A 51,205-nucleotide genomic window follows, 5' to 3' on the forward strand; every position below is an offset into this window, starting at 1 on the left:
TACTTTAAAACAAACACAAAAGGTGTAATTGTTCAAGGCAAGGAAGGTACAAGTCTAAATAAAACAGAATCCTAAAATTTACTCTAGGAGTCATTCCTTTTCCTTTGCAGTCTCAATCATATTTACTCCATAATAAGTAAACTGCTTTACCCCTTCAGCTGGGAAGGACAATTTTTACTCTACCAAGGTGATGACAGGACCACTGCAGTGCTCACCCAACGAGAAATGCATGAATATGAAGTAGCGTCAACTCGATCAAATGAAGTGTATGCAAGATTTGATTTGCAATGCGTTAATTTAGGAACTCAGCGGAGAGGCTCCTACTATATCTAGCTGATCTAAACTTGAGCTCATGATAACACTGCACGAAGCTATGGTAGATAAAAGTGATAGGTAATGCCAATAAAACGATTCCACTGACAACACAAACTCCTCCAAGAATTCTTCCAGGCATTGTGATAGGATACATATCTCCATAGCCAACTGTAGTCATAGAGATAATCACCCACCAGCAGGCAGCAGGAATGCTGGCGAAGTCCTTGTTGGATGTTTCCAGGTCCAACCCATGTTCAAGAAGCTGAGAAAGTGCACTAAAGATTGCCATGGCAACACAAATGAAGACAAGCAACATAACCATCTCTCGGTAACATCGTTTGAGAGTCAAACCGAGTGTCTGAAGACCAATGAAGTGACGGGCAAGCTTAATCACCCAAAAAATCCTCATCATTCTAAGCACCCTCAAGGTGACTCCAGCCCTCTGGAGTTGAGAATTCTCGCCCGTAAATACTGTCATTAACACGGAGATGTAATACGGCGTGATTGCCAGTAAATCAATGATGTTCAGGGGTCTCTTGACAAACTCACACTTGTTTTTGGAGACGATGAACCTCACAATGCATTCTGCAGTGAACCAACCTATGCAGATAGCTTCAATTATCCTGTCAAGAGAACAAAAGAAGAATTGATCATTTTATTTTTAAGCATTTTAATAGCTCTTAGATTTCTTCAGATAGTACTACACTGACATACACATTTAGTTACCTTTCCAGAAAACATAAAAGAACAGACAGCATTACCAACATCATCAGACCCACTGGGATGCAAGAGAACAACAAATACATCAACAAATGAAAACTGAACTTGATAAAGTTCTTATTTATATATGGCATGTAATAGCATTGAAAAAAACATGTTTGCTTTTTGTCACTGATACTTAAAAAAAAATCTACCTCTTACTTGGTGGCTTGAAATTAACTTATACTCAGCTCGCCACACTATGAAATGTTATTCCATGAGGACAGTGGTTCTCTACTGTGATGTAAGTTATTAGGTAGGTCAGGAGGACTTGGTTCCTACAGACAGTGGACACACCCAAGTTTTCAATGATTTACTTCTTGGTAAATAAGAGTGAACTCAAGATCATCTACGAAAATGTCACTGTATTTTTTTTTTCCTACCGGCTTGTGTGGGAGACACTGAATCTGAGCCTGCCTTTTGGGCTTTGCAGGAATGCCAGTGCCCTCACCAGGAGAGCACCAGGTCATGACCATCCTCATTACAAGCGTTACAGTGGGAAAAAGGCTGAGGAATACTGCAATGGAGCAAAACAATCACTAAGACCCAACAAGTTTGTTTGTTTGTTTTCCATAGCTATTTTTATTCAACATGTATCTTTAAAATATAGGGCCATGGACTTCTCTGGTGGTGCAGTGGTTAAGAATCCGCCTGCCAATGCAGGAGACACAGGTTTGAGCCCTGGTCCGGGAAGATCCCACGTGCCGTGGAGCAACTAAGCCTGTGAGCCACAACTACTGAGCCCGCGTGCCGCAACTACTGAAGCCCGAGAGCCTAGAGCCCGTGCCCCCACGCGCCGCAACTAGAGAAAGCCCGTGCGCAGCAATGAAGACCCAACGCAGCCATAAATAAATAAATAAATAAATAAATAAATAAAATATAGGGCCACATTTAATCTAGAGTGGTATTTACCAACCCTTCCACGTCACTGCACACATTGAAAAGAATATTACCTACATAGCCTACTGGCGTCAAGGGGTAGCATTCCTGAAGTGGAAGCCACCAGCCTCGCCCCACACTCCCCAAGGCTGAGGAATTAAATCTCAGCACAGTGGTTAGGAAGCCCTGACCCAGAGTGAGAGGTAATGCTAAGGTAATTTTTAATTAAATTACATTTTTTATTTGTAAATATTTTTATTTCAGTTATTTCATGCAGTAGCTTTAGAAAAGAAAATGCACTACAGTACATGTCTGTACAGTACAGTACAAATATGACTGTAATAAAATGTTTTAAACATGGCATTTAAAAAATTATAATTAAATTACATTTTAAAATTCAAATTTAAAGTTACAGTCCTTATACCATCATTCGTTTTTCTCCACATAATTCTGTCTTACTCTTGACCTAGACCCAAACATGAGAAATATGATGGAGAGAGAAGAAAATGTAGCAGGTGGGATGGTAAGGTCTGTGGGGCAACATTTTGAAAAGAAGTACCCAAAGTGCATGGCACAGAACACAGATTGCACTGGATGTTTCTCAGGGAAATGAATAAATAAAATTAACCATGTTCCCCTACTATGGAGGTTCCTAGGGCCATAGAGATTAATTTTATTTATGTCTTGAATAGGTAGTACATTCACATGGTTTAAATTTCAAAGGTAAAAAAAAGAGTAGAGAAAGAAAATTCTCACCCTCACCCTATTCCCCAGTCACTTGGTTCCCCAGTATTCACTCCAGTCCCAATTCCTCACTGGTCAGAAGGGCAAGAACCACTGACCAACAAGAAAGTGGTAACTTGAGTATATTAATTTCCTGTGGCTGCTGTAAAAAATTACCACAAACTTGGCGGCTTAAGACAACAGAAATTTATTTTTTTCACATACCCAGAGGTCAGAAGTGCAAAATCATTATCACTGGGCCAAAATCAAGTGTTAGTAGGGCCCACTCCCTTCAGAGGCTCTAGGGGAGAATCCATTCCTTGCCTCTTCCAGCTCCTGGTTGGCATTCCTTGGCTTGGGGCCACATCACTCCTATCTCTGCCTCTGTGCTCACCGTGTCAAATCTCCCTCTGCTTCCACCTTGTAAGGATACACATGATAGCATTCAGAGCCCCTGGGATAATCCAGGACAATCCCCCATCTCAAGATTCTTAATTTAATCATATCTGCAACATCCCATTTGATATGTAAGGTAATATCCACTGGTTCCCAAGGATTAGGACCTGATATCTTTTGTTGAGAGGGAGGGATTATTCTTCAGCCTACACACAAACTAAGCAGGAAGATAAAGCCCACAGTGAAAGTAATCCAACCTACCGCCCAGTGAGGAAGGTCAGCAGATGAAGTCACAGCTGCCCCTATTTCTTTCTCTACTGTATTACCTGCTGCTCTGCACAGAGACCCCATTACTCTGTGGTTGGCAGCGGCTTCTCTATCCCCACCAGGCTATCAGTAAAAGCTGCTACCATAATGACCTCTATGAACCTAGAGGCTTAGAAAACTGGGAGGGTAATGAAACTTGGCAGATCTAGAAGATAGGAGGCTGCATTTTTTTCAATATTCAGTTTTAATAAACACATTACCATAATAAAACATTAACAGGGAGAAGGCATCCCTTCTCCCTGGTAATGCTCACCAAATACTCCATATGTTCCCCCATATTTCTAGCCCCTTTCAGTTAGGCAAGATCACATGACCAGTTCTGATCTATGAGCTGTGAGCAAAATGACTACAGTTCTGGGTAGAGGCATGGAAGAGTAGGTGTGAATTCTCTTCCCTGCCATGGCAACCTGAAAGGCATGTGTCCTAAGTGGCTCCAAGATGGTGGGGTTCCTACCAGCTCAAGTCACTGAGTATATGTTCAAAGAAAGACAGACATTCCCCATCCTGACTCTGATTGGACATGGTATGTGGGCAACCAATAAATCCTTGTTGTGTTAAGCCACCAGAATTTCCAAGTTGGTTGCTATCCTAAGTAATAAACTGGTAAATTCAGTAAGTAATATGATACACACTCAAAAAGGATTGCAAGAGCACAAAGCAGTCACAGTAACAGTGTTCTTTGATCGGCTGTGGTTTTTACCAGTTCTCTAGCTAAAGTACTGTCTCTTCTCTAGCCAGACATGAGCAAGAGCACTAGACCTGATGCTGGGAGCCCTGCTGCTCTTCTCACTCTGATCTTCTAAGAGCTCTCCCATCAATAAAATCCTAAGATCCTATTAAATTAAGAAGAGTAGAGGCTTCCCTGGTGGCACAGTGATTGAGAATCCGCCTGCCAATGCAGGGGACGCGGGTCCGAGTCCTGGTCCAGGAAGATCTCACATGCCGTGGAGCAACAAAGCCCATGCACCATAACTACTGAGCCCACGCCACGACTACTGAAGCCCGTGCGCCTACAGCCCGTGCACCGCAACGAAGAGTAGCCCCCGCTCTCTGCAACTAGAGAAAGCCTGCGTGCAGCAACAAAGACCCAACACAGCCAAAATTTTTTTTAAATAAATTTATTTATTTATTTTTGGCTGCGCTTCAGTAGTCGTGAGGCGGGCTCAGTAGTTGTGGCTCGCGGACTCTAGAGTGAAGGCTCAGTAGCTGTGGTGCACGGGCTTGGCTGCTCCGCGGCATGTGGGATCTTCCTGGACCAGAGACCGAACCCGCGTCCCCTGCATTGGCAGGTGGATTCTCAGCCACTGAGCCACCAGGGAAGCCCAAGAAGAGTAAAAATTTTAATTGTGCCAAAAACACCAGAACATTTTCAGCTAATTACTTCCACCAGCAGCCAAATTGTTCAGATTAAAAAGGAGGAAATCCAAATGACACTAAATAATCTCTCAGTAAGGGAATGTCAAAGAGGTAAACGCGTCTGTAATGAGGCCCGCGGGGCTCCTCCTGCCCACCCCCCAAGTCAGACACAATTTATCCAGAATTCCACGCTAAAGAGATGAATAAGTGAGAAACCCCAGGCATCCCTCTTTCACCCAGGATTATGCCAAGGCATTCTCCAACAACAAACACCACTGAGCTGCCAAAGCTCCCATGCTTCCAAATGGCACTCTCGCCAGTGCCACCTCCAGCAACTGCTGGAAAACTTGAGTGCTGTGTTTTACTGAGCACTACAGCAAATGACTGGGCACTCCGAGGGCTACTTCTATAAAAAGCAAACTGAAAAAAAGAACGGAAGAAGATACTGAAGGATACCAGAATCCTTTGAAGCCCATTCTGATTTCTTTTGAGGCCCAAACATATAGAAGCTCATGAATTCACAGCTAAACATATATATATATATATATATATATATATATACATATATGCACACACACACACACACACACAAAGGCCTTTCAGTTGGGCACTGTGTTAAGCACTTTGTAGACATCATCTCATTTAACCTTTTTCAAGAACTTTATGGAGTGTGTACTTCCCCTAATATCTCCATTTTACAGATGACAAAACTGAGGCTGAAAAGTTAAACATCTCTTCTAAGATCACATGACTAAGAAACTGCAGTGGCACAGCTAATGAAACCCAGATCTATTGGGCTTTGAAGCACTAAGGAACATCTGAAAATGCTAATGATCTTTATGACAATGTTCATTGTTAATATTAAATTATATATATCAATCTCTTGGTCTCCATGGTTGATGTATTAGAGCAGCATTTTTCACACTGCTGATTCTTAGCCCATTAATGGATCAAAATTGATGGAGGTATTTTTTGGGGAAATTAAAAAGAAATATTAGTGTGCATCAAAGTATAGTTTCATAAAACTTTTGTTTCAGCTACATATAATTGTGTACTAAGTTACGATGTAAAATGTATTCCCTTCTGTAGGCACTGGAGGACCTCAAAAATTGCTGGCAATCATCAGTCATTCTAATTCCCCTAACTGATCTGTCATGACAGAAGGCACTTCTGGCAATGACTCAGAGGTTTACAAACAGGCTCCACAGGAGAACAAATGCTTTTAGTGCTAACCATCCCCTCCTGCCTGCAAAAAAGACTAGGACAGGACATAAAAAGCCATTAACTATGTTGTATGAGGTGAAGATCAGTCTCCCTCTGGGTGCTAACTTCTCATCTTTTTCCCTCAACATTTTATTGTGAAAAATTTCAAACATGGAACAAATTAATTAATATTTTAAATATACTTGCTTATCACCTATTCACCCCTATATCCATCTGTTAACCTTTTTTTCTTGGATGCATTTTAAAATAAATCCAGACATCGGTGCACTTCCATCTAAAAAATTCAGAGTGCATATTATTAACCAGAGTTCAATATTTGTTTCATTTGTTTCTTTTTTTTTTTTTTTTTTTTTTTGGTACGCAGGCCTCTCACTGTTGTGGCCTCTCCCGTTGCGGAGCACAGGCTCCGGATGCACAGGCTCCGGATGCGCAGGCTCAGCGGCCATGGCTCACGGGCCCAGCCGCTCCGCGGCATATGGGATCCTCCCAGACCGGGGCACGAACCCGTATCCCCTGCATCGGCAGGCGGACTCTCAACCACTGCGCCACCAGGGAGGCCCTCATTTGTTTCTTTTGATTTGAACTTTACATGCAATGGAATGCACAAACCTTATGTGCACACTCACTGAGGTTGGACAAATGCGTAACCTCTATAACCGAAACTCCTATCAAGATATAGAGCATTCACATCACCTGAGAGTTCCCTGCCTTATTCATCTTTGTATCTCCTGCCCTTACTTCCCATCAGACATACAACAAGTGCTCAACAGCTTTTTGTCCAGTACAATGTAGTGACTTTGATAGAACCTGAAGTACTGGAATGGCTCTTCTGGGAGCTTTAAGGGATAACTGAAGCCTGTCATCAAAAAATGGTGCTGAGGGGACCTCCTTGGTGGCACAGTGGTTAAGAATCTGCCTGCCAATGCAGGGGACACGGGTTCGATCCCTGGTCTGGGAAGATCCCACATGTCGTAGAGCAACTAAGCTTGTGCGCCACAACTACTGAGCCTGCGCTCTAGAGCCTGCGAACCACAACTACTGAAGCCCGTGCGCCTAGAGCTCATGCTCTGCAACAAGGGAAGCCACCCAATGAGAAGCCCGTGCACCACAACGAAGAGTAGCCCCCACTCGCTGCAACTACAGAAAACCCCGCGCGCAGAAACAAAGACCCAACACAGCCCCCCAAAAAAGAATCCACCTGCCAATGCAGGGGACATGGGTTCAAGCCCTGGTCCAGGAAGATCCCACGTGCCATGAAGCAACTAAGCCCATGTGCCACAACTACTGAGCCTGCTCTCTACAGACCGCGAGCCACAACTGCTGAGCCCACGTGCCATGGCCCGTGCTCCGCAACAAGAGAAGGCACCACAATGGGAAGCCCGCGCACCGCGGCAAGGGGTGGACCCCGCTCGCCACAACTAGAGAAAGCCCTCGCGCAGCAACCAAGACCCAGTGCAGCCAAAAATAAATAAATAAATAAAAATTTATTTTTCAAACAATTGTGCTGAGTTCAGTTGGACCCTTACCTTACACCAAGTACAAAGGTTAATTCAACATGGATTAACTGCCTACATGTAAGACCTAAAACAAGTTTTTTAAAAATTCCTAGAAGAAAATATAGGAGAAAAGCTTCATGACATTGGACTTGGCCACGATTTCTTGGCTATGACACCAAAAGAACAAACAACAAAAACAAAAATAGACAAATAGGACTACATCGAACTTAAAAGTTTTTGTGCCTCAAAAGACACAATCAACAGAGTGAAAAGGCAAGTTACAGAATAGGGGAAAATATTTGCAAATCATATATCTGATAAGGGATTAATATCCAGAATACATATCGAACCCCTACAACTCAACAACAAAAAAATCAAATAACCCAGGACTTGCATAGACACTTCTCAAAGATGGCATACAAATGGCCGGCTAGCATTTGAAAAGATGCTCAACATCACTAATCGTCTGAGAAATGCAAGTCAAAACCAATCAGAAGGTATCACCTCACACACATCAGGATACCTACTATTAGAAACAAAAACCAGAAAACAAGTATTGATGAGGATGTGGTGAAATTAAAATCTCTGTGTACTGTTGGTAGGATTGTAAAATAGTGCAGCAGCTGTGGAAAACAGTATGCAGGTTCCTCAAAAAATTAAAAACAGAACTTCCATATCATCCAGCAATCCCACTTCTGGTTATATATCCAAAAGAACTAAAAGCAGGGTGTTAAAGAGATATTTACACACCTGTGTTCATAGCAGCACTATTCACAATAGCCAACAGGTGGAAGCAACCCAAATGATCATTAATGAATGACTCCATAAATAGAATGTGTCACAGTCTTACAATGGAATATTATTCAGCTTTACAAAGGAAGAAAATCCTGTCACATGCTAATAAATGGATGAACCTTCAGGACCTTATACTAAGTGAAAGATACCCAGTCACACACACACACAAAGACAAACGCTGTATGATTCTACCTTTAGGAGGTATCTAAAGTAGTCAAAATTCAGAGAAACAGAAAATAGAATGGTGGTTACCAGGGGCTGAGGGAAGAGGAAAAAGAGAAGTTGTTGTTTAACGGGTATTTCCCCTAATATCTCCATATTACAGATTACAAAACTGAAGTTAAAAAGTCAAACATCTTTTCCAAGATCACACAACTAAGAAATTGCAGTTGCACAGGTAATAAAATACGGATCTACTGGGCTTTGAAGCACTAAGGAACATCTGCAAATGCTAATGATTTTTATGACAATGTTAATTTTTTTAAAATTAGTTTCTGCTTTATAACAAAGTGAATCAGTCATACATACACATCTGTTCCCCCATCCATTCCCTCTTGCGTCTCCCTCCCTATCCCACCCCTCCAGGTGGTCACAAAGCACCGAGCTGATCTCCCTGTGCTATGCAACTGCTTCCCACTAGCTATCTACCTTACGTTTGGTACTGTATATATGTCCATGCCTCTCTTTCGCTTTGTCACAGCTTACCCTTCCCCCTCCCCATATCCTCAAGTCCATTCTCAAGTAGGTCTGTGTCTTTATTCCTGTTTTACCCCTAGGTTCTTCATGACATTTTTTTTTCTTAAATTCCATATATATGTGTTAGCATATGGTATTTGTCTTTCTCTTTCTGAGTTACTTCACTCTGTATGACAGACTCTAGGTCTATCCACCTCATTACAAATAGCTCAGTTTCGTTTCTTTTTATGGCTGAGTAATATTCCATTGTATATATGTGCCACATCTTCTTTATCCATTCATCCGATGATGGACACTTAGGTTGTTTCCAGCTCCGGGCTATTGTGAATAGAGCTGCAATGAACATTTTGGTACATGTCTCTTTTTGAATTATGGTTTTCTCAAGGTATATGCCTGGTAGTGGGATTGCTGGGTCATATGGTAGTTCTATTTGTAGTTTTTTAAGGAACCTCCATACTGTTCTCCATAGCGGCTGTACCAATTCACATTCCCACCAGCAGTGCAAGAGGGTTCCCTTTTCTCCACACCCTCTCCAGCATTTATTGTTTCTAGATTTCTTGATGATGGCCATTCTGACTAGTGTGAGATGATATCTCATTGTAGTTTTGATTTGCATTTCTCTAATGATTAATGATGTTGACCATTCTTTCATGTGTTTGTTGGCAGTCTGTATATCTTCTTTGGAGAAATGCCTATTTAAGTCTTCTGCCCATTTTTGGATTGGGTTGTTTGTTTTTTTGCTATTGAGCTGCATGAGCTGCTTATAAATCTTGGAGATTAATCCTTTGTCAGTTGCTTCATTTGCAAATATTTTCTCCCATTCTGAGGGTTGTCTTTTGGTCTTGTTTATGGTTTCCTTTGCTGTGCAAAAGCTTTGAAGTTTCATTAGGTCCCATTTGTTTATCTTTGTTTTTATTACCATTTCTCTAGGAGGTGGGTCCAAAAGGATCTTGCTGTGATTTATGCCATAGAGTGTTCTGCCTATGTTTTCCTCTAAGAGTTTGATAGTTTCTGGCCTTACATTTAGATCTTTAATCCATTTTGAGCTTATTTTTGTGTATGGTGCTAGGGAATGATCTAATCTCATGCTTTTACATGTCCCTGTCCAGTTTTCCCAGCATCACTTATTGAAGAGGCTGTCCTTTCTCCACTGTACATTCCTGCCTCCTTTATCAAAGATAAGTTGACCATATGTGCGTGGGTTTATCTCTGGGCTTTCTATCCTGTTCCATTGATCTATCTTTCTGTTTTTGTGCCAGTACCACACTGTCTTGATTACTGTAGCTTTGTAGTATAGTCTGAAGTCAGGGAGCCTGATTCCTCCAGCTCTGTTTTTCGTTCTCAAGATTGCTTTGGCTATTCGGGGTCTTTTGTTTTTCCAAACAAATTTTGAAATTTTTTGTTCTAGTTCTGTGAAAAATGCCAGTGGTAGTTTGATAGGGATTGCATTGAATCTGTAGATTGCTTTCAGTAGTAGTCATTTTCACAATATTGATTCTTCCAATCCAGGAGCATGGTATATCTCTCCATCTATTTGTATCATCTTTAATTTCTTTCATCAGTGTCTTATAATTTTCTGCATACAGGTCTTTTGTCTCCTTAGGTAGGTTTATTCCTAGATATTTTATTCTTTTTGTTGCAATGGTAAATGGGAGTGTTTTCTTGATTTCACTTTCAGATTTTTCATCATTAGTGTACAGGAATGCCAGAGATTTCTGTGCATTAATTTTGTATCCTGCTACTTTACCAAATTCATTGATTAGCTCTAGTAGTTTTCTGGTAGCATCTTTAGGATTCTCTATGTATAGTATCATGTCATCTGCAAACAGTGACAGCTTTACTTCTTCTTTTCCGATTTGGATTCCTTTTATTTCCTTTTCTTCTCTGATTGCTGTGGCTAAAACTTCCAAAACTAGGTTGAATAAGAGTGGTGAGAGTGGGCAGCCTTGTCTTGTTCCTGATCTTAGTTTCAGTTTTTCACCATTGAGGACGATGTTGGCTGTGGGTTTGTCATATATGGCCTTTATTATGTTGAGGAAAGTTCCCTCTATGCCTACTTTCTGCAGGGTTTTTATCATAAATGGGTGTTGAATATTGTCGAAAGCTTTCTCTGCATCTATTGAGATGATCATATGGTTTTTCTCCTTCAATTGGTTAATATGGTGTATCACATTGATTGATTTGCGTATATTGAAGAATCCTTGCATTCCTGGAATAAACCCCACTTGATCATGGTGTATGATCCTTTTAATGTGCTGTTGGATTCTGTTTGCTAGTATTTTGTTGAGGATTTTTGCATCTATGTTCATCAGTGATATTGGCCTGTAGTTTTCTTTCTTTGTGACATCCTTGCCTGGTTTTGGTATCAAGGTGATGGTGGCCTCGTAGAATGAGTTTGGGAGTGCTCCTCCCTCTGCTATATTTTGGAAGAGTTTGAGAAGGATAGGTGTTAGCTCTTCTCTAAATGTTTGAAAGAATTCACCTGTGAAGCCATCTGGTCCTGGGCTTTTGTTTGTTGGAAGATTTTTAGTCACAGGTTCAATTTCAGTGCTTGTGATTGGTCTATTCATATTTTCTATTTCTTCCTGATTCAGTCTCAGCAGGTTGTGCATTTCTAAGAATTTGTCCATTTCTTCCAGGTTGTCCATTTTATTGGCATAGAGTTTCTTGTAGCAATCTCTCATGATCTTTTGTATTTCTGCAGTGTCAGTTGTTACTTCTCCTTTTTCATTTCTAATTCTATTGATTTGAGTCTTCTCCCTTTTTTTCTTGATGAGTCTGGCTAATGGTTTATCAATTTTGTTTATCTTCTCAAAGAACCAGCTTTTACTTTTATTGATCTTTGCTATCATTTCCTTCATTTCTTTTTCATTTATTTCTGATCTGCTCTTTATGATTTCTTTCCTTCTGCTAACTTTGGGGGTTTTTTGTTCTTCTTTCTCTAATTGCTTTAGGTGCAGGGTCAGGTTGTTTACTCGAGACGTTTCCTGTTTCTTAAGGTGGGATTGTATTGCTATAAACTTCGCCCTTAGAACTGCTTTTGCTGCGTCCCATAGGTTTTGGGTCGTCGTGTCTCCATTGTCATTTGTTTCTAGGTATTTTTTAATTTCCTCTTTGATTTCTTCAGTGATCACTTCGTTATTGAGTAGTGTATTGTTTAGCCTCCATGTGTTTGTATTTTTTACAGATCTTTTCCTGTAATTGATGTCTAGTCTCATAGCATTGTGGTCGGAAAAGATACTTGAGACAATTTCAATTTTCTTAAATTTACCAAGGCTTGATTTGTGACCCAAGATGTGATCTATCCTGGAGAATGTTCCATGAGCACTTGAGAAAAATGTGTATTCTGTTGTCTTTGGATGGAATGTCCTATAAATATCAATTAAGTCCATCTTGTTTAATGTATCATTTAAAGCTTGTGTTTCCTTATTTATTTTCATTTTGGATGATCTGTCCATTGGTGAAAGTGGGGTGTTAAGGTCCCCTACTATGAGTGTGTTACTGTCGATTTCCCCTTTTATGGCTGTTAGTATTTGCCTTATGTATTGAGGTGCTCCTATGTTGGGTGCATAAATATTTACAATTGTTATATCTTCTTGGATCGATCCCTTTATCATTATGTAGTGTCCTTCTTTGTCTCTTCTAGTAGTCTTTATTTTAAAGTCTATTTTGTCTGATATAAGAATTGCTACTCCAGCTTTCTTTTGATTTCCATTTGCATGGAATATCTTTTTCCATCCCCTTACTTTCAATCTGTATGTGTCTCTAGGTCTGAAGTGGGTCTCTTGTAGGCAGCATATATATGGGTCTTGTTTTTGTATCCATTCAGCCAATCTGTGTCTTTAGGTGGGAGCATTTAGTCCATTTACATTTAAGGTAATTATTGATATGTATGTTCCTATTCCCATTTCCTTAATTGTTTTGGGTTCGTTATTGTAGGTATTTTCCTTCTGTTGTGTTTCTTGCCTAGAGAGGTTCCTTTAGCATTTGTTGTAAAGCTGGTTTGGTGGTGCTGAACTCTCTCAGCTTTTGCTTGTCTGTAAAGGTTTTAATTTCTCCATCAAATCTGAATGAGATCCTTGCTGGGTAGAGTAATCTTGGTTGCAGGTTTTTCTCCTTCATCACTTTAATTATGTCCTGCCACTCCCTTCTGGCTTGTAGAGTTTCTGCTGAGAGATCAGCTATTAACCTGATGGGGATTCCCTTGTGTGTTATTTGTTGTTTTTGCCTTGCTGCTTTTAATATGATTTCTTTGTGTTTAATTTTTGACAGTTTGATTAATATGTGTCTTGGCGTATTTCTCCTTGGAATTATTCTGTATGGGACTCTCTGTGCCTCCTGGACTTGATTAACTATTTCCTTTCCTATATTAGGGAAGTTTTCAACTATAATCTCTTCAAATATTTTCTCAGTCCCTTTCTTTTTCTCTTCTTCTTCTGGAACCCCTATAATTCGAATGTTGGTGCGTTTAATGTTGTCCCAGAGGTCTCTGATACTGTCCTCTGTTCGTTTCATTCTTTTTTCTTTATTTTGCTCTGCAGCAGTTATTTCCACTATTTTATCTTCCACCTCACTTATCCGTTCTTCTGCCTCAGTTATTCTGCTATTGATCCCATCTAGAGTATTTTTCATTTCATTTATTGTGTTTTTAATCGATGCTTGATTCATCTTTAGTTCTTCTAGGTCCTTGTTAACTGTTTCTTGCATTTTGCCTATTCTATTTCCAAGATTTTGGATCTGGGAAATAGAATCTTGGATCATCTTTACCATCATTATTCTGAATTCTTTTTCAGGTAGACTGCCTAGTACCTCTTCATTTGTTAGGTCTGGTGGGTTTTTATCTTGCTCCTTCTCCTGCTGTGTGTTTTTCTGTCTTCTCATTTTGCTTATGTTACTGTGTTTGGGGTCTCCTTTTTGCAGGCTGCAGGTTCGTAGTTCCCGTTGTTTTTGGTGTCTGTCCCCAGTGGCTAAGGTTGGTTTAGTGGGTTGTGTAGGCTTCCTGGTGGAGGGGACTAGTGCCTGTGTTCTGGTGGATGAGGCTGGATCTTGTCTTTCTGGTGGACAGGTCCACGTCTGGTGGTGTATTTTGGGGTGTCTGTGGACTTTTTATGATTTTAGGCAGCCTCTCTGCTAATGGGTGGCGTTGTGTTCCTGTCTTGCTAGTTGTTTGGCATAGGGTGTCCAGCACTGTAGCTTGCTGGTCGTTGAGTGAAGCTAGGTGCTGGTGTTGAGATGGAGATCTCTGGAAGATTTTCGCCGTTTGATATTATGTGGAGCTGGGAGGTCTCTTGTGGACCAGTGTCCTGAAGTTGGCTCTCCCACCTCAGAGGCACAGCACTGACTCCTGGCTCCTCAATTTGGGATGATTCGTTGTCTATTCATGTATTCCACAGATGCAGGGTACATCAAGTTGATTGTGGAGCTTTAATCCGCTGCTTCTGAGGCTGCTGGGAGAGATTTCCCTTTCTTTTCTTTGTTCTCACAGCTCCCGGGTCTCAGCTTTGGATTTGGCCCCACCTCTCCGTGTAGGTCGCCGGAGGGCATCTGTTCTTCGCTCAGACAGGACAGGGTTAAAGGAGCAGCCGCTTCAGGGACTCTGGCTCACTCAGGCCGGGGGGCAGGGAGGGGCATGGAGTGCGGGTGGAGCCTGCAGCGGCAGAGGCTGGAGTGACGTTGCACCAGCCCAAGTCGCGCCGTGCGTTCTCCCAGGGAAGCCGTCCCTGGATCCCGGGACCCCGGCAGTGACGGGCTGCACAGGCTCCCCGGAAGGGGGGCGTGGACAGTGACCTGCGCTCGCACACAGGCCTCGCGGCGGCAGCAGCAGCCCCAGTGTCCCACGCCCATCTCTGGGGTCCGCGCTTTCAGCCGCGGCTCGCGCCCGTCTCTGGAGCTCCTCCAAGCAGCACTCTTAATCCCCTCTCCTCGCGCACCAGGAAACAAAGAGGGAAGAAAAGGTCTCTTGCCTCTTCGGCAGGTCCAAACTTTTTCCCGGACTCCCTCCCGGCTAGCTGTGGCGCATTAGCCCCTTCAGGCTGTGTTCATGCCACCAACCCCAGTCCTCTCCCTGCACTCCGACTGAAGCCCAAGCCTCAGCTCCCAGCGCCGCCCGCTCCGGCGGGCGAGCAGACAAGCCTCTCGGGCTGGTGAGTGCCGGTTGGCACCGATCCTCTGTGCGGGAATCTCTCCGCTTTGCCCTACCCAGGTACGTGGGGAGTTTCTTGCCTTTTGGGGGGTCTGAGGTATTCTGCCAGCGTACAGTAGGTGTTCTGTAGGAGTTGTTCCACGTGTAGCTGTATTTCTGGTGTATCTGTGGGGAGGAAGGTGATCTCCGCGTCTTACTCTTCCGCCATCTTCCCCGGAAGTCTGACAATGTTAATTGTTAATATTAAATATGTCAATCTCTTAGTCTCCATGGTTTATGGGTTAGAGTAGCATTTTTCATACTGCTGGTTCTTAACACAGTTTCAGATTTGCAAGATGGTAAATTTTATGTTATGTATTTTTTACCCAAAATAAAAATACGTACATGAAACTGCCTAACGAAGGGGAGAAGATAGGAGGCTCCTGAAGCAAGAAGCCCTTCTCCACTTGTAACTTGCTGTGACACCATGGATAAGCTATTTAATCTCTCTTCCTGAATTTTCCTCAAGGGTTAAATGATGAGAATAGCAGTATGACCTATCTCTCAGATTGTCTTAAGAATTAAATGAATTAATATGAAATAATAGTAAGTGCTCAGTAAATCGTGTCTATAATTATCATTATTACAAACCATCTCTGGGCTTGTAGTCTTCCCTTCACACTCAAAAGGAGATCACGTCAGTGTTTTCCTGAGTGCAAAGAGAAGGCAAGAATGAAAGCTCCATCCTTTCATTCTCTCTTCTCCCAAGAATTCTGCCTATATTCTCACACACTGCTGGCTGCAGCATAAACTGGTAAAACCACTTAAAACAGCAATTGGCAGAACCTATCAAGCTTTATACTGCACATGAAACCCAGCCACCTACTCTAGGAATTTATCCTACAAACACACTTGCATATTTACATAAGAATATGTACAATGAGATCCACTGTTTGTAATACCCAAGGGTAAAAAAATATTTAAACATCTATCCAGAGGAGATTGATTATATAAATGTATTTCCCAAAGTTATTAAGTTGAACCATATGAAATTGACATTGGAAATTTTATGACTCTACCTTATGCCACGTAGCCACGAGAAAGAGTTAAGGTGCATTCCTGAGCTTTGATGTGAAACAGTCTTCAAGATGTACAGGTGCAGAACAGTACATATATTATGCTCTAATTGTGTGTGTGTGTGTGTGTGTGTGTGCGTGTACTGGAAGGATACTTAAGAAGATGTTAATGCCAGTTGCTGACTCTAGGGAGGGAGCCTGACGCAGGATGGAAACTCACTTTCTACTTTATTACCTTTTGTGCTGTTAAATGATTTACCATGTGCACATATTATTTTTCCAATTAAGAAAAATTTTAAAGAAAAAGTGAAAATCATGCCCAACTAGAAAAGCAATCACCATGATGAAGTTGTCATTGGCTTGAATCAACCAGCACACCCCCAGGAGTAGCACAAAAAGAAAAGTTGCACCCTTCCTACCCCAAGCTTTCAGGCTTGAACATATGAGGCATTTCCAGCAGGCCTATACAGTGTGATGATACATGGTGTAATAAAAATCTCCAACAAACTACATCACCATCCACCAAATTCTCTACAGTCTCTTTCATGTCCTTATAAAAGTTTTCTCCACAAGTTCAATGGGGGAAAAAGGCAGGAATCAAACAAACAAAAAAAAAAACTTGATTTTTTTCTTATGTATTTTAATTACATTACAGAAAGAAAAAATCCATACCACTTATATATTTTTATCTTGTACTCTAGATCAGTAATGAAAATAAACAAAAACATACATTAGGTACTTACTCAAGTACCAAGAATTTTTCTGTAAATTTATACGTATTAATTCATTTAATTCTCACAACTGAATGCGTAGTACGCAGAGAACAGGGATCCTCACTGGGCTGCCAAGTGAGATGTGCAGTGGAGAGAGGCGTGATTGTAGGATTTATGGCTGGAAGCCTTATGGCAACACTGAAGCCTTATGGCAAAGCTGATAGATTTTTCAAAGTCAAGTTATAGCTTTAAAGGCAAAGGGAACCCCTTAAAGTTTTGGCAACAGGTGGATTCATTCATGGAATAAGCATTTCTTAAGAGGTTACTGTGTGCTGGGCATATTGCCAGGCCTGTGAGCTGGGAAGAGGCCAAGTGTACTGTGGGAATATACATAGGGCAGATGTTTATGGGCTGACTGGAGGGTGCGAACAGGCAGGAGGCTGTGACACAGGCAAGAGAAATGGAAGGCCCAAACTGGCAGATGACGGGAATGAAATGAAACGAAATAATGCAATGAAATGAAATGGGGGATAGATAGCAGAAGACTTCAACAAGACCCTGCCACTGGCTGGCTGTGAAGGGCACAAAGAGCTGCAGCTGCAAGGATATGAGCAAACGGCCCAAGACTCAGCAGACCTTCACCACCATCCTGGACCTTGGAGAGATATGTGGGTCACAGGGAACCAGGCAGATGCCTCGAGGCAAGCGTAGAAAAGAAAACCACCCAGCAAAATCTTATTACAAGAGATGGCCGCTCTGAACCAGTCTCTTGATTTTCCTAACAGATGAAAAGACAGAAATCATCTTTCCAGAGCCAAATTATGAAAAGCATTTCATCAACACCATGCTTCAGTGTTTGTGTTCATTACCCTGTAATCGAGGACTTGGCTCTGGGCTGACTCTGAAGAAACCATCCACATTTCTGTGTGTATCTCTACCAGATGCTCTCCAAGTCAGGGACACCAGGGCAGCTTTTCTTCACCAGATGCTGAGGAATGAGTTTTCAGTAAACCACCATGTTCTAGGTGAACATACACATAACAAGTGGAGAGACCCAAAAGCTGTGGTTCTGGTTCTCACTACTAAAAAACTTCCCAGAGATGAGAACAACAGAAACCCAGACCCATCAACACCTGCCCATCCAGGCCACCAGCGTTCTCCACTCCAGGTGGGCGTCCTTCATCCTGCAGGTACAATAATCTCCCCCAGCACCTTCGCCTCCACTCCAAAGAGACACTAATCCATCTAAATAATGATGCAAGAAGATCAACTCACTGCAAGAATTGATCTGTTCTCAATCCATATACAACTACCCGATGGGTTCTACTCCTTTTTTATATTTCATTGGAAATGCATTAGTAAAAGAACTTTTTAAAAAAGAAATGGTATCAAGAGACCATCCTCCTCAGACACGATCATCTTATAAAAACCAATATCTTTTCTTTTTTTGCCTACTTTCTCTTTTTATGTTTTTATTTATTTTTTGACATTCTTTTTTAAAATATTCTTTTCCATTATGGTTTATCACAGGATATTGAATATAATTCCCTGTGCTATACCGTAGGACCTTGTTGTTTATCCATCCTATATAAAATAGCTTACATCTGCTAATCGCAAGTCCTTTCTTCCCCCAATTCTTTTCTTTTTTAATTAATTAATTTATTTATTCATTTATTATTATTTTTTTTGGACTGTGTTGGGTCTTCGTTGTTGCATGTGGGCTTTCTCTAGTTGAAGCGAGCAGGGACTACTCTTCGTTGCAGTGCGTGGGCTTCTCATTGCAGTGGCTTCTCTTGTTGCGGAGCACGGGCTCTAGGCGCGTGGGCTTCAGTAGTTGTGGCACGTGGGCTCAGTAGTTGTGGCTCGCGGGCTCTAGAGCACAGGCTCAGTAGTTGTGGCACACAGGTTTAGTTGCTCCGCAGCATGTGGGATCTTCCTGGACCAGGGCTTGAACCCATGTCCCCTGCATTGGCAGGCGGATTCTTAACCACTGCACCACCAGGAAAGTCCCTAAAAACAGTTTTAAAAATGCAAAACAATGCTATATTTTATGTGTAAATACATATGTATGTACAAGCATATATTTAAAGTGTTTTTGATTTGCCCCTTTGCTTAGACCCGCTAGGCGTCCCTGCCTGGTGAGGAGGCTGAAGCCATGGAAGCCCACGCATACTACACCTTGGAAGAGCTGTCTTGGAGGAGGGCACATCCAGGGCCCCACATGCCACTGGGCCTGAACTGAGAACAGGCCTGGGCCTGGGCTCTGGATAACTTCCCTGTGCTGAGCCGCCCCTCCTGCCAAAGCCCCCAGTTCTGCGGGACGCGCACTACTGTGCATGTGGGCTGCCACGTCACGCCTGCACTGGACATGCAGACGGTCCCCAGGTGGAGAGCAGCCAAAAACGCTGGTGAGACACACACGTCCAGGAGCCAGTGGCTAATCCAGGATGGAGCGACAGTCCTGTCAAGAAAAGGCCAAAGCCAAACACCACAGGGCACAATAGGGTCTGAATAGCCAGGAGATGCCAGCAGCAGCGGAGGCCAAAAGACACGCGGCCAGATCGCCTCCAAGTGCCCAGGCCACTCCCCACCCCACACCCTGAAGCTGCGGAAACCCTGTAGAGGCTTGATGCCCTGTGGAACTCAGCAAAGAGAAGAATCGCGGCCTTCTGCCTGGCCCACATCGTCCCTTCAACCCATGCCCTGGCCTGGGGCCTGGGTCATCCCAGTGGAGGGCTCATTATGCCTGTCTGGACTCCTCCCCTGGGCCCCGCCTTGCTCCAGGATGAGCCTGGAAGACTGTGGGGCAGAAGATTCCGTACGTGCCTCCTTTCCTGGATTACTGACAGGTTTCTCAATTAGAAATCTCTCTTCAGGGAATCCATACTATCTTAAGGAACTTTTTTATAGCTGTACTCAGAATTGTCATGTTTATGTTAATTCCAATTATGAGCAATGATTAAAATGCGCTTCCTTAAAAAAAAAAAGTGTGGGCTTCCCTGGTGGTGCAGTGGTTAAGAATCCACCTGTCAATGCAGGGGACACGGGTTCAAGCCCTGGCCCGGGAAGATCCCACATGCCGCGGAGCAACTAAGCCCGTGTGCCACAACTACTGAGCCTGTGCTCTAGAGCCCTCAAGCCAACTACTGAGCCCGCGTGCCACAACTGCTGAAGCCCATGCCCCTATAGCCCATGCTCTGCAACAAGGGAAGCCACTGCAATGAGAAGCCTTCACACCACAATGAAGAACAGTCCCCGCTCGCTGCAACTAGAGAAAGCTCCCGCGCAGCAATGAAGACCCAAAGCAGCCAAAAAATAAATTAATTTTTTTTAAAGTGTGTTTTTGTTTGTTTTGGCTGCACTCTGAGGGATGCAGGATCTTAGTTCCCTGATCAGGGATCAAACCCACACCCCTTGCATTGTGAGCACAGAGTCTTAAGCACTGGACTGCCAGGGAAGTCCCTAAAAGTTTTTTTAAATGCATAAAATAATAACACCAAAGTCAGGAAAGTGGCTATATCTGTGGAAAAGGAAGTGATTTCAATGGGGAAATGTTTTATTTCTTAAGATGGGTGGTAGGTACACAGGCACTCGATGTACTATAATCTATACTTTTTTACATGCCTGAAAGACTTTATGATGGTTTTATGCATAACTTCCTCTTCTGCCTTTGTAAAACATGTATTTCCTTTATTTCACAGATTGATTTGTTCTGCTTTTTAAGTTTCTGGTAATTGTATTCAAAGAAAACAAATTTTGATTGGCATAAAGAAATCTACATTTTAAAAAAATGCTTCAGTTTTGCTTTATTTTCAATAGTCTCCTAAGTTAAAAATAATTCTTTAGAGCATTTGCTGTAGAAATGTTAAAGCACCAACATCCACCATTTAAATAAATTATACAGATTAAAAGAGAAATAGGAACAATTTGTTTTAAAAGCCCATTGTATAAGGTACTGTTTTTTTTGTTTGTTTATAAATGTATTTATTTATTTGTTTATTTAGGGCTGCGTTGGGTCTTCGTTGCTGTGCGCAGGCTTTCTCTAGTTGCAGCGAGCGGGAGCTACTCTTTCGTTGCGGTGCGCAGGCTTCTCATTGAGGTGGCTTCTCTTGTTGCGGATCACGGGGCTCTAGGCGTGCGGGCTTCAGTAGTTGTGGCATGCAGGCTTCAGTAGTTATGGCTCACGGGCTTAGTTGCTCCGCGGCATGTGGTATCTTCCCGGACCGGGGATCAAACCCATGTCCCCTGCATTGGCAGGCGGATTCTTAACCACTGCACCACCAGGGAAGTCCCCAGCTATTTTTCCACTTTGGAATTTATCCAACATATGCACTTATACCAATTTGCAAAGAAACATGAAAAAGACTGTGTTCTGCACTCCTGTTTGCATTTTTGAAAAACTACAGTTGAGCTAACCATTCCACAGCAGAGTAGAGCAGGGACCTGGGAATCAAATGCCAGGTCACGACTTAACCACTATGTGAGTCTGACATACTACTTAATCTATCTAAATCTCAGTCATAAAATGGGGATAACAATGGTGCTACCTTGTAGGATTATTATGAGACTTAGATGATAAAATAATTGTAAACCTTAACAAGTGACTAGCACATTATAAGTATTCAATAAATATTGACTATTACAGCCATTACTATAATTGATAGGACAGACACTTGTAAATGAACTGTGGCCCATCTATACAATGGAATATTACACAAATTTTAAAAAGAAGGAGGAAGATTTATATTAACTGATGTGGAAAGAATTCCTAGATGTTAAGTGAAAAAAGCAAATTGCTAAACAAGATTATAGAATGATCCCAGTTATAAATTTAAAAAGACACCTGTAAGGGGGCTTCCCTGGTGATGCAGTGGTTAAGAATCCACCTGCCAATGCAGGGGACATGGGTTCAAGCCCTGGCCCGGGAAGATCCCACATGTCGCAGAGCAACTAAGCCCATGCGCCACAACTACTGAGCCTGCACTCTAGAGCCCGTGTGCCACAACTACTGAAGCCCGTGTGCCTAGAGCCTGTGCTCCGCAACAAGAGAAGCCGCTACAATGAGAAGCCTGCACACTGCAACAAAGAGTAGCCCCCGCTCGCTGTAACCAAAGAAAGCCCATGCACAGCAACAAAGACCCAACGCAGCCAAAAAATAAAATAAAAAATAAATAAATTTATTAAAAAAATAAAAATAAAAAGACACCTGTAGGGACTTCCCTGGTGATGCATGGATAAGACTCCATGCTCCCAATGCAGGGGGCCCAGGTTTGATCCCTGGTCAGGGAACTAGATCCCACATGCATGCTGCAACTAAGAGTTTGCATGCCACAACTAAGGAGCCCATGTGCTGCAACAAAGACTCGGTGCAGTCAAATAAATAAATAAATATATGAATAAATAAGAGACATCTGTATAATATGCATATATAATTATATATCCATGCATGTGTGGATAGTATACATATACACATATATACACACATATATATGTGAGTGTGTATATCTGTATATATGCAAAGAAAATTTCTGGAAGAATATTCAGAAACTGGGTAATAGAATGCAGGAAAAAGAGGCATGTTTACTCTTTACTCTGTAACACTTAGAACCATACTTTTTTCCAATGAGCAAAGTTTTCATTAAAAAAAAAAAGAATAATGTTTAAAATAACTTGCTTACCAAAAGGCAGAAAAAAAGCACTTTGATTAAAGAAAAGGTATTAACAAAAGGAAGTTTCCACTGAATTCTAAAATTGGCAGCAGATAGAAAAACCCTGTACACATATTAAAAGAAACAGTCCACTGTGAAAGAACAGACTTTAACTGAGGTTCTGGGTTATGTTCAATCCTATCAGAGATCTATTAATTACTGGTTTCTGAAAATATCCACCTTATCTGCAAAGTAAAAGCACTGAGACTTTCATCTTCAGTTTCAAATATTGCTTTTTATTTTTAAAGTACTTTAAAAAACCTATTGAATTTATATAATATCGACCTAAAAGGCAATAGAAATAATACAATTGAGTTTTAAATTTCCATCACCTGCTGTTTCATTTTTATTTCATTTTTTTAAACTTGAGCTTAAAATAACACCTAAAGAAATTTAAATATCTTTACATCTCAAAGTCTCACAACACAAAGCAACTTTTAGAAATAATTTCTAAAGAACAGATTAAAATTACAGCAAGGCTTTGCATGCTAAAGAGATTTAAAACTCAAAAGAGAACACTGCTGGGTTTCCCTGGTGGTGCAGTGGTTAAAAATCTGCCTGCCAATGCAGGGGACATGGGTTCAAGCCCTGGTCCAGAAAGATCCTACATGCCGCGGAGCAACTAAGGCCGTGCGCCACAACTACTGAGCCTGCGGTCTAGAGCCTGTGAGCCACAACAATTGAGCCCACCCGCTGCAACTACTGAAGCCCGCGCACCTAGCCCATGCTCCACAACAAGAGAAGCCACTGCAGTGAGAAGCCCATGCACCACAACGAAGAGTAGCCCCTACTCGCCGCAACTAGAGAAAGCCCACGTGCAGCAACAAAGACCCAACACAGCCAAAAATAATTAACAAATTAATTTTTTAAAGTTTTTTTTTTTAAATGAGAACACTGCTGCTGAGATAACTGAGGGACCAAAAAGTAAAAGGCACAACTTATTTATATCTGGTCCATGTTTTATTTTATTTTTTATTTATTTATTTATTATTTTTTTAAACCCAAGCCCCCTGCATCGGGAGCACAGAGGCTTTTTTGTCTTTTCTTTTTTTAATTTATTTATTTTTTAGAAATTTATTTTATTTTTGGCTGCGTTGGGTCTTCATTTCTGTGCACAGGCTTTCTCTAGTTGCAGTGAGCAGGGGCTTCTCATGGCAGTGGCTTCTCTTGTTGTGGAGCACGGGCTCTAGGCACACGGGCTTCAGTAGTTGTGGCACTCAGGCTCAGTAGTTGTGGCTCACAGGCTCTAGAGTGCAGGCTCAGTAGTTGTGGCACACATGCTTAGTTGCTCCGCGGCATGTGGGATCTTCCTGGACCAGGGCTCAAACCCGTGTCCCATGCATTGGCAGGCGGATGCTTAACCACTGTGCCACGAGGGAAGTCCCTGTAGTTTTCTTTGAATGGGGTCCTAAATTAGAGAACAAAATATTTGCAACTCATGTCATTAACAAAGAGCTAATTTCTTAATTCTTTCTAAAAATCTTCCAACTAAGAAAGTCATTGCCAAAATGGGCAAACGGTACACACAGATCACTGAAAAGTAAAATAAGTGAGTCCTAAATATATGTAAAGATGCACATTTTTACTCAAGGCAAAAATAAATTAAAAATACTAGACACCGGGGGCTTCCCTGGTGGCGCAGTCGTTGAGAGTCCCCCTGTCGATGCAGGGGACACGGGTTCGTGCCCCGGTCTGGGAAGATCCCACATGCCGTGGAGCGGCTGGGCCCCTGAGCCATGGCCATTGAGCCTGCGCGTCCAGAGCCTGTGCTCCGCAACGGGAGAGGCCACAACAGTGAGAGGCCCGCATACAGAAAAAAAAAAAAAAAAAAAAATACTAGACACCATTTTTCACTTTCCAGCATGATAAAAAATCAAAAGTATAGGTATAATGTTATAAGTCATAATTCTAGTTATTACTTTAAAATGTGTATCTCAGAAATAACTAAAAAAAAATCAAAAGTATAATAACGCTTTGAAGAGTATGAAAAAACATGGTCTCTCACACACTGCTGGTGGGAGTATAAATTGATACAACTTTTTGTAGAGCAATTTGGAATTATCTATGAAAATGACAAGTACAAAATATGGAGTAGATAACCAACAAGGACCTACTGTAGCATAAGGAACTATATTCAATATCTTGTGATAACTATAAAGGAAAAGAATCTAAAAAAGAATACGTATATATGTTACTAAATCACTTTGCTGTATACCTGAAAATAACACAACATTGTAAGTCAATTATATTTCAATAAAAAATTTAAAAATTATATATATATATAATTTTTTAAAAGAGAAGTACAAATGTCCTTTGACCCAATGACTTACTTTCAGGAATTTATCCTATGGATATACTTTCATGAAAGCAAAATAATGTACATGTACAAGGATATTCACTACAGCATTCCCTACAGACAAGAAACAATGTTAAGTGTCCAGAAATTATAGGACATTCATACAATGGAACGTCATGCAGCTGCATAAAAGAACTGAGCAGTTCTTGGGGTTTTCTGTTGTTTTTTGGCTGCGCAGAGTGGTTTCGGGGTCTTAGTTCCCGGATCTTAGCTCCCCAACAGGGACTGAACCCACCCTGGCAGTGAAAGCGTCAGGTCTTAACCACTGGACCGCAAGGGAAGTCTCCAAACCATATATTCTTATCTTTATTCCTTTTGCACAGTAAGTACTTGATAAATAATTATTCCCTGACCTAAAAGACTTTTTTCTCATTCTAGCACAGGATCCCATTCTCCTCAACTAAGAGTTCCACCACCTGAATGCCTCAGCCTTAACCCACAGAGCTCTTCAATCTATGCAAGAGAAGATATATTCCTGGAAGGTTCTATTTTGAAATGTAAGATAAACAATAGATATTTATTGTGCCTGAATAATAGTTTTTTCTAAAAGATGCTATCATAATAAATAGTACAATATAAGAGAATTTAGATGCCTTCTAGGGCTTTTCACCTCATCTAGTTTGGTGGCTAAGACATGGTTATATAAAAAAATAACCATGCTAGGAAGGATATTACAGCTGCCAAATGAGTCACACAAGTAAGCAGTCTCTCAAGAAACTCAGAAGGAAATATCACATCTACTAGGGTAGTCAGGAAACGCTTCAAAAGGGAAACAGAATCAGAGTTGGGCTTGATGGATGATCTAATTTCAACAGGCAAGGGACTGACTGCACAGTAAGGGACATCCAGGTGGTTCAGGAACGAGTGAACAGGCTGGTCTGGACAAATGGAGCCTGCAGGTGGCAGGGAGTGCTCCTAGCTCCTGGAAATCCACTTATTCAGTCCCTGAGCCTGTATCCTTCCAATGCCCTGGATTTATTTTGATTCTTCCTACTATTTCCCAGAGTTGTCATTTCATCTCCATTCTCACCAACCTCAAAGCAATCCAAGCTCTCACTCCCTCCCTCTGCAAAAATCTCCAAATTAATCCTCCTATTTCCAGTCTCCACCATCTCCAATTTATGGTGTACAACTCGTCACATTTGTTACTTTATACTCATGATCCACTCACCCCAAACCTGCCAACAGCTAACCACTGCCTGCAAAATAAAATTATTCTCCCTCTCATTCCAGGCCTTCTAACATTGCCCTGTCTCCATCTTTCACTCCATCACTGGACTCACACTCCCTAAACATAATATACAAATGTCATGCCTAGGCCCTGGATGTTCCTATTACCCGGAAAATCTCTGTGTTTTGTTCCCAGGTGGGGTACACATGGTTGTACAGGTTTCAAACACTGTACTTTACATAAATGATACCGCCTGCCAGTGTTGGGCAGTGCACAACCTCTGCAACCTTCCAAAGACAGCTTGTTTCTATCCTCTCCCACCTTGAGACCTTCCCAGAACAACTCAACCCAATTGTTGATCAATTGTGCCTCTGATTCCTACATCAACTGCCAACTTGACACGGTTTCCTAACCAAAAACGTTACAATATTTGGAATACCAATAGTACCTTGAACACAGCCGATACTCAAAAGATGCTTGCAAATTACAGTGGGTAAGTCAACAAAGGCAGATTGTGGTTAATGGGCAAAAAGCCTTGGAGAGGGACTTCCCTGGTGGCCCAGTGATTAAGAATCCACTTGCCAATGCAGGGGACACGGGTTCGAGTCCTGGTCCATATGCCACGGAGCAACTAAGCCCGGGTGCCACAGCTACTGAGCCTGTGCTCTAGAGCCCGCAAGCCACAACTACTGAGCGCACGAGCCACAACTACTGAAGCCTGCATGCCTAGAGCCCGTGCTCCGCAACAACAGAAGCTGCCGCAATGAGAAGCCCGCGCACCACAAAAAAGAGTAAACCCCGCTCGCCGCAACGAGAGAAAGCCTGAGTGCAGCAATGTAGACCCAATGCAGCCAAAAATAAATAAATTAAATAAATAAATAAATTTTTTAAAGCCTTGGGGAATTCCATGGCATCCAGTGGTTAGGACTCCACACTCTCACTGCCAAGGGCCGGTATTCGATCCCTGGTCAGGGAACTAAAAATCCCATAAGCCACGCAGCGCGGCTAAACAAAACAAGACAAAACAAACCAAACCAAAGGTAAAGAGCCTTGAAGGCCAAGAGAGAAGTTCCGACTTCATTTGGGAGATGATCAGAATATGATCAGAAATATGATCAGAAAGATGTTTTAGGAAGAAAGACTAATTTCAGCAACCACAAGCAAACAGGGTTTGAGACACTATTCTCAAAGTAGTTGTCTGTTGGAGGGGGCCTGTGGGAGGCTCCCTCTGTAATGTGCAGCCTCCTCAAGTCATTCAGCCATCCTTCAGTTTATCTGTTTGGGATTACAGATAATGGTTTACATATACCTACACTCAGAGTGAAGCTTAAAACTGGGCCATTAAGCCAAGAAAAACATGTTTCTGCCTGAAATATCTGCGTATCTAGGAAACAGTTCTGACGTGAATAATTATATACATACATAAAATACATATACACAAATTAAACATTTATCTTCTTCCTTCACTTCTTTTGCAGTCTTCCTCTTTTCCATCTGTCTCTTCCCTTTTTGGTTTCTTTCTCTCTTTCCCCCTAAAATTATTATTCATGTCTCTCATTTCTTTCATAAGTACATAAATTAATTTCATTGTACTGATGGAGTACCAAATAAGTAATTCTTATCTGTAAATTGAAAACTCAGAAACTAATACATTAAACAAAATGAGTTTTCTAATTAATTTCCTTTCAAAGCATGTGTCTTAGATTTCATGTCAAGATAGCATATCAGTAATGGACTCCATGGTCCCAGATAGTTTATTTACTTCCTAGATTTAAATAAAAATCTTTACTCTCCAAAGGAAGAATATTATGTGGAAGTAATCCACTCCAGTATCAAGGCACATAGCACCACTGGAACCATGCACATGTCTATCAGGAAAAGATTACCAGGCAAGCAACCAAATTTTTAAAATAAATGGAGAGTGAATCTTAAAAGAGGATCCAAGGTAAAGCACATGATACAATTTTGTGTTTGTGCCCAAAGAGGCTGTCTCCCTTGAAAGCCCGAATTTACTGTTTATTCCTCCCACCAAATATGCAAAATAAACTCACTAGTACTAAAAACAGAAGTATGCTATCACTATTGAAAGGTAAGCACCATCAAAGGAAAGATCAAAATATTTTCCTTTCATCCTACTAAAGTGAAAAGAAAAACCATTAAATACTGGATACTGTTTCTGAATTTAGGGCAGTTTCCCATGGTTTTTTCCCTCCCCAGCCTGAAGATCTTCCGGAAGTCACAGTGTGAATCTTTGGTAACAAACGGTGGACAGGTGCTTTGCTAATTCCATACTTGGTAGGAAAAGAAGAGGGAAAGGGCACGGACATCCATTATTTAGAGTCTATCGCTAAATTAATCTCCTGTATAAAAATTCCATTACAACTAATGTTATTCAGAGTGTATAGAGTGTGTGGGTAGTGTACAGCAGACCACACCATGATAACAGGACTTCATCTTTTCAAACACCATCAGAAATTGGCAAATAATTCAAACTGCTCTTAGCCCAAGTTTAAATTGTTGAATACTAACGATAAAAGTTTAGAGAAATCTAATTAACCGGTTGCTAATTCGCTCAAAAGTAAACTACAAACATGGGAGGCTTGTTCATCTCTACCTGCGTCTCCCCAAGGCTGGCGATTCGCCCTCAGGAGGGGCGTCTAGTGGGCGGACCAGAGCCGGCTAGAGCTGGGGAAACGGGGGTGGGGTGGGGGGTAGTGAGGACCAACCCACCCCTTGGCTGGCCGCGCCTGTGGCCGCGCTCGGCCCAGAACCCGGCCTGGCTTGGCCTCCCGGAGGCAAACAGGACGGAGACTGGACCGACGGACGGGACGGACAGACTCGACAGGACGGACAGGACGGGCAGAGAAGCAGTGCGTCCTACCCGGAGGGCTCCCTCCCAGGGCCGGCGGAGTACCTGCTCCGGTCATCCAGGCTGCGGTTGTCGGCCGCCGCGGCGCGCCAGTCGGGCAGTGTGCTGGCGCACAGCACCACCATGGACACGATCACGAACACCACCGACACGCTAGCCAGGATCTGCGCGGCCAGGGACGACGTGGGCTCCTCGAAGGTCCGCCGCATGCGCTCCAGCCAGCGCCGGGAGGGGGCCGCCTCGGCACCGCCGGCTCGCGCCTCGTCGCGGCCCAGCGCGCCCGGCTCTTCGGCCGTGTAGAAGGTGTAGGTGTCGGACATGCGGTCGTCGAGGCGGCGCTGGCAGCAGTACTCGAGGTGCGCGCCCTCCAGGCCCCAGTAGATCATCTCATTGTAGAAGGAGAGCTCGCACATCCGCGGCGCGAAGCGCAGCTTGCCGTGGCCGCGCACGTAGAGCAGGATGAAGCCGAAGGCCTCCGAGTGCCGGTCAAAGAAGTACTCGTTGCGTTCGCGGTCGTAGTCGTCGCACACCTCGAGCACGTCGCGCTCCGAGCGACAGCCGTGCAGCCGGCTCACGCGGCGCAGCGGGAAGTCCTTCAGTAGCTCCCGGGACAGCGAGTACCGGGCGCCGCCCACATTCAGCACCACCGAGGCCGCCCCGCTGCGCCTGTAGGTCATGGCTGGCAGCCCAGAGGCCCCGAAGCCCGACGGCGGCGCCGCCGCTCCCCCGGCCGCCGCGCGGGGCCTGCCTGCCGTTGGCCGACCGGGGAGCGCGCCGTCGGGCCCCGCAGGCTGTCCCGCCGGCTCTCCCTCCGTGCTCCGCTGCTGCCCTTCGCTGGCCCGGGAGTCCCTCGGCTCTAGCCTCTTCGGCGTGGCTGCTAGCGACGCTCCCTCCGCACGGCAGTACCTGAAGGTGGCCGGGGAGTCCCCTCTGGCGCCAGCGCTGCGCCCCACGGGCCGAGAACGAAGCTGCCAGCGCCGCCGCCCCTCGCGTCTGAGGGATGCCCCCTCCGAGGCCGGGGTGCCCTTTCAAGGCGGCGGCGCTTTCCCCCCTGGGGGGCGTGCGTGCCGAGAGGAGGCGCCGGCGCTGGATTTCTCCGGGTCCCTGGCGCTCCCTCCGGCCGCGGCTTCAGCAAGCGCCCCACCACCGTCCAGAGGCAAGAGGTAAAGTGAGCGGGTTCGGAGGCGGCGAAGAGCCGGCTCCGAGGGGCGGGGGCGGGGCCTCCTCGCGGTTCCCCCTCCTTGCCTCCTGGCTCCGTTCCTCTCACCTCCCTCCACGCGCCGCCCTCCTCTTCCCATCCGCGCTCTCACCTCGCTCGGGCTGGGATTCCCCGGCGCCCCTCCCTGGACCTCGGGCTCCCCGCCTCGTGACGCCGTCCTCCCCCTCCGCTCCCGCCCCCAGTGGCCAGGAGGGGTCTGTGGAGCAGGGATGCGCCGAGCCTGCAGCCCCGGGTGGAAGGGGAAGCAAAGCCCCGCGGCCGGGGTCTCGGCTCCGGAGTCCCGCCCCGGACCATCGGGATGACTTGGGGAGTCTCCAAGGGCCCTTTTAACGGCCCCCAAAGGGAGGCGACAGGAAGGTAAGGAGGAGTGGACTGGGGTGCGGGATATGAGGGGCGGGGACAGACGGCGTTGGGAGAGCTTTTTCCAGAAGCTATTCGGAGCCCAGCTCGATTTCTGAGACCGCCCCAAAGGATTTCTCAGAGAAGGCACCCCAGCAATTCTTTTCTTGCCGACTTTGTTCTTCCTCACCCGGCGCGGAGACTTACGTACCGCGTGCTCCGAAGGCGGCCACACATCCCAGCACCCAGTCTCGGTGCCGCCTTCCCGCCTGCCCTGTCTCGGAGGGGAGCGGCTCCAGCCCCCGCTTTCGGGGGCGCGGGTCCTAAGAGAGCGCCGAAGTGTAGCGCCGCTGGACCCTCTCGTGACGCTTCCTGCAGAGTGGCGTGAAAGTCTGGGGAGAATTGCCTTGCCACTGGCAAGAACAGAATTTCGCATTGCCTTCGTCTGCCTCCTCCTTTCATGTCTTGATTTCCCCCATGCACCTCCAAGTCGGCTGCAGCACCGGCCCTCGGAGCTTGAAGAACCTCTTTAAGGCTCTGCAGAGCGAATTGCCCTGGGCACTGCTCGATGCTCTGGGAGTGGGCTCCATTTGGCAGGGATTATTTTAAATTGCTCCCAGCAATTCACACGACACCCGATACAGGCAGCCCTGCCCGCGCAGTACCCGCCAGAGGCGAAACAGGTGAGTTGTAAGGCAAGCTATGTTAAATGTAAAAGTACTGGAAGGAAAAATAAGAGTGGGGTGGGATGCAGTGGATGCTGTCTTCTGACCTCAGAGTAAACCCAGCTGGTTACTTGGGAAAGGTTTTACTTTGCCCTTCACTTTTCATAATTTCGTAGGATTGTCCCCTGCCCACTAGAGGTCACCATCAAGAGTCGTTTTGCTCTGATTCTAATGTGTATTCCTAGCGAAAAAGCAGACACTTAAAAATTGGAGTGCTCTCTCCTCACAAAGTAAAATCACTCTGGGTGATTTTTTTGTGTGCTTTTTTTCTTTTAACTGAAGTAAAGTTGATTTACAATGTTCCAAGTGTACAGCAAAGTGATTCAGTTATATATAGATATAGATGGATAATATGTCTATATTTTTTTCAGATTATTTTCCATTAAAGGTTTTTTCAAGATATTGAATATATTTCCTTGTTGGGTGATTTCTTAAAGAATGAAAATCTCTGTAAGTTGTTTTTCCGTAGACTTGGATATTATCCCTAGACTTGGATAATTTATCTTAAATGCACTTAATGTGATTAAAAACTCAAAAACGGAAGTTGTTTACTTGCTAAATATCTACTAACCCAGGAAAACATCCTGAAGGAAATGTTTCAAGACAGAATCAAAGGAGGTGATGGTCATAAGCTGGCAGAGAGAAGGAGGAGAGCCTGCCGAGTAGCAAAATCTCAGGTGTGGAGGACTAAAGTCTGTAAAAAAGCTAATGCATTTGCTTGGCTGAAAGGATGGGGATCTCCACTGTAGAATTTAGATTTCATCCTACAAGCTAATGGGATCCCTGAAGGTTTTAATAATAGAACCAACTTTATCTCAGGAAGAGCCATTTGCCCTCAGGAGAAGGCCACTTCTGCAACCAAGGAATGGGAACCCCACCCCTAAATCTTTGTAGATGAGGAAGGGTTATTTCTGAGAAACACTGAGACCAAGAACTCAGCAGGGCTTGGAAATGGATTTGTTATAGGATATGAGGATGGAGAAAAGTTTGCAGTTGCTAGCAGAGTGAAGAGCCTGGCTTCTAGAAGCATCACAGGCAGCAGAACACAGAACAACTATTTTGTCAATTATTCGTTTTAACGCTACTATATTTATTTCCTATGTTCTCTATCTAAAATCCCTTTAAAGTCTGTTGATTGAACCAGCTGAAGAAATATCATATTTTAAATTAAATTTGAGCTTAGAAAACAAACCCTCTTGCACCATTGGTGGGAATGTAAATTGATACAGCCGCTATGGAGGACAGTGTGGAGGTTCCTCAAAAAACTAAAAATAGGGGCTTCCCTGGTGGCGCAGTTGTTGGGAGTCCGCCTGCCGATGCAGGGGACACGGGTTCGTGCCCCGGTCTGGGAGGATCCCGCATCCCGCATGCCGCGGGGCGGCTGGGCCCATGAGCCATGGCTGCTAGGCCTGCGCGTCCGGATCCTGTGCTCCGCAATGGGAGAGGCCACAGCAGTGAGAGGCCCACATACCGCAAAAACAACAACAAACAAACAAACAAACAAAAACTAAAAATAGAACTACCATAGACCCAGCCATCCCACTACTGGGCATATACCCTGAGAAAACCATAATTCAAAAAGAGTCATGTACCACAATGTTCATTGCAGCTCTATTTACAATAGCCAGGACATGGAAGCAACCTAAATGTCCATCGACAGATGAATGGATAAAGAAGATGTGGCTCATATATACAATGGAATATTACTCAGCCATAAAAAGAAATGAAATTGAGTTATTTGTAGTGAGGTGGATGGACCTAGAGACTGTCATACAGAGTGAAGTAAGTCAGAGAGAGAAAAATACTGTATGCTAGCACATATATATGGAATCTGAAAAAAAAAAAGGTTCTGATGAACCTAGGGGCAGGACAGGAATAAAGACTCAGACATAGAGAATGGACTTGAAGACACAGGAAGGGGGAAGGGTAAGCTGGGACGAAGTGAGAGAGTGGCATGGACATATATACACTACCAAATGTAAAACTGATGGCTAGTGGGAAGCAGCCACATAGCACAGGGAGATCAGCTCGGTGCTTTGTGACCACCTAGAGGGGTGGGATAGGGAGGGTGGGAGGGAGATGCAAGAGGGAGGAGATACGGGGATGTATGTATATGTATAGCTGATTCACGTTGTTATACAGCAGAAACTAACACACCATTGTAAAGCATTATACTCCAATAAAGATGTTAGAAAAAAAAAGAAAGCAAATTAATTTGATGACAATACAGTTTGTGTCTCCTAGGTATATTTTCATAAAATATCTTAGATAGGTTTAAATCATTTCATTTGTTTCAAGAGTAATATTCTTATTTGATTTTAATATCATCAACCACTACTGCAACAATACCCAAGTCATTTATTTATTTATTTATGGCTGTGTTGGGTCTTCATTGCTGCGTGCGGGCTTTTTCTAGTTGTGGCGAGTGGGGGCTACTCTTTGTTATGGTGCGCGGGCTTCTCATTGTGGTGGCTTCTCCTGTTGTGGAGCACAGGCTCTAGGTGCACGGGCTTCAGTAGTTGTGGCACGTGGGCTTCAGTAGCTGTGGCTTGCAGGCTCTAGAGGACAGGCTCAGTAGTTGTGGTGCACGGGCTTAGTTGCTCCGTGGCAGGTGGGATCTTCCCAGACCAGGGCTCGAACCCATGTCCCCTGCCTTGGTAGGCAGATTCTTAACCACTACGCCACCAGGGAAGTCCCCCCAAGTCATTTTTTTTAAACAAAGAAAACAATAAGATGCAGAGATGATTGGCTTGTCTCAATATAATCTGGTTTAAAAAGCATCCTTAAAAACAATTTTCCTCCTTTGAACTTTGAAAAAAAAGTTTTATGTTGAGAATTATTATATTTAATTTCTTTTCTGGATTCTGGATGATATTTAGGGTCCTCAAACATAAATCTTTAAACTGCATTAAATTTTAAAGGCATCAGGCAGAATTTTAGAGTTTGAAAGAGATTTTCTTATCTCAGTTTATAAGCCCATTATTTGGGGAGGACTAACACGGCTTCAGAGGTGTGGCTGTAACTTGCCCTAGGTTCCCCAACCAGCAGCATCACGGTAGAGACAAGGCTAGAACTAGATTTTCTGGTTCCAAACCCTAGTCACTCCATCTCCAGGGCCTGCATTGCTGCCACAACCTCCTATCTGATCTCTGCACTCCAGTTCTTTCCTCTGTCTGTGAATCCTGTATTATGCCACTAGACAGCTCTTCCTTTCCTTCAGTTTCACCAAGTCGTTCCCCAGTTCAAGAACCTAAAGTGGCTAAGGATCTATAATTACAAATTGTCCTTACAATAAAGTCCACAATGGTTCTAAGGGCTGTGTCTCTAGGTTCAAATCCTGGCTGTACAACTTATTTGCTAAGTGACTTGGAACAAGTTCCTTAACCTCTTTGGGCCTCCGTTTTCTCATCCCTAGAATGGAGATAACATGGCTCCATCAAAGGGGTGATGTGAGGATTGAATGAGATGATGCAAGGGTGGTAGATGGCTCAATGCATGACACTGGAAAAAAATCTCACTTCGTGTGTGCCTCCACCAGCCCAAGCAGGTCATGCTCATTCTCACTCATGGGTTGTAAATAAATACAACTCAGACAAGTGAATTGATTCATCTAAAAATGTGACCAATCACAAAAAGTAACCTGAAACATCAAAAATTCAGTGAAAAGTTGTGACCCATGTACTGCTGAGTCTGGATTGAACATGGATTCCTCCATCACTTTGCACTGCACGACTGGATGTGTTCAGGGTCCTTCAGCAACTCTAAACACTTTTTTTGTTTGTTAATTATTTTTATATTTTTGGCTGCTTTGGGTCTTCGTTGCTGTGCTTGGGCTTTCTCTGGTTGTGGTGAGCGGGGGCTACTCTTCCTTGCGGTGCACAGACTTCTCATTGCAGTGGCTTCTCTTGTTGTGGAGCACAGGCTCTAGGTGCGTAGGCTTCAGTAGTCATGGCACGTGGGCTCAGTAGTTGTGGCGCACGGGCTTAGTTCCTCCGCAGCATGTGAGATCTTCCCGGACCAGGGCTCGAACCTGCGTCCCCTGCCTTGGCAGGCGGAGTCTTAACCACTGAGCCACCAGGGAAGCCCCCTAAATCCTTTTATACAAGGTTGAACAAAGAGAGGCAACTGTAGAAAAGTAACTAAAATATATGGGGAGGCTAAAGGAAGATAAGAATTATTTTAACAAAGCCTGTTTGTACAGAATTCTCTCAGCTTCAACTTCTGTCCTTAATGATAAGAATGGTACTTTCCTCCTGGTACAGGGAAGACATCTTTCAAATTGGAGTTTTATCTCCTGCTTTTAGAAAGAAAAGGGGGAGGTCAGAGCACCCTTTTTGTACCTGATGTTTTTTAAGTGCTCAAAATAATCCTTATGCCAAAGTGACATATTTTAGGGTGGGATATTCTTCTACCCTTCATCATTAACAGCAAAATACATTTTTGGTGCCATTGCAGAAAGACCCCTCCCCTTTACCTTTACCCAACCCTCACTCCCATCCTGCTGCTATATTGCATTATGATGTGCCCACCCTTCTGCCCACCATCACTCCAGGTCTCTTGCCTCTCACAGTGACCAAGAGCCCTTTCTATGTGGCACCACAAGCTCAGCTTTCCACAGAAAGGCTCTTATTATTACCCTCATTTTCCAGATGAGGAAATGAGGCTTCAAAAGGTTAGACTTGCTCAAGAACCCACAGCTCCTAGTAAGTACCAGACCCAGTACTGAAACCCAAAGTCTCTGCAGGCTCTCATGCTTTGCATGCTGGCTCACCACCAACTCTCCTCTCTACCCAGCATCAAACACCCCTGGGAAGGGAGGAACAAGTTAGGCGATCCCAGAGGAAGCAATTTGACAAATCTTGAATGTGGGTCATTCTGCAAGATAACTAATCTTCAATAAGTCGCTTTCATATCCTGAAGTATTTAAGGAGGAGATGATATAATGTCTGCTATCTGCTTCAGAATAATCAAGGGCAGGGGCAAGTGGATTGGAAGTATAGATGAAATAGATTGGCCCTGAGTTGATAATTGTTGAAGCTGGGGGATAGGGTTCATTATATTAGTCTCTCCTCTTTTGTATTTATTTGAAATTGTCCATCATAAAAAAGTCTTAAAAAATTATTTTAGGGCCTCCCTGGTGGCGCAGTGGTTGAGAGTCCGCCTGCCGATGCAGGGAATACGGGTTCATGCCCCGGTCTGGGAGGATCCCATATGCCGCGGAGCGGCTGGGCCCGTGAGCCATGGCCGCTGAGCCTGTGCGTCCGGAGCCTGTGCTCCACAACGGGAGAGGCCACAACAGTGAGAGGCCCGCGTACAGCAAAAAAAAAAAAAAAAAAAAAAAAAAAAATTATTTTAAACCTTGAGCTTCTTTTAAGCTTATTTTGTTTTTAATCTTTTGTTTCTTTATTAGAATGTAACTTCTTTTTTAAAAAATGTATTTACTTATTTGTTTGGTTGCGCCGGGTCTTGGTTGCAGGCAGGCTCCTTAGTTGCAGCATGCGTGTGGGATCTAGTTCCCTGACCGGGGATCAAACCCGGGCCCCCTGCATTCGGAGCTCGAGTCTTATCCACTGCACCACCAGGGAAGTCGCTAAGCTTATTTTTGAATGTTGACAATTATTCCTTCAGACTGGACCTGAATGCACTATTTCATAGTGTCTGTCATGATGAGTTCCTTCAATTTCTCCAGAGTATAAAAAAGCTCAGTACATTTGACCATGTCTATTAAAAATTTTAAATGCGGACTTCCCTGGTGGTGCAGTGGTTAAGAACCCGCCTGCCAATGCAGGCGATCCAGGTTCGAGCCCTGGTCCGGGAAGATCCCACATGCAGCGGAACAACTAAGCCCGTGTGCCACAACTACTGAGCCTGCACTCTAGAGCCTGCAAGCCACAACTACTGAGCCCTCGTGCCACAACTACCAAAGCCCGCATGCCTAGAGCCTGTACTCCGCAACAAGAGAAGCCACCGCAATGAGAAGCCCGTGCACTGCAACGAAGAGTAACCCCCGCCTGCCGCAACTAGAGAAAGCCTGTGCACAGCAACAAAGACCCAACGCAGCCAAAAATAAAATAAATAAATTTAAAATAAATAAATAAATAAATAAATGTTCTCTGAGTGCTGAACTGGCAGTATCAGTGTGTGCATATAGTGAGGCAGGAATTGACCAACTTGAGAAATCCAGGCTCTTTCTGAAAAACCACTTCAATTTTGTTAACTGGTTGGCATCCTGGCAGAGATCTTGGCACTGCTTTCCCCCTGTACTACAGTGTATGCCAGCTTCCTGTGGAAGCTCTACTCATTTAGCTGACCCCAACCCTGGGTCAGTGGGTGCCCCTATATTCCTTACCCAGCAGGTGCTTTAGTTAGAAAAATTCTTAGAATCAGCTCCAGTCATGTCTGTGTTCCACCATCCACCCATTCCTGTCCCTGGAGGAAGGAGAGAGTGTGGATGCAGAGCAGGGGCTGCAAGGAAAGAAGAACTGTCTGCCATTGAATTAAACACTTTAAATGGTCTAACCGTGAATTCTATCTCAATAAAATTGTTTCCAAAAAAATAAACTGTCCAGAAGGGACTGGATGTGGATCTAGCAGTTCTGTGTGTCTTGGCTCACAAACTATAGGAAACAAGGAAAGAAAATTAAAAGGCTGTTGCCCTGGTGGTAGATGGACATCTCAGAGATGCAACTGCTTGATTGGGTGCTCAAGATTAACGAAGTGAAGCTTTCCAGCAAAGCAGGTCTTGAACCCAGATGGCAAGGAAGTGGGAGAGCCAAGTAAGAGAGAGAGGAATTCCCAGACTCTGCCCCTTATCACATCACAGGGCATATTCAAACAGCCTGAGACAGGGTTCTACTCACAAGAAAAATCAGACATTTTCAGAATGAATGGAAAGTTCCCTGCTGTGTTCTATCCATTCTGCAAAAAGGAGAGCTGCCTTTATCAACATTAATGAACCAAAATTAACTGGTTTAGGAGTCAGCTTTCAGAAACACCTGCTGTTTTTATCCTTATGTCCCTATAACAATCTATTTCCCTGCCCCCCCAGTCCAGCCCTCCTCCCCCTCTATGCTCAGCGCTATTATTTCTGCCTCAGAGGAAAGGTTGGGGCTGGGGTTGACTGAAGCGAAGCGTATGATATTCCTGGAAATGATCTTCTCATTGTAGATGCAACCAAAATAACATTGGTTCCACACTTAATAATTGATCTTCTCTTCAACAGCAACTGCATTTTTCTCCAAGGTACAGGATTTAAAATACAGACTATTTTTCTCCAGTTCTTAACTGGAGATAAAATAATTCAATTCTGGTGTGTGTGATCCCATTACCCTACTATGGCAAAAACCCCAGGCATTTGCCTCAGTTTTCCCTGAGATACATGTTCTCACAGGGTAGCTAAATAAAGAAATAAATAAGTAAATAAATAAATAAATAAGGAAGGAAGGAAGCATGCTCTTAGTGGAAAGCTAAGAGGTATAGCAACCTGGAAGATTTGCAGTTTTAAAAGAAGGTTTGGAGCCAAAGCAATTAGGTTGGTATAAGCCTGTCTCAGGCCTGGGTCAGAGAGCAGAGCCTATGGCTCAGCAAAAAATGCTGAAGTAAGTATTGGCTTTAACTCCATGTGCCCGTGTGGATGTGCAACCTCAGATCCTGTCCCCATAGGACCTTCCTCTGCCTGCAAGGAACCTTGCCCTCTGCTTGAGATTTGCTAGTACCTTTGGTCTTCCAGGTAGGATTTTTCCTTTTCAAAGGAAAGTAATCACAAATAAAAATCTCTGTATCAAGACACTGAGAAGCTTTTTATATCCTTTCACTAGCTTCTATTGTGATGGATGAAATTGCAAGAACAATGGCAGCAGAGCAAATGTCCACGTCAATCTATAAAGAAAGAAGAAAGTAGGTTTACCAGGTTTCCTTTGATGATGACAAGGCATTCTTTTCTCTAGATACAGTGCGCCTTTAACTTTGACAATGTCAGTGACTGAACTAGTGGTCTATCTCAATAGCGACAGGTACTATGGAAAGGGAGAAATTGTGAATAGAACTTCCACTGAATCAATATTAGTCAAGACTTTCAATTTATAGCTCATTGTGATTTCACCCTAGTAACCAACTCAAGCGTGACATTTATATTCTATATAGATTAAACATTACTGAGACGAGACATCCCCTTACTTATAGAACCCTTAAGAAAACTAGTTTTAATGGTGCCACGCAAGCAGTCAGTTCTCTCAGACGGTGAAAATGTGAGGTATGCAAGTAATTTTGCCACTTAATTTGGTTCCGTCACCATGAGACCCCCCAGAAGAATGTTCACTCTGCCCTCGCTTCTCACCTGCTAAGTAATCAGCTAGGCACATGGGAGAGGCTAGCGTTTTCGGCTACCCCTTCAGTGGACACCCCATTTTATCTCTGTCTTCGCAAGCACCTTGTTAGATGTTTAAAGTATTGTTTGATGTTAAACTGCAGCGATTTATATTGCAAAAACCAACTGGGATTGGAGGGATTCTAAGGGATAAAATGAGAACTACTTGGAATACCTGGTCCCTATTCACAATTTGACTGAGAAAGGATTTGTAGTCATTGAACTTGAGTAGGTCAATCTTCTTGGTTTAACAAATATCATTAGAACTGAGCATTTCAGAAGCTAAAAAAAGAACCTTCCTGAGAGAGCCACTAGAAGGCATGGGAAGGAAAGAGCAGTGGCAGCACCCCGGAAACGGGATGGACTCCAAGTTAAGAAGTCATTGGCCTCCAGAGGCCACCTGAACAGTGGTGACAATACACCTAAAGCTAGCCAGAGGGACTTCCCTGGTGGTCCAGTGGGTGGGTCTCTGCGCTCCCAATGCAGGGGGCCCGGGTTCTATCCCTGGTCAGGGAACTGGATCCCGCATGCATGCTGCAGCTAAGAGTTCGCATGCCACAATTAAGAAGTCCTCATGCTGCAGTGAAGATCCCATGTGCCACAACTAAGACACGGCACAGCCAAAATAAATAAATAAAAATAAAATAAAGGGACTTCCCTGGTGGCGTAATGGTTAAGAATCCACCTGCCAATGCAGGAGACACGGGTTCGATCCCTGGTTAGGGAAGATCCCACATGCTGTGGAGCAACTAAGCCTGAGGGCCACAAGAGCCACAACTACTGAGCCTGCATGCCACAACTACTGAAGCCCGCATGCCTAGAGCCCATGCTCTGCAACAAGAGAAGCCACCACAATAAGAAGCCCGTGCAATGCAACAAAGAGTAGCCCCCGCTCGCCACAACAAGAGAAAGCCTGTGCATAGCAACAAAGACCAAACACAGCCAAAAAAAAATAAATTAAAAAACAAAACAAAACAAAAAATAATAAAATAAAATAAATAATATTTAAAAATAAGTAAATAAATAAAGCTAACCAGAGACTCAGCAATAAGGAAGAGTATAACTAGGCTTATCAGGACCTTCAGAAGTATTCTTTATATAGCGACCACAGGATAGAGAAAAGGGTAGAACTTCCAGGGCAGAGAAAGAGGGCCACCAGGAGGGATATTTGGAAAATTAGACCCAGCTGACCTGAAGCCCAGACGATGACTGCTGGATTCAGGGAGCTGGGAATTAGGAGAACCGGAGAGGACCAGGTACCCAGGCTGTTCCGTGGGGCAAATGGGGACCCATGCCCAGGAAGATCCTGGAAGGATCTCAGACTCCCATCAGACCCAGCAACACTGGTCCCCTTCCTCCACCTCATGCTGAGAGGCAGAAGTGAGAGCTTGGAGAATTCCAGGTCTGCAATAATGACAATTGGGCAAATCATGGTTACCTTAGGATAAGAAAATTGTATTCCGCAATTACAAAGAGTGCTGCTAAAATTTCCTTGCACATGTCTCTGAGGAAGTTTTTATAGGTTATGTTCCTAGAAGTATTATTGGGTCATAGGACATGAACATATTTAATGGAACATAGTAATTTGGGGAGCATTAGTACCATCATGATATTGGGTCAATTGATGGGTATAATTTAACTATCGATTTATTCATTTTTACGTCCTTTAATAATTTATAATTTTTTAAATAAAAGAGTTGCACATTTCCATTGTGCTTTAAAAAAACTGTATTCAAAAAAATTGTATTCCGTTAGCTCTCTATTTCTATGCTATTTGTAAAAAATCTATGCTTTTACATTTTCATTTGTGTGTGTGTGGGTGTGTGTGTGTATTTTAAAAAGCTCTTTATGTGAAAGCTCAGTCTGTGTAAAACTGAAGGGAGAGGGATTTTGGCCTTGCTTTGGTTTCAGGGTGGCAGCGGCAAAGATCAATTACTAAAAGCACCATAAATACTGCTCCCCTTTCCTTCAGTCCAGGCTTTTTATTAAGCACAGAAAATGGACATATCTTTATGAAACTCAAGCCTTTTCTAGTTCAGGGTCCCAACCCAACCCAGCGCTCTAGGTGTCCAGATGACTCCCTCCCTCCTTCCCCAATAAAGGTTTTATAGAATTCTAATTTTTACAGGTTTACAAACTCAAGGCAAATGGTAGAGTTTTATTTTACAAAATGGCAATACCTTTACATTAGGAAGGAAGAAAACGGCTTCAGGATCTTATGTCTAGACTTGAAACAGTAAATGTGATTGAAGAATTTAGTGGTGACAACCCATGGATATCAGTCTAGCCAAAGCCCATTTAAGCAGCTTTAAAATGTAGACAGATGGGAATTCCCTGGCGGTCCAGTGGTTAGGACTTGGCGCTTTCACTGCTGGGGCCCGGGTTCGATCCCTGGTCGGGGAACTAAGATCCCAAAAGCCATGCAGCTCAGCCAAAAATGTAAAAATAAATAAAATAAAATAAATGTAGAGAGAAAGCCAATGAGAGAATGGGTAGCAAAGTATACAAAGAAATTAGAAGCCAAAATGGAAACAAAGGTAGGCTTATGCAAACGTGTAGCACACTTTACCTTAAGTCAGGGAAGAGTAAAGGATGAACATACAGTTGAGCCCACCCAGTGCCCAGATCTTAGTTTCTAATACCATTCTCAAATATAAGGAACCAGGACTCCTTGGAGAAATGGCTGATTCTACGACTGGGGCAGGAAATATACACAATAAACTGCCAGAAAGTAAGGAAGTACTATTATAAAAAACAAGAGCAAAAACAAACAAAAACTATCACAATATGGTGGTATGTCAAAGCAACAGAGAAGTCAACTGAAAGAGCTTCCAATGGCCAGAGCTAGAAGAATTTGAGTAAAAAAAATAAAGTAGTATGGGATTATAACCCAGAGTATGAAATCAATATCCATAAGGCCATACTAATATAAATAAATGATTGATTAAATACATAGGGAGAAAAGACAAACCTCCGACGCAGGAAAATCCTGAATAACTCGTGTAGGTGCTCTACCCTGAAAGGAGGTGGAGGATAACTCCTCATTCCCTAAGTGTAGGTTGCTCATAGTGACGTCTGTCCAAAGAGTACAGTATAGAAAGGTGGAAAAAAAGAGGCACTTCAGGAGGAGGAAACTGGCAAACAAGTTCATCTGGTGATCAAGGTCAACATCACCAATGATACAAGGTGATGAGAATAGCACTTCACCTTTGTGGTCTTTCTCTCCAAAACCCACAACCTCAGTCTAATCATGAGAAAAACATCAGGCAAATCCCAACCGAGGGACATTCTAAAAATACCTGACTAGTATTCCTCAAAACTACAAGGTCACCAAAAACAAGGAAAGTCTCAGAAACTGTCACAGCCAAAGGAGCTTAAGGAGGCATGACAACTAAATGTAATGTGGTATCCTGGATGGGATCCAGGGCCAGAAAAAAGGACATTAGGTTAAAAAACTAAGGAAATCTGAATAAACTATGGACTTATAGTCAATGATAATGTATCGTATGGGTGCATTAATTGTAACAAATGTACCATCCTAATGTAAGTTGTTAATTATAGGAGAAACTGAGTGTGGGATATATGGAAACTTTCTGTACGACTTTCTCAATTTTTCTGTAAGTCTAAAACTGTTCTAAAAATAAAGTTTATTCTTTTAAAAAATGCAGTAGGAAAAAAAAATGCAGTGGAGGGATTCCCTGGTGGTGCAGTGGTTAAGAATCCACCTGCCAGTACAGGGGACACAGGTTTGAGCCCTGGTCCAGGAAGATTCCACATGCTGTGGACCACAACTACTGAGCCTATGATCTAGAGCCCGCAAGCTACAACTACTGAAGCCTGCACGCCTAGAGCTCGTGCTCCACAACGAGAAGCCACCGCAATGAGAAGCCCACACACCACAACGAAGAATAGCCCTTCCTGCCGCAACTAGAGAAAGCCCGCATGCAGCAATGAAGACCCAACATAGCCAAAAATAAATAAAATAAATTTATTTTTTAAAAAATGCACTGGAATTCAAGAAAAATGTAGACACAAATCAGAGTAGTAACAGGTTCATGACAGGTCTCAAAGGGGGAAGGTAAGTGTGTTAGAGACACTTTTAGTAGTAGTTGCCCAAGGATCTGACTTTTCCTCAGTTTACCTTGATGGCCACTGCTCTTGCCTCTGCCCCCATATCTAACTGTGTTCCCAACCCCACACGTGCAGGCTCTTTCTGGATCTTCCATCCTTTTTCAATTGCCCAGAGAACATCTCCACCTGGATGTTCCATAGGTACTACAAAATCAGCTTGTCTCAGAACAAATCAGTGACCCTCATTATTTCCTAGCCTGTGTAACTGTACCACCACCCACCTGCATCTGTTCTGCCCAGCCTCATGCCTCAAGATTCTGCCCCATAAGCGTAAGAGAACATCTGTGTGTTATGAGCAGGCTTCCCAAAACTGGTTTCTCAGTGCCCCATTGAATCGTTTGTACTTTTTCCTATCTCAGGCCACTTCTATTATGAGCTCTCCCTCATTCTTTGGTTCCTTTTTGCCTGGCCTCTCCACCCAGGAATCTCAGCTCCTAGCTTTGACCTCCAGTCCTTGACTTCGATAAATATCTCATTCCTCTGTCCTGGCATCTCCTAGAACTGACAGACCAGTGACAAACCCTTTATTGACATCACATCTCTGGGACTGGCTGTGGTAGGCTTCCTGGAAGATGATTCCCAATGGTTTTTTTGGGTAATCCTCTCCCCTTCAGTGTAGACTGGGCATAGTGTCTCACTTCTAACAAATAAAATACAGCAAAAATGATGGGATATCATTCCCAAGATTAGGTTACAAAAAGACTGTGGCTTCCATCTTCTGAGGGAAGTCAGCTGTCATGTTCTGAGCTGTTCTACAGAGAAGCCCACATGACAAGAAACTGACGTCTCAGCCAACAGTCAGAGAGGACCCGAGGTCTCTCAACAGCCATGGGAGTGAGCTGGAAGGTAGATCCAACCCCTTGTAGGGCCTTGTAATGACCGCAGCCCCAGTCAACAAATACACTGAAGCCTTGTGAGAGATTCTGGACCATAGGCAGCCAGCTAAGCTATGCCCAGATTCCTGACCCCAGAAACTGAGATAACTGGGAATTCCCCAGCAGTCCAGCATTCAGGATTCAGCAAGTCCCTGGTTGGGGTTTATCAGACCCTCAAGGTGCCTCCCAGAGTCTCCTGGGAAAGCTGTAAGGTGTAAAAGTGGCAAGCTGGGGCTCCGCCAAGATCACCACCACCTAGTCTGTGTGCTGAACTCATCCACAGTCTCAAAACCACCTCCGAGGCTCAGCTACTTTGAGTGACTTGTCCTACCCTGGCTGCTGCAGCTCCCCTGCTGGGCATCAGCACTTTACAAACTGAAGCTTGTAAGGCTTCCTGAACTAGGATATGGTCAGGCATTTGGATAATAATTCATTTGACAGTTTTCCTTTCTCTGGAAACAGGTTCAATACATGGGTGGCACCCAGGGGTCATTTCTGTCTCTCCCCTCCCTGCTCCAGGCTGGGGCCTGCTGACAGCGTTTGACAGATGGTCCAGCCTAGAACAGTCACGTTTTCCTGCCTGTAAATCTGGAGCATTCAATGAATCAATATCAAGCCTGAGGGCTTGGGGAGCAGAATCCAGAGTATTGCCCTAGAGAAAGTGTCCATGACCTCTAGCTGCCAAGGTCCCTGTAGCTATGCTAGTTCATATTCTTTCCAAGACTTGATTACTTAGCTCCTATATTTCAGTTCTAGAGAAGCTTTCCACTAAACTCCCAATGATATTTTCTTGTAACCAAAATAACCTTAATTAACACGAACTTCAACAAATATTTATTGGGCACCTTTTATGTACAGTTACTGTGCTAGATTCTGGGAATTTGGGGGTACAAAGATGAGTTTTTAATTAGTCTTTACCCTAACGGGGTTCATACTTCAACCTATATTCTTTGAACTTGGCCTCAAAATGCTAAGTGTAAAAAAAAAAAAAGAAAGAAAGAAAAAGGAAGAAAGAAAGAAAAAGGGAATTCCCTGGGAGTACAGTGGTTAGGACTCTGCACTTTCACAGCCAAGGGTATGCGTCAATCCCTGGTCAGGGAACCTGCAAGCCACTCAGTATGGCCAAAAAAGGAAAAAAAAAAAAAAATGTGGGCTGACACAGGGTCTTTTTCTCCCTCCCTGCTGCTGGAATCTGGACAAGGCAAAGACCCTGCTTCAACCAGGGAGATAAGGTAAGCCAGAGGAGATGGAGGAGCCACAGGGGGAAATAACCTGGCCCCTAAATGACCTCAAGAAGCAGAGTTACCTAAAAAAAAAAAAAAAAAGACAAAGTTACCTGCTGACCTAAACACTCATCTCTGAGGTTATATAAGAGGGAAATCAGCTTCTCTGATCTTTAAGCCACGGAATTTGGGGATTCTCTTTCGAGTTGTCATTTAGAAACCCCCTCTCCCACAACTAATACAATCACCTCTCCATTAACAGAGATACTGTGTGATCATGGCCTGAGGTGGCCATCCTAAGATACTTCCTCAGCCAGGGCACGCTGACTAGCAAAGATGATCATGGTTCTAGATTGGAAACTCTTGAAGGCATCAAAGATACAGAACGGTTCCTGGGTTTTGCAGACTATACCTCTGGTCTGATTCCTCTCTTTCCGACAACTTCCCTTTGATTGGTCTCCGGAAAAAAAATAAAAAAGCTTTCTATTCACCTGGAATGGTTGCAACCATCATTTGGGGAAGTTTAAGACCCTCTTCACCCTGTTTCTGTCTGCACATACCCTCATCCACGATTTATACTAAAGATAGATGCATCCAGTCTTGAGGTGGTGCTACATTCTCTCAGAATCTGTAAGCACTAAGGCCCTACCTAAAACCTTGTATTTTGGCACTGGTGGAAGAGAAAAAAAATTTTTTTTCTGGTTATTATTATATATAAAAAAGAGACACCTGCAGTAAGGCCACCTTCCAGGTCTGAAGGCCAACTTTCAACCTGAAGGCCCCAATACTCTAGGACATGCAATTGAATTACCAAAGCCTGAACCCTCTTGGGTCACTTGAGGGTGAGGCATGGCAGATGCATGGAGTCCTATTCCTTCTGCATTTCAATTTCAACCTCTCCTTTGCCACAGAGAAAGAACTGCCATGTCAGTCCATGCTTTCCCAGGTAGCCTGAGTACCCAGGACTCCAAATGCCACCTGAAGAAGTCCACTGCCAGATAACCCCACCCAGACCTAGAAATCATTGCTCAGAACCAACACCAATCTGATAACCAGGAGCTCCATCATCCAGACACAGCCCCAGAGAAAAGCAGGTGCAGGGGTGGCTGCCAACTCCCATAGCTGGTTGTTTGCCTTCCGGGGGTGAGGCCAGGATTCATGGTTCTGCCTGTGTCCCACCGTTCTCTGGAGGCCTCCAGGGTCCTGCCAAGATGACTAACGCATACCTTGGAATGTCTCTCGGCCCTGCCAATACTCAGTGTGCTCTGCCATGTGAATCCAGAGAAATGACAGGCACCCTGAGGACAGCCGTATTCATCCTCATCTCTGGGCACCCTGGAAGATGGCCTGTGCTAGAATTTGTTTCCAAACCCCCATTATGCCTGGACGATGATTTGTTCATTTTGTTCGTTCTTCTATTTAACATTTATTCAGAAATTCCTATGTACTAGGCACGGTTCTATTGTCTGAAAATAGAACAAAAAGAAGTCACTGAACAAAAGAACAAAATGAAGTTACCGTAGCTTGGGAGTTTACATTCTAGTGGAGAAAGGAAATGATACATTAAAAAGTAAGTATAGGGAATTCCCTGGCGGTCCAGTGGTTAGGACTCCAGCAATTCACTTCCAGGGCCCAGGTTCAATCACTGGTTGGGGAACTAAGATCCCATAAGCCATGCGGTGCAACCAAAAAAAAAAAAGTAAATATACAAAATACCTGCCAGTACTCCTCACAACTGTGAAATAAAACTTAGTAATAATTTTCTTAAAGTAAGCATACAGTATGTTAGATGCTGATGAGTGCTGCGAAGAAAAAGCAGGGGCACAGTGGTAGGTGCTCTTTTAGTTAGGGTGGTCAAGGAAGGCCTCTGCATTCAGCAGAAACCTCAGTGAAGGAAAGGAGTAAAGTGTGAGGATTTCTGGAGAAGAGGGAAGGAGTGCAAAGGCCTTGAGGCAGGAACATGCTTAGCGTGTTGGAGGTATACAGAGACCTGCTTAACTATGTCTCCTGTTGGTCATTCCATCTGCCCCTCCCTTCCTTCCTCCCTCCCTTCCTCTCTTCTCTTTCTCCCTCCCTTTCTTCCTTCCTTACCTTCTTTACTGAAAACGTGTCTTAATGTTCAGAGTGGAAGGAGAACGGCTTGATGTGGTCCTGAGACCACACTCATGTGCAGCTATGAACCCTTTAAGGCATAAGTCCTTTTGACCTCCAAGGTGTTGTAGGTCGACAGAGACAATACAGGCTTGAAGAGCCCAGAGAAGGTACATTAACTCAAAGTTCAACCTTCTCACGTATTTCAAACAATTTTTCTTTTTTATAAAAAAGTCCTGTTTTTTGGGACTTCCCTGGCAGTCCAGTTGTTAAGACTCCGTGCTTCCACTGCAGGGGGCACACGTTCGATCTCTGGTCAGGGAACTAAGATTCCGCATGCTGCACAGTGCAGCCAAAAAAAAAAAAAAGTGACTTTTTTTTTTAAGACAAATTTTTAAAATATTTATTTATTTGTTTATTTATTTATTTTGGCTACACAGGTCTTAGTTGCAGCATGAGGGATCTTCCTTGCAGCCTGGGGACTCTTAGTTGTGGCATGCATACGGAATCTAGTACCCCAACCAGGGACTAAACCTTGGCCCCCTACACTGGGAGCATGGAGTTTTACCCACTGGACCACAAGGGAAGTCCCAAAGTGCTGTTTCTTGATAAATAAAATGTCAGTATTCTCTTGTGGAGTCCCAAGACTTCCTCTCCTCTGCTTCTTAGGGCCACATTCTCAGCAGGAGTTTGTAATGCCCAATTACTATCACTACATGTTAAAGATCCATCCTTCCATGAGATAGCATGGGCTTTCTCCATGGTCCCATGACTCTCTGGACAGCACATATCTTTACAGCCAGCCAAAGAAATTACCTATTTCTCTTGTGAAAAGAGCTTAGTATGAGGAGATAGACCTGGTCATTTGAATCCTGGCTTTCCCTATGATTAGCTGTGTGATGTTAGGAAAATCACCTACCCTCTCTGAGCATCTAAGTTTTTTCATCTATCTTAGCCATTTTCTTTTTTTAAAAAATTATTATTATTATTATTTTTTTTTTGGCTGCATTGGGTCTTCGTTGCTGTGTGCGGGCTTTCTCTGGTTGTGGCGAGTGGGGGCTACTCTTTGTTGCTTCTCATTGTGGTGGCTTCTCTTGTGGCAGAGCACAGGCTTTAGGCGCTCAGGCTTCAGTAGTTGTGGCACGCAGGCTCAGTAGTTGTGGCTCACGGGCTCTAGAGTGCAGGCTCAGTAGCTGTGGCGCACAGGCATAGTTGCTCCACTGCATGTGGGATCTTCCCGGACCAGGGCTCAAACCCATGTCCCCTGCATTGGCAGGCAGATTCATAACCACTATGCCACCAGGGAAGCCCTCTCAGCCATTTTCGATTGTTTTGTTTTGCTTTTTTAAGTAGTGAAGCCATTTAAAAAATGAAAGAGTATGTAAAACTTTAATGTTTAAATAGATAATAGAGGCCCCGGTCAGGTTGAGGCGGAGCTTGGAGAGCACAGAGCTCTACCCACTAGGCCTCCCCTTTTCTCCCCCATGTCTTTTTCCAGGCAGCCCCCAGAGATCTCTGCAAATGGGAACTTCACAGGGCACTGTTTGAAGATTACTGTTCTTATGTTTTGTTGTTTGTATTTTTCTTTTTTTGGCCACGCCACACGGCTTGTGGGATCTTTGTTCCCCGAGCAGGGATTAAACCCCAGGCCCTGGCAGTGAAAGCACAGAGCCCTAACCACTGGACTTCCCAGGAATTCCCTGAAGATTACTGCTCTACCCACAGAAATTACAACTTCACCAGCCCCTGGTCTTGAGCCCTTATGTTCCAGGGCCTCACCTGTTTTTAGGGACCAAGGGCCATATGACAGCCACCTGCCCATGGGCAACTGATGTACAAAAGAGAGAAAGCCCTTTTGCCTTCACCTTGCCTGTATCCCAGTTTTTATTTCCAATCTGAGGACTTGTCAGTTTTCCAAGTGATTGACATGAAGAATAAGTTCACTCATCGGGTGATTTTTACCTCCCACTCTTTCTGTTTCCTTTTCAAGATCTTTTTTCGTTTTTTTTGTTTTTTTGCGGTACACGGGCCTCTCACTGTTGTGGCCTCTCCCGTTGCGGAACACAGGCTCCGGACGCGCAGGCTCAGCGGCCGTGGCTCACGGGCCCAGCCGCTCCACGGCATGTGGGATCTTCCCAGACCAGGGCACAAACCCGTGTCCCCTGCATTGGCAGGCGGACTCTCAACCACTGTGCCACCAGGGAAGCCCCCTTTTCAAGATCTTAACCCTTGTCATTAGGCAGCAGTAGTTTGAGACTGCCCATGTGAAGCATCAGCTGAGTATTTGAGAAGCACCTAAGGAACTTCACCCCTCTGAACTTCCCTTTCAAACAGCTGGGCTTGTCCAGGCTAGGAGAAGAATGGAGATGGGCTGGTCCATGACTATATGGACTAGGAGGCAAAGAAGATCTAAAAGGTCTAAGGGCACTCCACACAATACATCAATCCAAAGGTGTCAGGCAGACAGACAATAACCTCACGATGAGATTACAACCAGAGACAAAAAGATGGAACTGGCTGGCTTGGAAGGAGAGAAGAGGCAGAGTGTAGACTTGCCCCGTTCAGTATGGTAGTGACGAACAACAGGGGACTGCTGAGCACTTAAACTATGGCTAGCCCAAATTGAGATGCACCGTAAGTGTAAAATATACACTGGATTTCAAAGACTTGGAACAACAAAGGGAATGTAAAATATCTCATTAATAATTTTTATAGTGATTACATTTGATCCGATACAATTATAATAGTTCTGTTTGTATTGATTACATTGCTTATGCTGAAAATGGTAATATTTTGTATATACAGGATAACTAAACTATAGTATTAAAATTAATTTTACCTATCTCTTTTTACTTTTATTAATGTGGCTACTAGAAAATTTTTAAATGCATATGTGGCTCACATTATTGGGTAGTGGTAGTCTAGACTCTGGGCCCTAGAGAGATCTCCTGAGGCGGGGAAAGAAAGAAGCAGGGACCTTTTTATAGGAAATCCGAAGTCTTGCCCTCAATAAGGAGACAAATTTTAAGAGAAACACCTGGAGACTTCCCTGGTGATCCAGTGGTTAAGAATCCACCTTCCAGGGCTTCCCTGGTGGCGCAGTGGTTGAGAGTCCGCCTGCCGATGCAGGGGACACGGGTTCGTGCCCCAGTCCAGGAAGATCCCACATGCCGCAGAGTGGCTGGGCCCGTGAGCCACGGCCGCACTTGCGCGTTCGGAGCCTGTGCTCCGCAACGGGAGAGGCCACAAGAGTAAGA

At 43.8% G+C, this 51,205-nt stretch overlaps 1 protein-coding gene across 2 annotated transcripts; it reads right to left on the bottom strand.

Moving 5' to 3' along the window:
* Nucleotides 1–292: 292 nt before the first annotated feature.
* On the bottom strand, nt 293–29,657 carry KCNG3 (potassium voltage-gated channel modifier subfamily G member 3; the record flags this gene model as incomplete). Of its 2 annotated transcripts, none has more annotated exons than XM_082642757.1 (2): nt 293–938; nt 29,026–29,657. In XM_082642757.1, the coding sequence occupies 2 exons, from the start codon at nt 29,655–29,657 to the stop codon at nt 293–295; spliced, it is 1,278 nt and encodes a 425-aa protein (XP_082498883.1). The 2 variants fall into 2 exon arrangements, with proteins under 2 accessions (XP_082498883.1, XP_082498882.1); XM_082642756.1 differs by having other exon boundaries at nt 28,993–29,657.
* Nucleotides 29,658–51,205: the final 21,548 nt, after the last annotated feature.

This window comes from Mesoplodon mirus (genome assembly GCF_964341445.2).
Source record: "Mesoplodon mirus genome assembly, chromosome: 14".
NCBI lineage: Eukaryota > Metazoa > Chordata > Mammalia > Artiodactyla > Ziphiidae > Mesoplodon > Mesoplodon mirus.